Source organism: Grampus griseus (assembly GCF_964374135.1).
Source record: "Grampus griseus genome assembly, chromosome: 10".
NCBI classification, from domain to species: domain Eukaryota; kingdom Metazoa; phylum Chordata; class Mammalia; order Artiodactyla; family Delphinidae; genus Grampus; species Grampus griseus.
This window is the reverse complement of record NC_139004.1, coordinates 2642807-2714671: the sequence shown is the minus strand read 5'-3', so window position 1 is coordinate 2714671 and position 71865 is coordinate 2642807. Positions and strand designations below refer to the sequence as shown.

The window sequence follows — 71865 nt, the reverse complement described above, 5'->3', positions numbered from 1 at the left end:
AACTGGCCAATTCTATGCCCGCTCACCCCGCCTTGCCTGTTCCTTCCCACTGAAACCACAATAGAGGCTCTTCCCACAGCTCACCCCTCCCTGGCCTCCTGATGGACCTGGCGCTTCCCCATGTGGCCCTGCCTGTGTGCACTGTCTCCAGAGAGCTGTGAGTATAACAAAACAGTAAAACTCTACCTGATTTCTTTCTCTTGATCTGCATGTGGTCTCCCCAGACCTCACTCAAGGCCATATGGTTAACAATCAATTATACTTCAATAAAGATGTTTTAAAACAATAAAGAGAATGTAAAGATATTTAGCTCCACTCCCATCATTGTACAGAAAAGAAAGAAGAGGAACGGGGAACCCCACCTTCCTCCCCGGGGGTGCGGTGGGGGAGGTGTGGCGGTTAGTCCCTGGCCTGCGCCCAGCTCATCTGCTGCACAAACATAAGAATTCTTAACTGGAAGTCCCTCAACTTCATTTCATAAGAGGAGGGGCGAGTGGGGCGAGGCAGGCATCTGGGGAGCAGAAAGCACACCTTTGCAGAGAAAATGACAAACAACCCAGGGCAAGAAGAAGAAACTGCAGTGGGAAGGGCCGGGCTGGCTGTGATCCAGACAGCAGCCTGAGAGCCCAGGGAGAGCCGCCAGGCCCTCTGACCAAGGAGCATTTTCCCTCCGGGGAGGCGTAGGCGGGCTCAGAAAATCACGGCCTCCGCAAGCAGAGAACCAAAGGCAGGGTTGTGAGGGAGGGAGGCTCGCCCACACGCCCAGCCCAGCAGCAGAGACACACGGTGCTCCGTGGGACCCCGCCCTCCCCCGCCCTCCCCCAGCAGCTCCTTCCCTTCCTCCCTGACCCAGCACCCTCACTTCGAGTCCGTTCTTGGAGGCTCTTCACCTCGCCTGCACCTGCATGCCCACCCTCTGCTCTGCAGCAGCGCAGCTCCCAGCCTCGGGCGACTGCGGGGCACAGAGCCCTAGGGAAAATTCTGCCCACTCGCACCCCATCACCTTTAAGCTCCAGCTCAACCCAGAGGCCGAGCTCTGTCTGGGTAAACTTTCCCATCTCAACGCGTCCACTAGACCCGAGACAGGCCCTGGAGGGGTCCCCCGCATTCTCCCAAAGATCAGTTCTCCAGAAAGTAATTCACGAAATGACCAAAGTCACTAGAGGGCTGATTCATCCAAAGCCAGTTTGCAGAGTTGTTGCTTGAGACTCACGAATTATGGTCAGGGGCCCAGCAGTCGGCCAGGGAGTCATCGGGGGTGAGTGGGCACACAGCCCATTTTCCAGGCTCCCCGTCTACGTTCTAGCCTGAGGAGACCCTGCAGTAACCCTCTCAGCCCACTGTTCTTGGCAGACACACAGGGGGGAGGTGAAGCTGGTGTGGAGCCGGATGGAAGGCTTATCAGCCGAAACCAGGGAGCTGCCTAGCCGCCTCCAGCCTGTCGTGGTCCCCTTCACTGGAGGTCTCACCCCTACGTGGCTGCCACCCTCTAGCTTCTACTACATTACAGAGTCTCAATAAATACACAGGCAGGAGAACAGCCTGTATATAATTTAAATAATAATTCTGAAAGATGCCTTTACTTGCACTGGAATGTAATCCATAGATTTTCTCACGGTCTGCTTGGAACACTGCGCCTTTCCCTCGGAACTAGGAGCCTTCACTTTCAGGCTTGACAGGGATAGAGCTGGGGACCTCCTGCCATCCGAGCTGCACCGAGGCCGGTTCACCTGACTCAGATCCAGGTGTCAGTCCCTGGCTGAGCACCAGCTCCCACTCCTTGTACCCCCTGTACCCGGTCCCCCCAGGCTTCTGCTGAGACCTTAGAACCTGCCTTACCGACTTCTTTCAAGGTGAGGCATTCAGCATTCAGCATTTCTCCCGACTTCTTCCAATTTAACCCAGCACCGTGTTTTGTTAAGTCGAGGGTGGATTCCACCTGAGAATCGCCTGGGCTGTTTCACTTCCCTCCTGACCCCTCCGGCTACTGCCTCCCAGCCACATCCCCACTCAGCGCCCTGGAGGCTGCTACCCCAAACAGGACCTCACAGCTTTCCCTGGCCCTGAGGCAGGAGATAGATGGGCCCCAGGCTGAGCAGCTGGGGTCTGTCCCCTGTGGACTCCAAGATGAAGATAACAGGAGGGAGGAGAGGAGCCCTGCCCAGATAAGAGACCACACATTCCTCATTCCCGAACTCAAGGAGACCTTCCCGACTACACATGCGCAGAAAGGCTCCTGAGGGTCAAAAGGGAGGGGGCACCACCCCATAGCAGGTGACGTCAACCTAGCCATAGGCTTCTTCGCTGGAATCCATCTTGGCTAAGAGATGCGCACGCACACAGGTGAGGACCCCGAGATAAACCAAATACGGACTCAGAACCAGGCAAAGCAAGATGAATGGCCAGGGGAAACGCGGAAGAAATGCCCCATATGTGATTCAAACTGCCATGAGGGCGTGACTCTCTCTGAGCCCGCCTGTGTGTGTCTATTCACAAGCACTCTTTTCCCTCCTAATAAACACTTTACTTGTTTCACTACTTTCTGTCTCTTTGTGGAAATTCATTTCCACAAAGCCGACGGGCCAGGGCCTTGTCGCTGGCCACTGTCCCTGGTGGTCTAGTGGCTAGGATCCAGCGCTCTCACTGCCGCAGCCCGGCTTCAATCTCTGGCCAGGGAACCGACATCCTGCTTCAACCCGCTGCAGGCCGAGGCCACCCAAGATCAGCCCCCCAGCTCCTTACACCTCAGAGAAGGGAGAGCTGACTCTATATTTAAAACTTGCTTCACCAAAATATCTTGTCTAATCTCTCCTCCAAATTTCTTTTGGCAGGAGGAGGAAGAAGGTGGCAATGGCCCAGCGTCAGGTAAGCGTCCAGCGCCGTGAAGGGGGCAGAGGGAAGGCTGCAGGGGTCAAGGTCTGTTATTCCTCACTTTGCCCATTAAAGTCCTTTCCAGAAAACTTCTCCAGGAGGGGAGAAAACTCCTTCATGTTTTTGGACAAGTAGAGCTTAGGAAGGGACAAGAGAATCCGCGTGGCAAATTTGACCCTTGAAAGCCTGTTCAGCTCTGCACTTTGAGATGAAAGTGTCTCAAAAGACCTGCTGTTTTCCTGACCTATTTTGTGCCACTAAGAGGCTTGTGGGGGGAGAGCAAAGTGCAAGGACAGAGTTGACATTGGCATTGAAACTAGACTGAACTTTGTTCCCACCATGAGGACTGGAGTCAAGGCTCTTGTTGAACTTCTGCGTCAGCACCTGGGACCCAGGGCTGAGCCCCAACTGTGGGTGCAGATGCTCACCCAGGGCTGCCTGGAAAATCTCAGAACAAGGATGGATATAAGACTCATTTCCCCCACACCACATCAGCTTTGGGCAGTCAAGGACTTAGATGACAGCTCACTAGGGTTTGGGCCCCAGTAGCTACCCAGACCCCCAGTTATCTTCCTACCCTCTCCTCATGAAGCCCAGATGTTTCTCCTTTCAGCTACTTTTGCTAAAAACTATCTTTGCTTTTCACTCTTCAGAGGCTCCATCATCATCCCCCGTGGCCTGCTGGGCCGCAGCTGTTCCGAAGGTCCGGGAAGGGTTATGTAAGTGATTTCACGTCTTTCAGCCACTGAGTGTCTGGAGGGCCCCTGAGCAGCTCCCACACAGGTAGCGCCCCCTCGTGGCTCATGGGTCCCTTTAAGTTTTCAGTGTGGACATAAAAAGTCAAAGCTGAAAAGATAACTCAGAGTGCGGTCATACTAGTGAATGACCAGGCACGTCATCCAAGGCTCTGCCACAGAGAAGCAGCTTGGGGTCCAGGACGGAGTTAGGCGCAGACAGCTGTAATCTGGGTGAGGGCTGCGATCCTCTGACGCCAAGGGTGGTCTGAGATCGAGGGCACGGGGCTCAAGACGAGGCAAGGGCGGGAGACGGGGTTCGTACTGGGTGGCCAGGTCTCAGAACTGAGCGCGTGGCAGCCCCCCTTGATGGTCTTTAAGTAATGCAGCCCGCATGCCCCTATGGCCTCCAACACGGCTCCAACGAATCTGATTCATAAACCCGTCTGCACCGTTGGCATGACAACCCCACCATGCCCGTGAAACCATTCCTCCGTAAGGCAGGCTGGTTTCCTCAGTACAGCCCTTGTCTGCCCGCTCCCACGGACTCACGAGTGACGGTCCCAGGGGTGAGGACACTGCGTTTGTCAGAACTCTTTCTATTGTGGATGACAGAAACCCAACTGAGACTAGCTTAAGCTATTTCTTAGGAACTTATTTATTATAAATTACTTATTAGATAATTAAGAATTTATTGGAAGGTACTAGAATGCCTCATGCGAGCCAAGGAAGGGTCGACGAGCAAGCCGTAAGAAAAACGGGGATGACAAGTCAGCGTCTGGATGTGCCAGGACCCTCCACCCCTGTCTGTGTCTCCCTGCAGTAGCCCCCATGCTCCCTCTCGGCTACAGAGCTTTCCCCACGTGGGATGACTCCTGAGTACCCCCTTCAGAAGGAGTCTCTATGTCCCAGGGACAATTCAAATATTCCAGATGGGGGAGGGCTCTCGGCGTGCCCACCTTGACTTGTGGTCAAGGGGACAGGGGCTCCCCTTAGCCCACCTACAGTACCACGTGCCTGTGTGGGGTACAGGGGAGAGCACCCCAGGAACATGGCAGCGCCCTGGAGAACCAGAGTTCCCAGAGGAAGGGAAGGGGTTGGCGTCCCCAACACAGATTCCCAGCCCTAGTCCACAAAGCTCTTCCCCTGGATAACTCCCATCGTCCCTCGAGGCTCACCTCAAGGAAACTTGCTCTGACCACCTCCCTGTCTGGATTAAGTGCCTGCCCGTGTGCTCCCAGCACCAGCACACACCTTTATCTCTAGTCTGCGTTTCTGGTCAATTGCCTGACCCCTCCCCAGACTGCGATCTCCTGCAAATACAACTGTGGCCACATCTTTGCACTTCTAATACCTAACCCAGGGCCTGGCACGTGATATGCTTTCCATAAAAAAATGTGTTGAATAACGTATCAACAAAAACACTGACAAACAAGGGCTAATCCAGTGGCGACAGGAGAGAGGCTACAGACACGTCAGGAGGTGCTAAGGCAGCATCGCATGCCAGCTCAGAGCCGCCGAGGGGAGGCACCAAGTCATCAAGGAAAGGCTGAAGTTTGTTCAGTTTATGTTGTTTAAAACAGAGGATTTATATATTTTTTTAAGATTTTCATTAAAAATGGTGAAACTGGCACAACACTGTAAATCAACTATACCCCAACAAAAATTTTAACAAGTAAATAAATAATGTGAGAGAGGGACTTCCCTGGTGGTCAGTGGTTAAGCATCCGCCTGCCAATGCAGGGGACATGGGTTCGATCCCTGGCCGGGGAAGATCCCACATGCCGCGGGGCAACTAAGGCCGTGAGCCACAACTACTGAGCCCACGTGCCCACAACGAAAGATCCCGCAGGCCGCTACTAAGATCTGATGCAGCCAAATAAATAAATGTTTAAAAATAAAAAAATAAAGTCCCCTACTATTAAAACAAAAAAATAATAAAAATAATGTGAGAGAGATTTGAAGATTCATCCTCCAACAAAACACATACACACACACGTCATGATATCTTAAGCTCAAAAAGACATATAACCCAAATTAATGCGTGTGTATAAAATTATATTATTGTGGGAAGTTATTAAAGCTGTTATCAAATTTAAAAATGGTGAAAAAGTAAGCATCTATTTCCTTGATTTGTGTGAAACTGTGCTTTCCAGATTACTTTCTCTGTTTGTTTATTTATTTATTTATTTATTTATTTATTTATTTTGCTGTACGCAGGCCTCTCACTGTTATGGCCCCTCCCGCTGCGGAGCACAGGCTCCGGGCGCGCAGGCTCAGCGGCCATGGCTCACGGGCCCAGCCGCTCCGCGGCATGTGGGATCTTCCCAGACCGGGGCACGAACCCGCGTCCCCTGCATCGGCAGGCGGACTCTCAACCACTGCGCCACCAGGGAAGCCCTTTACATCTTTATTGGAGTATAATTGCTTTACAATGGTGTGTTAGTTCCTGCTTTATAACAAAGTGAATCAGCTATACGTAAGCATATAACCACCCTTTTTCAGATTCTTTTCCCATATAGGCCATTACAGAGCGCAGAGACAACTGTAAAGGGACCCCTGAAGTCATTTTTCCAGGGACCCCAAAACTGCATATTCTCAACACTCTGAAGGTCTTCAATGTTCACACTGTAAAGACATGAAATTATCCCCCCCAACTTCTTCCTCCATAATTCATTTTAGTTTGTTTTAATAAGTGTATTTATATTCACACATGTGTATATGTCACATTGCTAAACACCCAGTAACTGAAGAGAGTTTGCAAGCTAGCTGCATACACAGCAAACTGGTGAAAACATAACCTAACAGAAAGCCAGGCTGTTCCATGAAGCCAGTCATCTCAAGACTGCCGTGTGCCCTGACCCAGAGCAGCCTGGAAGCACGTCCTGCGGGAAGTCGGGAGCTCCTGCGGGCCCCCGCCTCCTTCCCCTTGCTCTTCTCCAGTCCCGGACCCAGAGGATAACTTCTCGTGCCTTCATATTCATAGACACATGCATCCCTGCAGTCCCGCTTTCAAGAAACGATGGCAGAAACTCGCCCTGGGAGATGTGCTGTGACGATGTCTCTTACACCGTACAGTGCTGGGGAGAGTAAAGGCACAGGTGAAGGCAGAGCCCTCCTAGCCACCCTGACCCAGAGGGCTTCGTGCTCCGGGTCGACAGCCAGCGGGCTCTCTATTGGGAGGCCCACCGTGTCCAACCAGTGACCACTGAACGCATCTTCTGAGTGATTCCTGGTGCCAGCTGGGATGGTTAATCCTATGTGTCCAGGTGGCTGGGCCACAGCGCCCAGACAGGTGGTCAGACATTATTCTGGATGCTTCTGTGTAGGAGTGTTTTGGATGAGATTAACATTTAAAGCAGTAGGCTTTGAGTAACGCAGATTGCCCTCCATAATGTGGGCGGGCCTCGTCTGATCACTCGAAGGCCTGTATAGCACCTAGACTAACCTCCCCAGAACAAGAAGGAGTTCTGCCCGCAGACACCTCTGGATCAGACTGACACACTTCTCGAGGCCCTCCAGCTTCTGGCCACCCTGCAGATATCGGGCTTACCAAGCCTCTACAGTCAGGTGAGCCAATTCCTTAAACTCTCTCTCTCTGTATATGTGCACGTCCTGTCGGTTCTGATTCTCCAGAGGACCCTGACACGCTTGTCTCGTCTCCAGCGGTGTCCCTTTCTGGAGCAGAAGGGAGAGGGGGAAGGAGCCGGGCAGCCGTAGCCGCACCACCCCCCAGGCTCTCTGTGCCCCTTCTCTCCCCTCAGTGCCCACCTCCGCCCACCTCTGAGAGGCAGGGGCTTCCAACCGTGTTACATTTCGCCCGAGAGCATGGCAGGGAGAGACCGTACTAAAAAGTTCCAACCCAGCCTGGACCACCTAGGAGGGACCCATGCATGTGTCGGCCTCTTTCCCCTTCCACGTTCATCAGCACTTCCTGAGCACCGACTGCAACCCAGCTGGTGTTGGAACAATGGACAGGGATTAATAAGGCACAGCCACCTCCCCTAGGGAGCCAGAAGTTCATGTCCCTTTTCTTTTATTTTTCCTCATAACTGGAAACATCACCCAGACATCAGAATCACAACTATTTTTAAAATCCTTTCAGACACCACTTAAAGAGAAAGCTATAGAAGGAAAGGCTATAGACCACCAACTGGGGACCGAATTTGACAGCCCCTAGCCTTCAGGTGACTATACCCAGGGGTATAAAGGAATTTATGTGCTGAAGAGCCAGAGACATGTTTTTTCGATAAATGCAGCAGCTTGTTTAGAGACTGTTTCGTAAAAGTCATTTTCTGTCTACTCTCTGAAATGCTGATCAAAACTTTTAGGTTCTTGAAAGTGATGATGAATCCCTTACAGTGCAGATTTTTTTAAAACATGCACAAGAATTTTGGGAGTTTAAAAATGATCTTTAATTTTAGTCAAGATAGAGCATTAGGAAGGAATTACAAGCTTCCTTTTGGAAAGATAAATGTGCTTTAAAACTTTTTGTTCCCAAAAGACCCTGTAGCACTTTGCAGTGCTGTCGCCAGTATGTGGCAGGAGAGGGACTACTGTGACTTCTGCCCCACCCCTGGCTTTGGAAGCAAATCACTGACCTTTCTTTGGTCTAGGTGACTGTGCTGCGTTTGCTCTTGGCATCAAATATGTCAAACCACCATGGCATCTACTGATATCAAAAATAAGTACAGGGCTTCCCTGGTGGCGCAGCGGTTGAGAGTCCGCCTGCCGATGCAGGGGACACGGGTTCGTGCCCCGGTCCGGGAGGATCCCACATGCCGCGGAGCGGCTGGGCCCATGAGCCATGGCCGCTGAGCCTGCGCGTCCGGAGCCTGTGCTCCGCAACGGGAGAGGCCACAGCAGTGAGAGGCCCACGTACAGCAAAAAAGAAAAAAAGTAAGTACACCACTTGTATAATTTATTAAAATTGAAGTGTACATAACCTCTAACCCACTTCTAGAAATATTTACGATAGGAATAAAAACAGGAATATGTAATAATAATTAAAAAATAAGCACAACACAGCGTGGAACTGATTTGAATACATCATTCTCAAGTAAACACTAGGCTAGGAGTCTCAGTGGCGGGAGGAGAGGGGAATTCGTGAGATCCCGAATGTGCCCTGGCCACTTGTGTGGCGTTTCCTTGGCATCCCCAAAGGCAGCGATGCGCCAGCTTCAGAGCGGTTTGTTTCTGAATGTGCGTTTTCATGGCTCCGCTGTCCCGGGCACCCCTAGGCCTGGATTCCAGCTCAGAGCATTCACTTCTCTCTTCTCGGACTGCTTTTGTGCCAGCCAAGTATTTGTCCCCAACTTCCTGACCTGTGTCCCAAGAAGCCTAAGAGAACAGTGACACAGTGTTCTGTTCCCCGTGCCTGGAGGTGGCGGGGTAACCCCCGTTAGGGATGCTGTAGAGACGACTGTCGCTTGGAGCTGGATGGACATTGGATCAGAAGACAGTGAAGCCCCTTCTGGGTCTGGGATCCCATTTCTCATACAAACGCTCGGCATTTTCCACACGCCTCGCAGTCAGCACTCCTTGGGAACAGACCCCTTAGGGGAGGCCCAGTCCAGGCGGCAGCTACAGTTTGTACCGCTCTCTCGGTATCCTCACTGTTTCAGGGGGGTCCCTTTCTCTAGTCTCCACCCTGCACCCACCCTTCCTCCAGGGCCTCGGTCACCACCTGATTTTCCATTTACTCCTGAGCTGATTTCATCAACGTCTGCCTTCTTCCCTTTCCCGAAAGCTACAAAGGGCTGCGCTCAGCAGGACAGCCCCAGGACTTTGCATACAATAGGAGCTCGACAGCTGAATGAATGGCCGTGTGAATGTCCATCTCGGCCCCATCTCTCTTCCACCTTGAAGCTGTGTGCTGTGCAGGCCAGAGTGTCCTGCTGCCTGGTTCCTGGTGCCCTGAGCTGGCCCCGCTGTCTGCGGCTCTTCTCGGCCCTTACAGGAGAGCTTGGGAGCGCTGGAGCACCACAGCACCTGTTCTTTCTGTAAATGTCCTTCCAGCAAATTCACGCTTCTGACCTGCAAAAACCAGCTCCCTTGGACCTGTTCCATTGCATTTTGACTGCAGTGCCCCGGGCTGCCACCCGCGTTCAGAAGGCCCTTCATGTCGCAACAGACACACAGTCCTCTCCATCTCTGACCTAACTCCACCACGACACTGTCACTCTGCCAGCTTCCAAATTCCTGCAACGAGTGACTTTGCCCAGGGGACCCTTTGTGGCCTCAGAGGGCAGCAGGCCAGAGGGCATGTTCCAGGGACACCGGACAGCGCAGAGGGGAGGCGCCAGCCCAGGGTCAGGTCCAATCTGACGTGACCTTCCCTCAGTTCTTCCTTCACTTGTTGGCTTTGGTTTCCTCTTCAGCAGAAAGAGGAGGTTTGGACGCATAGAGCCTCTACTGGGACACGGGCCCTGAGAGCAGCCCCATCCCAGCTGGAGACCTAACGTATCTCAGTCTCCAAAGGAAACAGAAAATAATAGGAGTGTTCACCTAGATTCTTAAACTTCGCCTTAGAATGCCACGGCTGAGTCTCTCATGGACCTACACTGACCAGGGCCCAGGTGAATTACTTCTCGAATGATAATAATGGAGGAAGCTTATCAGTTTCTTAGTTCACAACGCAGTGTTGAGTTCTCTCCAACAGTTCTCTACGTCCTGTGAACAACAGGGGATTTTTTCTGGGGCCCCATCTGGGTAGCAGAAGCTACAGAGGAACCACCTTGCTCTTCTCTCTCTCATTGGCACACTCAGCCAACCATCATGAGAGAGAGGAAGTTCACTTCTCTGATGGAAACAGCTCCCCCAAGGGGCCAATGCTTATGCTGGTGGTGGAAGTTGAAAAAAAGGGATCTAGTGATTTCAGACGCAGGTGGCAGCACGCGGCAGCTTGCAGTAGCTGGAAGCAAAATCTTAGCTCCCTGACCAGGAATCGAACCCAGGTCACCTGGATGGAAACCAGGATCTCAGCCGCTAGAGCACGGGGCCAGCAGTCAGAATCTGAGTCCCCAGTCCTTTGCCTATCTTGAAAGGAAGACTCTGACAAGGTGACGGAAGGTATAGAAGAAAGTAAAGTGTTTATTAGAAAAGCAAATACATGCAGAGAGACGCACGGACAAGCTCAGTGAGAGCATCGCGAGAGTCGTGCCTCTGGGGGGTTTAAATCCTTTTAAAGGGGGCAGTCTTCCAGGTCTTTGCCTTCTCCTTGGCCAGTCATATTGTTTTGACCCCATGGCTAATTTGTCTCTGGACCCTCCCCTGGGTGTGCACGCACCCCTCAATCAAGATGGATTTCATTGCAAAGGCCTCTGGGGGGGGGAGACAGCAGACTTACTGTGGTCTGGCATCCCCTCCTTTTTGACCCCCAAGGAGCCTTTCTGCACACGTGCAATGTCTCCCTCGCCCCAAGGATGGGAAAGGTACAACCTCTTGATCTTTCAACAGGGTTTAGCCCCTCTCTGTCCCTGCTGTGAAAGTGCCCAGTGTCTGGTTATCTACCCTATTCCTGTTGCTGTTTTTCATATCAAAGTGCAGATTTTGAAATATAGACAGGAGTCCAGTCACAAACCCTGGAGCCCGTTTGTCTCTTGCCTCAGGAAATGTGAACGGGGGGCTGGTAACGAATGTCTGACCTGGAGCCCACCTTCTTCCTCCCCCCAGGAGGTGTGAACAGGAGGCCAGTTGGCCTGGAGCCCATCTATCTCCTGCCTCAGTAGGTGTGAGGAAATAACGGTTCTTCCAGAAGGTGGAGGTTTTAGCTCATCACAGCACGGCTGTGGCTCTGGGGTCTCTGATGGCAATGGATCCACTAAAGTTCTAGTCAGAGATGTGGCAGCGTGGCCCAGGACACTGTCACAGTGACCAACGCTGCTCATGGAGAGAAGAGAGAAGGGAGGAGAAGAACTCCAGTGGTTTCATCTGGAGTTGTATTTCACTGTATTCTATAGGAGAAATCAAAGTGTATCACAGAGGTCAACAGCCTCTCCCGTGAAGGACCAGATGGCAGGTATTTTAGGCTTTGTGGCCATTCGGTCTATAATGGGCTGAATCGTGCCCCCAACCAAATTCATGTGTGGAAGCCTCAACCCTATACCTTAGAGTGTGACTATTTGGAGATGGGGGTCTTTACAGAAGTAATTAAGGTAAAGTGAGGCCATTAGGCAGGGGCCTAATCCAATACAGCTGATGCTCTCACATGAAGAGAGACACACACAGACTAAGGGGCAATCGTGTGAGGACACGAAGAAGACGGCCGTCTACAAGCCAAGGAGAGAGGCCTCAGAAGAAACCAGCCCTGCTGCCACCTGGACTGCAGACTTCAGGCTTCAGAACTGTAAGAAGATAGCTCTATAGCTAAGCCCCCCAGTCTGTATTGCTTGTTATGGCAGCCCCAGCAGATCGATGCACGGTCTCTGTTGCAACTACTCCACTCTGCCTTTGTACAGAGAAAACCACCACAGACACTAGGTAAACAAATGGATGGGACCGCTCCAGTAAACCTTTATTTACAAAAGGGGGTGGGAGGGACTTCCCCGGTGGTCCAGTGGTAAAGAATCCACCTTCCAATGATGCAGGGGATGCGGGTTCAATCCCTGGCCAGGGAACTAAGATCTCACGTGCCTTGGGGCAACTAAACCCGCGCGCCTCAACTACTGAGCCCACGCATCTCAATGAGAGAGCCGTGCGCCGCAAAGTACAGAGCCCACGTGCTCTGGAGCCCATGCAACACAACTACAGAGAAGCCCGCGTGCCACAACTAAGACCCCATGCAGCCAAAAATATAAATAAAATAAAATAAAATCAAAAAGGGGTGGGAGCCAGATGTGACCCAGGCCCCGCAGTCTGCCGACCCCTGACAGAGCTTCATCCATAGTGCCCTTCTCAACGCCATTAGTTGGGCAGCACGTAAAATTCTAGGTGAGAACTACAGGCCCAGTGAGTGGACATAGACAAAAGTCAGAACAAGTTCAAGGCTTTAGGTATCACCACACCTGACACCTCATTTTATGTTTTATCCAATTTGCTTCTGAGAAAAACAGGGATTTTTCTCCTAATTGCCCTGTGGGAGATACTGCGTGGTTTCCAAGGAAAATAACAATTCTAAATTGTATATTATTTAATTAGTAATGTGCACTGTTTGTATGTAGAAAAAGTAGACCTAGTATCACAGCTGGCCACTGCAAAAACCCTGCCTTTGGTATCTGTGCTGTGGAGCCTTTTGTAGGCAAGTTGCCTTGCGACAAGGCATTTCGGTAACCAGGCCCCTTGCGTAGAATTCAAGGTCACTCACTCAGCAATCTTTGTATAATAGGACGACTGGGCAAATGCTCTCCTAGAGAAATACTCTAACATCTTTTCGTCCTTTATACTGAGGTCCTAATAAGTACATAGCACAAGGAGAGTATGAAAGAAACACAAAGCAACTCATTGCCCAGATGAAACAGTCTGTGAATAACTGAAAACAGTACACTGTGTTCTATATCCTAGTGCCTCGCAGCCTTGTAGATACAACGAGAATTCAGGGACTGGGGAGCACGTCAGAGAAGTTATCAGGGTGATGCTTTAGTGGGTGAAAGACACCCACTAAAGCATAACAACAGAAGGAGGAAGGCGTTTAGACGGAAGAACAACGTGAATACAAGGGTGAAGGCTTACATGGCTGGTAGGGGTAGGAAACAGGATGGATGGAGAAGCCGTATCCAGAAATACATGGAAGCTCGAAGGATGGTTCTCAACTGCAAGTGGGAGGAGAGGGGGTAAGCAAAGTGAGCTGGGAAGTTTCTAAAATACAGATGCTGCCTTTGCCAACCAGAGCAAAGCATGAACGACGGGAAGGAGTTGCCAGACCTTCCCAGTGACCCTGATGCCCCCACCTCGTTCTGATGGGCAAGAGGCCAGTGATTTCCAAAGCATGGCTCCTGCATCGGCATCACCTGGTAACTTACTGGAAATACAAACGTGTGTGTGCCACCCCTGACTTACCGAGACAGAATCTCAAAAATCTGTGTTTTCGCAAGGCCTCCAGGTGAGTCTGCTGCGTGGTAAACTCAGAACGCTGGGCAAGGGGCCCATGCTGTTCCACCCTGGCCACCAGGTACAGTCACCTGGGGAGCTTTCAAAGATTTGATGTCATTGTTTGGGGGTGGGGTCCCAGCATACATTTGTTAAAAGTTCCCTGGGTGATGTGCATACAGTACTGAGAACCCCTGAGCAAGACAGTTGAGCCAAAGCTGCAATGTGGGAAATATCGAGGCAAATATAATGTCCCCACTTGGGTTAAAAATAGGGACCAATACTCAAACAAATACTTGTATGTTAATGTACATAGCGGCACTATTCACGGTGGCCAAAAGGTGGAAATAACTCAGATGTCCATCAGCAGGTGAATGGACAGGCAAATTGTGGTCTATCCATACAATGGAATATTATTCAGCCATAAAAAGGAATGAAGTTCTGATGTGTGTCACAACATGGATGAACCTTGAAAACATTATTCTTGGTGAAAGAAGCCGGTCATAAGAAGCATACTGTATGCTTCCACTTGTATGAAGTTTCCAGAATAAGTAAATCCACAGAGACCACATACAGACTGGTGTTTGCTTAATGGGGTTTTCTTTCAGGGTGATGAAAACGTCCTGGAACCAGCTGGTGGTGATGGTGGCCTGACATTGTGAGTGCACGAAATGCCACAGAACTCTACACTTCAAAACGGTTTATGTTGTGTTTTGTGAATTTCACTTCAATAAAAAAAAATAGGAATTAAATAATACATATAAACACTTCTTAAGAAATATACACAAGGAAAAGGGACAGGGCACAGTTTGCCTGCCAGCACTGCAGTGTGGTCCTGGGCTGTTGGTTTTCCCCACATTCTCCCAGCCCCACTCTCCCCGCACCAAGCAGAGAGCCTGGCTTTGTCTCTCACTTCCAGCTGCAGTTTGATCAGACAGGTGGAATGCATCCGCTCTTTGCTGTTGTTCTATTGGCCCATGTTTCTATGTGTTTCTAATTTGAGGGCCTACTGTCTTAGTCTGCTCAGTCTGCTGTAGCCAAAATACCATTGACTGGGGGCTATGTTGTCACATAGCTAGCCTTTTTCTCCCAGTTCTGGTGGCTGGGAAGTCCAGTCAAGGTCTGGCAGATTCAGTGTCTGCTGAGGGCCTGCTTCCTGGTTCACAGATGACCATCTGCTCGCTGTGTCCCCACAGGGCAGAAGGCAGAGAGAGAGCTCCTTGGAATCCCTTTCTAAGGGCACAAATTCCATTCATGAAGGCCCCACCCTCATGACCTAATCATCTCCCAAAGGCCCCACCTCCTAACACCGTCACATCGGAAGGGACAGAAACATTCAGTCTATAGCCCAACCGAGAGGTTAGGGGCTATTGACATTTTTTTTTTTAAATTCCTTCATGGCTCAGATTACACATTTTCACAGAAATATGAAATGTAATTACTATAGGGTTAATCAAGACTAATGGGATGGTCTAAATATTCATCTTTTCAAAGTGTCAGATGTTATAATTCTGGAACTCAGAATTATTATGACAGAGGGTCCCACCAATATGAGGAGGTTCGTACCAAAGAAGATGACATGAAAAAGCCAAGAGAAAAGGTGACTTTGAGGAAGTTACACGTGGGCAACATGTAAGTTGGCACCATCTCTCTGGAGCACGACTTGACAACACAAGACTGGTTTTAGGTGCTGCACACCCCACGAGCCAGTCTTCTGTATCTAAAAATATATCATAAGGAAATAAGCATGCAGGTCACAGTGTGTGGCTACAAGATAGTCTCGTAGATGTGTTTATAAAAAGGAAAACTAAAACTTGACCCAAATGTCAAACCATAGGCTGCCCGTTAAATAACTGATTCCACATCAATACAATGAAAATCATTCAGCAGTCACAAACAACAGACACTTCTTAAATAAATTATAGTTCAGCCATTCATTAAAAATTATTTGTGGGAAGAATAAGAAGACTTCTACTTCCAGGCAAAATGGGCCAAGGGAGACCAGATTTACCCTCTCACCAGAGATGACTGGAAAAAGGGCCAAAATACATGAAACAGAGGTTTTCAGACACTGGATAACAGGTAGCACAGGACAGTCACCCCAGAGAGAAGGCAAACAAATAAAATGATGTCTACAATGACCTCCAGCTTCCTGCCTTGAGAAATTTTCCAGACCCTGGTACAGAAAGGGAGACCCAGTCAGAGCCCAGGGTCTCGCTGAGCTGAGGAGACATTAGAACTGGGAGTCCAAGGAGGCCAAGGCAGCTAAAGTTCACAGGACTGAGCATCAGCGAGCAGAGCCGAACAACGAGACAGGTGCAGAAATTCCTACCTGCCTCTTAAAAGGATACCTATGATTCCACTGGGCCCACCAGATAAACCAGGATAACCTCCCATTTCAAGATCCCTAACTCAGTCCCACCTGTAAAATTCCTTTTGCTGTGTAAGGTAACAAACTTACAGCCTCCAGGGATTAGGCCGTGGCCATCTTTGGAGGGGCTGATATTCCGCCTACCCCGGTGATATAAATAAATGATGGCTCAAATTTTAAAATGGGAGGGAAGAGGCCAATATTCCTTGCAGAATATTCCAAAACACTTAAGCAACTACTCCCTGTCCACAACATGAAGCTTCACCTCCTACATCCTCAAGCACGGGCTGGACTCAGTTCCTGCCTCCAAAGAACAGAGTATGAAAAGGAGGAAGTAGTAATTGTACCGCAGAGACTTTGCAAACGCCGCCTTCACCAAGTGATCGGGGTTACTATCACAGTGAGAAGCTGTGTTGGCAGAAAGCACCCTGACACGATGCGAGAAGAAGGCCACTTCACCTCTGTGAGATCCTCCCCAGAGACCTATGGCTCCAGTCCAGTCATAAACAAAACATCAGACAACTCCAAATTGAGGAACATTCCGTGAAATGCCTGACTGGGGCTCCTCAATGCTGGAAAGGTCATGAAAAACAAAGGAAGGCTGAGAAACTGTCGCCAACCCGAGGAGACTCAGGACATGACCAAATGCCACGTGGTGCCCTGGATGGGATCCTGGAAAAGGAAAGGGATATTAGTGGGAAAACAAGTGACATCTGGATAAAGTCTAGAGTTTAGTTAATAGTAATGTATCAATATTGGTTTCTTGACACATATACCGTACAGTGGCAACGTAAGTTATCCAATCAGGGGAAGCCATGTGAGGGGCATATGGGTGCTCTCTCTATTATTTTTTATAACTTTTCTGTAAATCTAAAATTATTCTAAAATTTTAAAAAATTAAACCAAAATAAAGGTTTGTTTTCAGACATACGAAGGCTGAAAGGATGCATTGCCAGCAGATCTGCACTTCAAGAAGTATTCAAAGCAATCCTTCAGGCAGAAGGAAAATGCCGCCCGATGGAAATCTGGATCTGCATCAAAAACCCAAGAGCCAGAAACGGCGACTACATGGTAAATATAAAGACTCTTTTTCCTATTATTTATATCTCTTTAAAAGGTAATTAACAATAAACGTGTGTTGTGGCATTTATAACATACACAGACGTGAAAGATGTGACAATAGCACAAAAGTCAAAGGGGGAAAATACATGGAAGTGTGCAGTTTCAGGTTCTGACACTATATGTGAAGTGGTGCAATATCAGGTGAAGATACACTGTGATAAAAGTTCGAGATGCACACTGTCAACCCTAAAGCACCCACTGAGATAACAAAAGCTTACAGCTAATAATAGCTAATAAGCCAACAAACGGGATAATATATAATAAAAAATGAGATCAAATAAAATCAATCTTTTCTGCCAAAAAAAAGAAAAGAGAGGAACAAACAAAAAACAGATGGAAAAAATAGGAAACAAACGGCAAGATGGTGGATTTACACCCAACCATATCAATAATCACATTAAGTGTATGTGGTCTAACACCCCAATTAAAAGGCAGAGATTGTTGTACTGAATTAAAAGATAAAAACTGCTCAACTACACACTGCCTTCAAGAAACTCACTGAAGTAAAGAGACATAAGTAAGTTAAAAGTAAAAGGGTGGATAAAGATATATCATGCTCACTGTAACCAAAAGAAAGCCGACGTGCCTATGTTAACATCAGACAAAGCAGGTTTCAGAGCAACAAATATTATCAGAGATAAAAAGGATTATTTTATAATGATACAGGTGTCGAGATAATGATTGAGAGAATATAACAATCCTAAATGTTTACACATGTAATAAGGAAGCTTTAAAATATAGAAGAAAAGGCTGATAGAACTACAAAGGTTAACAGAAGAAGTCACAGTAATAGTGAGAGACTTCAGTAGCCCTCTGCCAACAAGCAGTAGAAAAAATAAACAGAAAACCAACAGGCAATAAAAGACCTGAACAACACCATCAGCCAAATCAACCGAATTGAATTCGTTTATGGAATACTGTACGCAGCAATCGTAAAATACACGTTTTTAAGGGCACACATAACATTTACCAGACGGACCATATTCTGGGCCGTAAAACAAGCCTCAACATATTTTAAAGGATGCAAGTCATATAAAGTACATTCTCTGACCACAGTTAATAATCAACAGTAGAAAGAGCTCTGAAAAAAAAATCCTCAAATATTTGGAAACTAAATAGTATACTTCTAAATAATCCATGGGTCAAAAACAAATCAAAAGGTGCAAACTATTACATATAGGATGGTTGGACAACAAGGTCCTACTGCACAGCACAGGGAACTATATTCAATGTCCTGGGATATATCATAACGGAAAAGAATATTAAAAAGAATGCATATATATATATATGTATAACTGAGTCACTTTGCTGTCCAGCAGAAATACAAAACTGTAAATCAACTATACTTCAATTAAAAAATAATAAAAAATAAATCAGAAGGAAAGTTAGGAAGTATTTTTAACACAATGGAAATGAAAATACAACATATCAAAATCTGTAGGATGCAGATGCAGCAGTGGAGATCCTAATAGGACCTCCCCATCCCCCTGGGCCCTGCTCAGACCTCACCTCAAGGCTCTGAGCTCACTGGAAACCTTAAAACCAGAGACACTGCTGAGATGCAGATAAGATCCGAGGCAGCCTGGCGACGCCAGTGTGAGTGACTCTGCTGCCCCCCAGCCGTGCGGCTCAGCCTGAGGCCAGCCAGCCATCTTCCCAGCCGCCCTCAGGAGGTGCATACCTCTCCGGCACATTTCTACAGGCCACGGGGCTCTCAGGGCTGCTTCTAGCAGTTAAAATTCCTCCAAGTTAAAGTCTCCTGTTAACTTACCTAGTTACCTGAATCCCACAGTACACGGAAAGCTGCTGGGGGCAGAGATGCTGTCTGCTTCACTTTGGTCCCTCTCAGTGTCAAGCACGAGAACTGTGGCTGAACTTAAGCATCTTAACTGCAACTTAATGCCTCCACTTCGAAGTCAAAAGTGCATTTTTTATAACAGCTGCATCATATTCTATTCTAATTATTCCCTAACATTGCTCTGGTATGCATCTTATGGTAACACGTCAAGATGAATCCTTCACTCCCACTTCATTCCACTGTCCTTCTCCTAGTCTTCAATTTTGTCTAAATAGCACCACCATATACCTTCAAGCCAACGCCTAGAAGTTATCCTTAACTCATATCCTTCTTTCATACCCCACAGCCATCCATTCGTCCTAAGGTCCTGAAGGCTCTCTGTCCAAAACACATGCCAAGTCGACTTCCTTCTCTCCATCTTCACTGCTCCACCTTGGTTCAAATTCATCTCTTATCTGAATTAAACTGACCCCTGACTGCTGTTTCGCTCCTCCATCCATTTCCAACTCTGCCTCCAGACTGGCCTTTTCAAGACATCTTCCTACTTAAACTTTTCCAATAATTTCTCTTTAATCTCAGGATAAAATCCAAACTCTGAACATAACCTACAAGGTCCTAAATGATATGGTCATTTCCTACTCTTCCTCCTTGGCTTTGTCCTTCCTCCCCATCTCTTGCTAGATTAAAGCCTCAGCAGTCTCTCCTCCGTTCCTTGAACTCCCAAGCTTCTTCCTGGTGCAGGGCTTTGGCACTGGTTCCCTCTGCTGGGCACCTTCTCCCCTCAGACATTCGTATGTGTAGCTTCTTGCCATCATCTGGCTTTCAACTCAAACCCGACCTCCTCTGAGAAGTCTTTCTTGACAAAGCCCCAGCCAGCACCTTTTAAAATCAGAACCCTGGTGTATTTTCCACACAATATTTAATATTGAAATTATTTTATTTGTCTATTATTTTTCACCTCCTTGCAGCAGAATGTGAGCTCCCTGGAAGCAAGGCTCTGGTTCACCACCATCTTCCTGGTGTTTAGGACACACCTGGCTCACAGCAACCACTCATAAGCACCTCCCGAAGACGCTGAGGAATGAACCGCAATTTTCAATATCTGTAATTTATCAGAAAAAGTAAACATTTTCCTGTGGAAAATTTCAATAGAAAGGAATATAGTTATCCAGATTCAATGTAATCATCTCTTGATGGGCTTGAGATCTGCAATTAGTACTCAATATGAATTCAAAAAGGTAGAGCAGCGACAGAGTTGATCCTAGCTTCTGAAAATCAGTTGAGTACAAAGTTTTAAGAAATCGTTGCTTAGGAATATACAATTAAGCAAATTAACCCCAGCTCCATTAAAAAGATTTATGGCCTTTGGTGTATCTGCCATTACTTTATTTGAGTTAGGAAGGAATTTATTGCCTTTAAATACCCAGCATTAGTGACAGAAAAGGTGAAACAGCCCATGGGTCATCTCAAGTTTTATCTACTATTTCTCTTTGAAAATATACACTTCCACTGAGTCCTTATTCCCTTGAATATATTAAAGAGTAGAATCCTCTGAAAGACACATAATTTTAGAGCTCTCTACCTTCTATGGCATTCCCAAAGAAGATCAAAAGAGCATACTATAGTGTCTACCCTACAACAGTGCCTACTGCTGATCTAAAGGCCTGCTCTGTACTGGGTAGTGTGGGCTTTGGCTCACAACAGGAATCGGATAAAATATCTTCTGAAGATAGAGCATCTTTCCCCACTTGCCACATACGCACATCTCTCCACAGCCCCAAGGCCTCCCCTGCCCACCCCGGACCACAGTGGCAGCTCCCATCTCCAGCTCTCCCGAGTCTGCCTGTCGGAAGAGTTCCGTACTCTTCACTGGGCCAAACAACCAGGCACTCTGCATAATGAACAAAACATTTACTGTCTCATAACGTACCTGACATCAGGGCCACCAGAGGGCCGTGAAACAAGCACAGGTGTGCACGGGTGCGTGTTACCTCAGGGCACCTGGACGAAGGGACAAAGGGCAGGGCCGAAGTCAAGCCAGCTGAGCTCGCCAAGCCAGGTTCTCATGGGGCTGCATATGCCCGGCTGAGGCACCCTTTCTCATCCAAATACACATGTGCCACGTGGATTAAGGCTGGGAAAAAAAAAGATTCCTCAACTCTCCTAAGACCTGCAAAACAAGAAGGTGGTCTCTCCTCTCAGACCAATCTGATTCTTTTCGCTGAAGAGGAATGGAAACTGAAGGATATCAGAGGTCAGAGACTGGCCCAAAGGGTTTTCATGGTCCCTTCATTCCCACACCAAGGCAGCTAGTGCCCGCACTGCTTCCAGCCCTCTGCCTGAAGGGGGTCTGGACGGCGCTCTGTGTTTAGTGGACAGGTGACGACCAAGGCAGCAGTCTTCTCCATTTGAATGTCTTCACTCTGGTGGGACATCCTCCAAAGCGAGGAGGTTCTCAGAGCCTTTCAACTTGCTCTGGGGCAGAAATTATGGGCCCGAGTTAATAGTTAATCACAACTCTCTTAACTCAATTGGTTCAATGAAGGACAATTATTTTCTAGTCTTACTTTTCTAGTAAGAAAACAGAAAGCTCATATCGTATACCAACTATACTTCAATACGAAAAAAAGTGAAAAAATAAAAGAAAATGGAAAGCTAAGTCATACAGTTTGTAAACCAAGAGAGGATCCCCCCCCAGAAAATTTGCAGAAATTACCTATTCTCCCTACTTATCATAACAGATAGCTTATCTGCTGGGAAAGAGACTCAGAACTATTTGGAGAACCTTGGTTAAAAATAATCAACAACTGGGCATATATCCGGAAGAACTAAAAGTAGTGTACACCTAAGTTCACACAACATTATTCACAATAGCCAAAAGGTGGAAGCAGTGTCCATCAACAGATGGACGGATAAACAAAATGTCATCTACAGATACAGTGGAATATTGTTCAGCCTTTAAAAGGAAGGAAATTCTGACACCTCAGGCTACAATGTGGATGAACCTTGAAGACATCATGGTAAGTGAAATATTCCCATTGCAAAAGACAAATATTGTATGATTTTACTCATATGAGGTCCCTAGAGGAGTCAAATTCGCAGACAGAAAGTAGAGAAGCGATTGGGAGAGGAAAGAATAGGGAGTTGTTGTTTAATGGGTACGGAGTTTCATTTTGGCTACATGGAAACTTCTGGCAACTGGATGCCCAGTGTTGTCACTGTACTTGAAGCAGCTGGATTGTATCCTTAAAAGGCTCTAAGAAGGTAAATTTGACGTTATGTGTATTTTGGCACAATTTAAAAAAACAATCAGCAATAATTACAATTCATTAATTCCATCCTTTTCCTTTAATAAAAATCTCCACATATTAATGTCAGATGGTCTTAAACCCATAAACATATTTTCCTGGGAGTTTTCCATCAAACCTCTCTAATCTGTAATCCTTTTCCATTTATATCAGATTCATTTATCTGAATTCAATTTAACACAGAGGAGACTCACTTGGATTAAAATAATAAGGCGTTTGATTTTTTTTGACACAATATTTGTATTTTCTGACTTTAAAAAAAGTATTGCTTACCAGAAACTCTGTATGTATGTTTTCACCATAATCCATGTCCTTGGTTCTCTGATCACACAGAGAAAACACTGTGGTTCAGCGTCTGAGCTTCCAGAGCAGGTCATCCACTTAGTAACTGGGAGACGCTGGGCAAGCTACTTAGGCTCTCTGTGCTTCAATTTCTTGATCTGTAAAATAACAAACATAGTTGCACCGACCTCTGTGGTAATGTTGGATGATACGTGTGGCACATTGCGGCTTTCCCATATTGCTCAACTTAAGTTATTGAACTTAAGAGTTACTGAACTCCTACTGATGTTGTTATAGCAAATATGGGTCCTAAGACCCTCCCTCCCCTGCGGCTTCCTGGACCGGTTCTACTGGAGCCTCACTCTCCCTTCTCTGCCTCAGCAGAAAGAGTGGAGACCTGCTGTTCCACAGCTTCTCCTCAACAAACTCATCACTCCGTGGGCACCCAGGGCTCAGCTGCACTCCAGCAGAATCCTCTGCTGCTGCCGCCTGACACATAATGAACGATCAAAAGGTGTCTGCTGGGACTTCCCCAGCAGTCTAGTGGTTAAGACTATGCGCTTCCACTTCAGGGGGCGCAGGTTCCATCCCTGGTCAGGGAACTAAGACCCTGCATGCTGCACAGCATGGCAAAAAGAAAAAAAACAAAAATGTCTGCTGAAGGAGGGAATGAATGAATGAATCAACCAGTCAATTTTCCAGCCTTGCTAAATGCTGCCAATAAGTTAATGAAGCAGGTGACCATGGCAGATGAACGGCAGATCCTTCCTTTTAGGTCAATAATGTTAATAAACACTTTGTCTCAACTTCCTGTGATTGACAGCAACACTAACGGGTTAATTCCATCTGGGCTGGGTACCTGTGGAGTCTCTGTAAAGTACACGATGATATTCATGAAGGCTGCCTGCAACTTTAATTGGGCTGAAGATGCTGGGTGGTAGGGAATGTGCACCATATTTCTTTCCCATGAAATCCCACAGATGCTTAGAACGAAAAGAGTTATTCAAGATAATAATCATATTGTAATAAACAAAGTATTACAGTGGCTGGGTTGGCCTTGTGAATTTTCTACAATGAATCCGCTTACTTCAATTTACTTCAAATTGTTCAGCAGGATCAAAGACACTGTTGAAGAAGGAGAATCAATGGTCCCACTCTAATCAGCAGAGATCTAATAGCCTAGCTGAGAACCCAAGATACGGCATCATCAAGTGCAGCACTGCCCAATGCAGTACTGGGCAGTGAGGGATGGGCAGCCCACAGCAGGCGCATCAGAAACAGAAAATGCAAGGGGCCAAATGCAAGAGACCAAACAGAATGATGCAACGTAAAATGAAACCAACGGGAAGCAGCCATTATAACCTTCCTCCACGAGGTAAGTGCGAGCACTTCTAAAACGAAAGTAAAGATAAACTGTCAGCAGAAAAAGAGAAACTATAGGAAAGGGCCAAATGGAAATTTTAGAACTGAAAAACAGAATGTCTGAAAGAAACAAGGCACTTGGGAGGCGCAAGAGCAGAATGGAGATGACAGAAGAAGTTCCCTGAACTTGAAGATGGAGCCATAGGAATGATCCAACCTGAAGAACAGACAGAAAAAGGGCAGAAACATAAACAGTCACAGGGACCTGTGGGACAACCCCCGTATCACTGGAGTCCCTAAGAAGAGGAGAAAGATGTGTGACAGTCAAAATATTTGAAGAAATAATGACTAAAAACTCCTCAAATTTAGTGAAAGACATAAATTTAGAGATTCGAGAAGTTCAGGGAGCCCCAAACAAGGCAAACTCAAAAAAATAAATAAATCCATGCATATACACATCAAAATTAAACTGCTGCAAACCAAAGATAAAGTCTTGAAAGCAGCCATAGCAAAATGATACATTATGTGTAGGGGGATAATAATCAAATACCACAGATGCTAGAGAATACAAAGGATTCCTTGTCAGAATTCATAAAAGCGGTGGAGTGAAATCTTTAAAGGGCTGAAAGAAATACCAACGCAGAATTCTATATGCAGTGAAAACATCCTTCAGGGGTGAAGGTAAAATAAGGGTATTCTCAGGCGAAGGAAAACAAAAGAATTCGCTGCGGGTATGTTTGCTCTAAGAGAAATTGCTAAAGGAAGTTTCCGCTGGAGGAAGATGTTCCCAGAGGGAAACCTGGAACTTCAGGAATGAAGGAAGCACAATAAAAATGATAAGTGTCTGGTTAAGTGATATTTTTCTCTTTTTAAGTTCTCTAAAATATGTATGAAGGCTGAAAGCAACAATTTAACATTGTCTGGGAAGCTGTCAGTGTGTGTAAATACGATACATGTGACACCGTAAGGTAAAGGGGGAGGGTAAAGAGACCTATGTGGTTGCAAGCCTTCTAGGTTTTTCCTGAAGCTGTAAAAAAAAAAATTAACTCTAACTAGACTGTAAAAACTTAGACCTGTGTATTATAATCCCTAGAGCAACAGCTAAAAAAAACACAAAGGGATATAGCCAAAAAACTAACTGATATATTAAAATAGAATACTAAAAAAATACTCAGAGGAAGGCAGAAAGGGGGAACAGAAGAAGGAAAAGCGGAGGAAACAAACAGAAAATCACAAAATGGTGGGACTAATTCAACTATATGGATAAACACATTACATCACACCATTTCAAAAACAAAGATGGTGAGATTGGATTTGAACCAAAGAAACCTATATACTGTCTACAAGCAACCGACTTTAAATATGATGATATATTGGGTTGACCAAAAAGTTCGTTCGGGTTTTCCCATAAGCTGTTACAGAAAAACCCGAACGAACTTTTTGGCCAATCCAATACATACATTAAAAGTTTGGAAATAGAGAAATCCCAAAGAAAAGAAAGCTGTATTGTCTATATTAATATCAAATAAATTATGCTTCATATCAAGGAAAATTATTTATCAGAGATTAAAAGGGACAATACATAATGATAGAACAGTCAATTCATCAAGAAGACATACAATCATCAATTTGTATGCACCTAACAACAGATCATGAAGCCGAAACTGATAGAACTGAATGGAGACATAGGTAAATTCACAATTGTACTTGGAAACATCAACATCCCTCTCTCAGAAATCTATAAAACAAGCGGACAGAAAATCAGTAGGTGACATTTAGAGAATACCCATCGGACCGTGATAGAATACCCATTCTTTTCTAAGGTACGTGGAAACGTCACCAAGATAGACCATATGCTCTCAACGTATGGTTTGCTAAACAAATTTGAGCAAATCTAAAGGAACTGAATTCATACAAACTCTGTTCTTGGACCATAAGGGAATTAAACTCCAAGGCACATGTTCTTCACTGGCTCCCAGAGCTGCCTGCGTTGACCATCAGTTGCCTATGGAAGTAATTTGCTTGATAATTCACCCTTCATTGGCTGCCTCTGCTCTCCTGTCTTACTTTCCTACCTCACACCAATGTTTCCTGGGATCATTTCCCAAACAAACTCCTTTCTTGGGGTCTGCTTCTAGGAGAACCCAAGCTCTGACTACTGCATAGACAGTTAATTCTTGTTATTCGTGGAAGTTAGATTCTCCAAAGTCAATGTAGTTAGTGAATACTGAATTAGCGGATACCGACCCATGGCTCCTAGGAAAAACAAAGGGCCAGGTTCCTGTGAGCCTCTGGTCAAAACATTTTCATCAACTGGTCAACACAGAACCTTGTTTGATATGTATTTTTGTTTAAAGACATCTTATTTAATATATATTGTTGATTCATTAGGATCAAACTCACGCCAGCAGCACTGTAGCTCATGCCTGAATGATGTATTTTCCCCGTAAGGCATGTCACAGCCTTCTTGCTCTTAGGGACACTGGACAGCACTTCGCACTAGACTTGGGGACCATTTAAACAGCAGAATCACCCCCAGCACCACCACTACCAACAACAAAAAACAAAAATGTGGAAAACATTATACTAAATAGACCACAAAAAGGACATGTATTTACAGTGTGGGATAGAACAAGAAGGCAGAGGTCTCCGTGATCAGTCTCAGCTGGCAACACGCGTGCAGGGAGACTCAAGTCTGTACGTGTCTGCAAATAACAGAGGAAGCCCCGGGGGTACTGATTTTGAGGTTACGAATAAATTTTCACAAGTTAGGTGAATTCTCAAATACAGAATCTGAGAATAGTGAGGATGGACTGTGTCTTTTCAATCTTTTTTTAAAGTCTTAAAGTGGTGATTTATGAATAGAACTTTAAACTTTCTTATACAGAAAGGAGAGTCCGGGTCACCTTTGCTGGTCAGCAAGGATGCCCTCTGTTCCACCAAACAGGGATGCTCTCTTTCAAAACCCTGGAACCAACGTATACTATATAACACTGTGCTGAATACAGAGCTTATGGGTTTTTTGTGGCTCTTTTCAGCTGACCTTTTATTGTGGCCATTGTTCTTGTTCTTTTCTATGCATTTGGACAGGTTATAAGTTAAGCTTTGGTGTAAACATGAAGAACTGGGAGGACCCTGGAAAAAAACCTGCCATTACTTGCACAATAATATCTATCGGTTCCAATCATTCTCAGACGGGGATGCCTGAGGGAGATTTCTTTGCCAGTTGAAAAGTAATCCTAGAGCCCAAGGCTGGTTTAATGTCTGCACAAACACCCCCCAAAAAGTGGATAAAACCAGCCTTGGGTGAATGAACACATCCCACAGGTGATGAGAACTACAGCAGGGGTAGAACAGTGGGTCAAATGTTTACTTCTGAAATGTCTTTCTTCTCTAAATCACAACTATTGGGACTAGGAAAGAACACTCAAATGCATATAAGATTCCAGAAGACTACCATTAATATCTCTGACATGAACATACAAGGCTGTGTAGGAAGATGATACAAAGCCTAACTAGGGAAAAAAAAGAGCATTAATTTGGAAAAGAAAGCATCATAGCAGCATAGGTTTAACTGATCTCAAGCAATGTCATTGCAGGAAACAGTTGCGATATAGAACACAGAACATGACTAACGATCTTTAACGACTAACGGAAGACATAACATATTTTCCCCCAGAAATTTATAGAGTTAATAATACCATAGCTTCCTTGGTGCCACTTTTTCTAGTTTGTTTTACTGCAGGAACCTAGCAATAGTCAAATTCTTTCTCCGTGAGCTACCACTCACTGAAAAAGAAATATTTCAAAGCACAAAAACACTGATGTTAATTCCTTCTGACAACTTAATAAAAAGGTAGCAATTTACTCACAACATATTATCAAACATGGAAAAATATGGCGGAGATAAGAACTTTTAACACACATTCACAGGGTATTTTGTGTCACGGATTGTGTCAGGAGAAGGGCAGTGGGGTTTACCGTAAGGGTAGGAGACTTCCCCGGGTGTCCCTTGGGTGAGTAATAAGACAAATGACTCAGCACACACATAACATAGTGACAGCTACTTTGAGAAAGAGAAGCCTGAGAAGATCACCAGAGATCTCCTGTGAAATCACAGAAGGAGGGGACACACCCAGTGGAGGGTCAGAGGAGACTTCCTGGATAAGATAGCCTGGAATGAGAGAACGTGCAAATACAGAGAGAGAAACTGAGCATCCCAAGTTCACCGGAAACGAAAAGGTTCAAGTGTGGGGCTGGTGAGAGATAAACTGGGCCGTAGGCTAGGGCCAAGTCTTGAGGACCCTATACGTCAGGCTAAGAAGTTTGGATTTGTTCGGAGGCGAAGGGGTCCCACTGTGAGATTTTTAGCCAAGCGGGGGATGATTAGGGGAGAATTATGAGTATCGTGTCAGGTTTACAAGGTAGGGAGATCAGTCAGGAAGCAGGAAGAGAGTGGATTGCAGATGCAGGGCTGAGATCAGCAAAACCGGTCAGTGGCTGTTATAGGAACCCAGTAATCTAAGCAACAGTAACCCAAACGTGATAAGTGCCTGAGGTAAGACAGTGGTAGGGGAAAAGGGGGGGAAATGAAAAAATACTTAGGAGGCAGGATCACCAGGACACAGCAACCAACAGAAGTGATGTGTCAGTGAGACAGAGGGAGTCCGGGTGCTTCCGGCTCCCGGTCTGCATGGTTAACTGAATAACGGTGTCAGAATGTCCCTCGTGACTGAGCACGACAGGCTTTTCACACATCATTATAACAGCACCTGATGGTTTAAAGATCGGAAATTAAAATAATACTACGACCGCAGGAGTGTCAAACATGGTAGATTCTACTCTGTAATGTTGAAAAGGAAACATTTAGCTCCAACACTGAGCACAACACTGTGCCCCTAAGACTCATTACAGCAGCGGACAGCTCCTCCCGGGCACCTGCGGCCACGAGGGGGTATCAGGGATTCTCTGCACGCAGAACAGGATCGACTCCCCTCCTAGGCAGACCCCTCCCCTGCAGTCAATACTCAAAGATCTAACCAGATGGGACGTCCCCCTCCCAAAGCCTTCATAAGCACTGGGGGAACCCGCTCATATCACAGGATGATTACAGCTTTAGGTGAGGTCTCGGCTGGGCTTCCGCGTTTCTTTTTTTTTCTTTTTATCTTTTTTTTTGCGGTACGCGGGCCTCTCACTGTTGTGGCCTCTCCCGTTGCAGAGCACAGGCTCCGGACGCACAGGCTCTGCGGCCATGGCTCACGTTTTTACACTGACTCTATAAACCAGTTTTTCAAATTCTTTTTTATCATCCTGCTGGTTCCCTAATTAATGGGTTAGGTAAATCTTTGACACGTGCTCCTGTATTTTTTAAATGATACTTTGACAAAAACGGCAAATTTCCCATACCCCACTTTTCTGTGTAAAATATAGTAGGCATAAGCCTGAGAAGTCTTCACTTGTCTTACGAAAAGTGTCACCATCCAAATATGCTTACCAGTAAGGAATTTTTTTTAAATTAATATTTCTGTGAGCGGTGTTTCCCCTTCCGGAGCCCAGTGAGTCTTCCAGCATCTCAATCTCTTCTCAGGCATTTCCATTCCCTCCGAGGGTTACTTACGTCAGCCTGAGAGAGGGTCTCAGGCCTTTGAGAGGCTCAGCTCAGCCTACCAACCATCACCTTGTAACATCTGGAGAAAGGGTTCAGAATAAGTCCAAACTGTTCTACACGGCCTTCAGTCTTGCCCCCCACCTATGATGAAGCACAAATAATAAAATTACTTGGGACTTCAACCACTTGCAAGTCTCAGGTCCTCGGGGAAGTCATCTAATTAATCTTCGCGGCCCTCACGTTACACATCAGCAAAACAGGGCGACAGCATTTTCCCTGCAGGGCTGCTCAGAGGACAAGAACGAGCCTGGCTCACTCTAGCTGGTCCGCAGGTGTCAACTCCCTTCATCTAAAAATCGTAATTTTTTCCTCCGGGACCTGGACGAGGCGACAAAGGCCCTTCCAACTCTCAGGGTTTCTTCCCCATAAAAAGTTTGTTAAATGCTTTGGCAGAACTCCAAAACACCCTGAGACGGTCACTGACCTGAAAAGCTGGATTTAAACTGTTCGACAGAGAATGTCTGACGCCCCCACTCTACCGGGTCTTCGAGCCGCTCACTTTGCGGAGCGAACACGTGCCTTTCACGCGCCCTCGGCTGCCTCCCCGCCTCCGGCCTCAAACGCCGGGTCAGCCGGTGCTCCCGCCAACCCCGCAGGGCCCTAGGGCAGAGCCACACGCCTCCCGCCCCCGGCCCCGCCCCGGCCCCGCCCCGGCCCCGCCCCGGCCGCTGATCTGACCCAACCTATCACTCCCGGCCCCTCCCCCCGCGCGGGCCCCGCCCCCGGCCCCGCCGCCACCTGTCGCCTTCAGGCCCGCCCCAGCCCGCCCTCCCCGGGCTCCGGCCCCGCCCCTGGCCCCTATCCAACCTATCGCGTTCAGGCCCCGCCCCTCCCCGGCCCCGCTCAGACCTATGGTGTCCCAGCCCCGTCCGGGAGTCAGTCCCCACCCCCACCCCACGGCCCGCAGTCCCGCCCACGCCCTGGAGCAGCCATGGCAGGAGTGGCCGGAAGGCTGGCGCGGCTGTGGTGCTCGGGCGCTCTCAGCAGGTAAGTGCCAAGCCCGGGCCCAAGGTCGCCCTCGGACGCCGCCTTGCTTGCGGGGGGCGCGCTGTCTGTTATCGCGTCTCGGTAGCAGCAGGGTTTGCGGGCTGCTAGCAGAGCGTGACGTCAGGTGTCCCTCTCCCGCTCGCCCTCCTCTGGGCCGGAGGGTCAGGACGGCCGAGCTGGGTCTCGCCGCGCGCGTCCCCGCCCGCCCCCGCCGCCGGGCTCCGAGATGCTTTGCTGAGTTGGGGGGGTCGCGTGAGCGGCCGTGCGAGCTCGTGCCCGCCGTGGGAGCGCGCCCCGAGGTCAGGTGGGGGTGACCCGTCTGCTTCGTGGAGAACGTCCTGCCTGGTGATGGTGGCGGGATGCACAGCCGGGCCACGTGGAAACCAGAACCGGGCTGTGCACCGGCAAGGGGAAAACCCTGGAACGTGCCGGTTGCCTTCGGGGGTGGAGTTACGATTTTCCCGATTTTATATACTAAGCGGTCGTGTTTTGTAATTTTTTAAAAACTCTATTTTAAAATAAATAAGTTTGCACCATATTTTGTGAGAACTTGCACATTTCGCCCTTTATGTACATTTTAAGTTTTCCTTTCATTTTCTGCTTGTAACTTGCCAGGTGCCAAATTCATGTAAAATGCAGTTTTTTCCCTTTTTGGGGAAAAAAAAAAAAAAACGGATTCAATTATTTAATGTAAAACTCATAGAAGGCTGATTTTACTGAATGAGGCTAACTCAAGGTTTGAACCTACTCTTTGAAAGTTACATTATTGCAGAGGAGGTGATACATTTGTTAGGTTTGGGCTTTATTTGTAGCTATTATTTTAATCATCTTTGATGCCTTTAACTTTATTACTCAGGGTCATTTGTTGTGAAACAACAGTGTTGTTTGTTTGTGACCTCACTGCTGTGCATTGATGCTTTCCCCTCCCCTCTGCTTACTGTGTGTGCTTAAAAAGCTAGTTACCTGGTGGCGCTTGCTGTCTCTGCTCTGCACCTGGCTCATTAGACATGTCTGCGTTAGGGGTGAGTATGTCTGCTCAGCAGGCTTCACAGCCTAGCATCCAAGGCAGGTAGATTTCCCCCAGGTAGGACTTTCACCTCCCTAAGAAAGAAGTGCTCTCTATCTGGAATGCCAGCAACTGCTCGTCTCTGCTCTGAACATTTCTTTTTTTTTTTTTTGTGGTACGCGGGCCTCTCACTGCTGTGGCCTCTCCCGAGCACAGGCTCCGGATGCGCAGGCTCAGTGGCCATGGCTCACGGGCCCAGCCGCTCCGCGGCACGTGGGATCTTCCCGGACCGGGGCACGAACCCGTGTCCCCTGCATCGGCAGGGGGACTCTCAACCACTGCGCCACCAGGGAAGCCCTCCTCTGAACATTTCTTACATCTTCATTTTCCCCTCCTTTCACCTGTGTGTGTGTGTGCTGGGACACACATGTTTGCTGAGCAGAGTAAGGAATTGACCTGATAAAAGTTTATACTTTGTTGATCAGTGACTATGTGACTGAGCAAAGGGCTTATGTGCCTGAGGGGCAGAAAACCGAATTCTGACAGCAGGAGTTTGCAGCAAAGTAAGGATCTATTGCAGGGCACTAAGCAAGGCAGTGGGAGGACAGGCCTCAGGTCCACTCCAAATTGATCTTTGTGTTACAGGCTTTTTTTTTTTTTTGAGGGGAAGAACAAAGAAGCTGAAATTAATTATCCTCTTGTGACATTTATTAATCATTGCATGTCTCTGGTTTATAACTCTCTGGCCAGGTGGTCCATGGCACAGGGGTCTGTGAACTCGTCCTGCTCTGCAGAAACAACCTGAGTCTGCATGTTAACAATGATGTCTATAATAGCAGTTTTAGTACAAAAACGGTGTTATCGACAGCAGCAATTTTAGTCATCTGACTCTGGTTGATTAGTGCTCAGTTAGCCCAGGATTGAGGTCAGAGGAGACAAGAAAGGGAATAAAGTTTTGGACAGAGGGATGACTCACAAACTCGGTAAGGAAACTCGGTTTTACGGGGACTCAGTTTCAACTGCAGAGGCTGTTTCTGGACCTTGGAACCCAAATGACTGAATTCTTTGTACTTTACCCCCTTGGTCTCAGTATCTTTATTTTGTCTGGGGGTGGGGCAGGCATATTAAACTCAGAGACTGAGATTGTCTTTGCCACTGTTTTATTTAACCCAGGTTCACTGCGGGAATAGTAATAATTTCACAAGCCAGTAGCATACAGGATTATGCCTCTTCATAAGGCAGTAGAGAGTTTTGACTTTGCCATCCAAGAGCTGACGTCCAGCTGCCAGCCCCCAAGTAAAAGTCCCCTGATGTTGGAGCAGTTTGGTGGTGTGGCCAGGCAGGCTGATTCTTCGGTGGCCGCTACATGGCGTTCACTGCTGATCGAAGAGTCCCCTTTACCATGGCAGGAGCTAGTGCCCCAAGGTCTTGGAGAGCTATCTGGATCAGCAGAGGGGAGCCTTGCCCAGACTGACACTCTCGGACGGTCCTCACAAACTCTGGGGATTTATAGTCTCAATGACCCCTCTGCATATAGTCACTTCATCTGCTCTTATCAGTACGTCCCCCGCAGGACCCCTCAGATGCTGAGCTCCGAGCGGCTACCAACCAGGAGGATGAGATGTCAACCTGACACAGCTCACATCATTCTTATATCAAAACCACTTCACTTCTAAAAACAACTTTTTGGGTCTTTCCTTTCACTTCAGTTGTACGCAAGTGGCTCTGCGGTCTTCACACCCCGCGCAGCACTCCTGCTGTCCTCCATCCCACAGGCCTCTACTGACTTCCTGCCCGGGGCACAAGTCCACGGCTCCCCGGCTTCTGGCTGCTTTCCCTCTGTTTGATTTGAAGGCTCCGTGACTGCCGTTAGCTTCTGTACTGATTTCTTATCTCGGGACAGTTTTGGAAACCACTAACCATTCACAGCCAGGTGGCTGGGGAAGTATAGGGAAACTATTTCTGGAGAAACGTAGCATTTTGGAGTGTAAGGGCTGGGAACGATTAGCAGTCAACCTGCCTGTTTGCAGTCCTCTGCAGGTCACCCGTTTCCCAGCACTTCAGCTGCACTTGTGTGGCCCAGCAATGAGAGCCAGCCAGAAGGACTTTGAAAATGCCCTGAATCAGGTGAAACTCTTGAAGAAGGATCCAGGAAATGAAGTGAAGCTAAAACTCTATGCACTGTATAAGCAGGTAAATGCCTAAGGTGCGACATAAAGACATTTTGAGCAGATAGGTCCTCAGACAGACGTGCTGTGTGTTGTACTAAAATGCAGCCTTAATGCTTTTAGGGATTGTGTTGCTGCCTTTCCTACCAAGAGTGTATACATGAGAGTTTATTATATTAGACTTCAAAATATTACTAAGGCAAAAAGTAACTCCTCAGGACCACTCCAGAGTAAAAGAGACTTAAAAGATATAACAACCAAAGGTGTAGATCTTATTTGGCCACTAATTAAAATAAATCAGCTGAAAAAGTGGTCTTGAGACAATTGGGGAAATGTGATTAGGAACTGAGTATTAGGTGTTACCTAGGAATTATTCTTAATGACATCATGGTTGTATAAGAAAATGTTTTTTTGTTGTTTTGTTTTGTTTTTTTTTTAGGAATGCATACTGAATACCTAGGGGTAAAATAGTATGGTGTTTGGCATTCTCTCAAATAATGAAACAAAAAAGGAAAGAAAAGGGTGGATGAAGCAAGTATGGCAAAAATGAGCGTTACTGAGTTTGGGTAACGAAGATTGGGAGTTCATGACAGTATTCTACTTTTGTATATGTTTGAAATTTTTTATTACAAAATTTTAAAACTCAAGTTTTTAAGTTACAGTGTCTGAAAAATGTCCTGGGAAGTCAGCCCCTCTGGGTTCCTGTGTGTTTTCTATTTTTCTCTTCCTGTGACGCATATCAGCCTCTCTTACTTTCATACTGGTGTGTATAGTAAAGAACTTAACTTTGCCCCCAAAGAGGTCTGACCTTTGCCCTTGGCTTCTGGGAGGTAATTTCTAAGCCCTTGAAATACCAAGAGTGATAGAAGTGTCTCTGTTTGCCTGGAGAGTCTAACCATGGTATTTAGAGTAGGGGCTGCAATTACCCTTCAATCATGCCGAGGTGGTGGAGCCCCAGTGAAAACTCTGAACACTGAGGCTTGAATGAGCTTCGCTCGTGGGCAGTACTCTGTGTGTTGTCACGCATCAGTCTGGGACTGGAAGAGTACGCTGTCCTGACTCCGCAGTGGCCGGTTGGCGGCGGGCTGGGGTGTCACACACACACCTTCCCCAGATTCCACCCTCTGCATCCTCCCTTGCTGACCTTAATCCATATCCTTTCCCCCAATAGCCGGTAACCAAGAGTACAGCAGCTTTCAGTGCATTCTGTGAGTCATTCTAGCAGATTATTGAACCCGAGGGTGGTTTCGGGAGCCCCCCAATCTCGCACTTGGTGTCAGAAATGGAGGGGCGCAGTCTTACGGCCTGCGTTGCCTCTGATTTCTCAGATGGCTAACTCTTGCGAGGTGAGTCTTATCTCTCTTTCTTTGGAGAGTCTTAGCCTCCTTTGCTGCCCTTGTTTTTCAGAGCCTCCTTCAGCTAGTTATATTACGAAGTTGAAAAGCATGGTTATTAAATGGAGTTTTAAATTTGCCATCTCTGAAAATAACTGAGTGCATATTTTTTTCATCTCAGAACACTCAGTGCGCCTCCCCTCAAACAAGTAAACTTTAGTTGCTTTTTGCTTGCTGCTCGCGTGTCCTTCAGTTAAGTGTCCTAAGGGCCAGCGGCACTGATGACCCCACCCCTGCCCCCTCGTACGCAGCTGCAGCTGTGTTGCTCAGTTATTAGATATCTGCCATGGAACTGGGTTGGGGAGGGTGTTTCTTTTGAATGGGCTTTCAGAATACACTGTGTGTTCAAAATGTTTGTGGGCGAGTTACCTTTGAAGATTATTTGCTTGAAGATTTTCATCATGTATGAAGAATGTGACCATCGCTAAAACTAATGAACGATGATGATTTTCTAAAAAGTATTCAGTACTTTCCCCAAACCCTAATCTTGCGTTATTTTCACGCACAGGCAGCTGTAACTTACGTTAGGGACTAACAGCCAATGGCGTACTTTGTCCCTCCAGGCTTCTTTCTCTTGCTTGTGCATTTTTAGCAACAGCGTCGAAGGGAGAAGGAAATTCAAATAAATCTATGTGCCTTGGGAGGGGAAGGTGCGTTCACGCTAGCGTGCATCTTATGGGTCTTAACTGTTTAAGGCTCCAGTTTGCATGGGCGTTTGACCAGTAATTGCCCCTCTCCTTTTCACAGGCCACTGAAGGACCTTGTAATGTGCCCAAACCAGGTGTGCTTGACTTTATCAATAAGGCCAAGTGGGATGCTTGGAGTGCTCTTGGCAGTCTGCCCAAGGTACACTTACTTACCATTCTGCTCTTATTCCATTTGCTGTGCTCCTAAAGGAAGGGGTTGCTTCTCATTATTAAGCCATCACAGATGAGCCTTCTAGATCTTGAGATCCCTCTACCGAACCAGAATCTCTGTTCTTTCTTCATTGCCAGGAAGTTTCTCAGAATGCTTGTTCATTGACCGTGGGCTGAAATTGTCATCTCTCTGCAGGAAACCGCCAGGCGTAACTACGTGGACTTGGTGTCCAGTTTGAGTGCTTCGTCTGAGCCCTCCATCCAGGTGACACCTGCAGCAGACAGGAAGCAACCAGGAAGTGACGCCGTGGTGGTGACCTCCCAAGATGGCATCACAACCATCACATTGAACCGGCCCGACAAAAAAAATGCACTCACCACTCAGGTAACACGACCTGCCCTAAGAGTCCGTCCTGCTTTTCTTTTCTTCCTCTGTCTGTTTCACTCAAAAACTATAGTGTGTCAGCATCCTTCCTGTTTCTTTGAGAGCTTGTGTTTGATTCATACAGAAGATTAATGATTGTGGCTACTTCGTACAGCAGAGTGGGACATTCATTATTTAGAATTTGTGAGCTTCGGGTAGGTTATGCATGCCCAGAGGCACTGCAACTTTTCTGATGATGGAAACACAGATAAATGATGTGAATATAAATGAAACACATGTCACAGTAAGAGAAGATGCAGAGGGCTTCTCTCAGGTTGGCATAGACGCTCCCTGGACATACCTTCATGTCACTTAGACTTGAGAGTGAGTACTAATCTACCTGCGTGGAGCTTTATTTTGTACAAGTAGAGGGAAAAAGGAGAGAAGAACTTAAATAGATCATAACCCAGCTCTGCTTGAAATGAGCTGCTTCACAAGGGCACTGCTAGTCTTTGAATCGGTCGTTGAACTAGAACAATAATAGAAATAACCCCTTCCACAGCCTAAGCATCCATCAGTGGACGATGGACAAAGAGAACATGGTGCGTCTACACAGTGGAACACTGTTCAGCCGTAAAAAATTGTGAAATCTTGCCATTTGTGACGACGTGGATGGCCCTTGAGGGCATTATGCTAAGCGAAATAGCTTAGAAAAAGGCGAATACCGTATGATCTCACTTATAAATACAGAGAACAGCAGATTGGCGGTTGTCAGAGGTGTGGGGTGAAGGGGGTCAAAATGTACAAACTTCCAGTTATAAAATGAAAATGTCACAGGGATCACCTGTACAGCACAGTGACTATAATACTGTTTTCCGTGTCTGAAAGTTGCTAAGACAATAAATCTTAAAATTTCTCATCACAAAGAAAAAACACTGTAACGATGTGTGGTGATGGACGTTGGCTTATTGTGGTTATTTTACAGTGTATACAAATATTAAATCATTATGTTATACACGCGAGACAAACATATGTATCATTAAAATAAACCGAAGTTTAAGGGAAAAATAGCCACTTCAGCCCTTTCCCCTTGAGAAAAAAGTAGAGGGTTAATTGGATACTTGGTGCTGAACTGGGAGTAAAATTCAAAACGGCCGTAACCCCTTTTCATCGGACATATCACCTCTGTTGTAGTAGAAAAAGCACACTACCTTAAAATAGTCTCAAATAAGGATTCCATGAAGCTGGATATGCACTATGCAGTTAACAAAGCATTCGAGTCTCAAAACTTTTTCTTTTCTCCTGACTCTTTTTTTTTTTTTTTTTTTCTCGATGTGCGGGCCTCTCACTGTTGTGGCCTCTCCCGTTGCGGAGCACAGGCTCCGGACGCGCAGGCTCAGCGGCCATGGCTCACGGGCCCAGCCGCTCCGCGGCATGTGGGATCTTCCCGGACCGGGGCACGAACCCGTGTCCCCTTCATCGGCAGGCGGACTCTCAACCACTGCGCCACCACAGAAGCCCACTGACTCATTTTTATATATCCATGGTAGTAATAGTAATAACTACTCTACAGAGTGGCGCATGTGTGTCAGTACTTTCCACACAGAGGTTTAATTCCCACAAGGAGCCTACCACTATTGCTACCTAACAATAAAATAATTAGGTTAAGTACTTATTTACTGCAACTCACATGACTAATAACCAGGAAGATCTAAGTTGAAGCCATGATCTATCCATCCCTTGAGCCTGGCTCTTCCCAGATACCCTGTCATGCTGCATCATCATCCCGGTAGTCGTAATGGAACGACTTCCTCATTCCCTCCCTCAGTAGAAGTGATTTCACCTCCATTCATACGTTATGTAAAGTCCATGCGTCTGTTTTTTCAGTAAAGGATGTGTATCTATAAACGTCAGCGCTCTTCACCATTCTCTCCCTCATCTAAGGTAGAAACTGCACCTGTTTTAAATGCCTTGAAAGCTATGACAGCTACACGTCCAAGATTTTCAGAGACATGGCTGATTTGAAATATTGGGCCCACTGTTCTTGACGGAGTCCAGCCTTTCACTCTCCATAACACTCCCAGGCTGCCTGCCACACTCATGCTGTCTTGACGTCCCAAATAAAAAACTGCTTCCTGGAAATCTTTCTCTGCTCCCCGCGCCATTGTACCCACAGAAAAGGACCGGCAGCTCCTCTGAGCTTTCTGTTGCTTTGTACTTTCCACCCATTTTAGAGCTGTCCCTCCCCGTCTGTTAATTCCAAAAGCTCAAGGACTGTGTCTTACTTGTTCATTTTGGGGGAAAAACGTGGATATGTTCTCCAGCATCTTCTACATAGCACTTGGTACAGAATACGCACCACGTAATCATAAAAGGAATGGAAGTCCTTTCAGTCTTTCGTTCTGGCTCTATAAATACAGCCAGCGAAGTGTTTGGCACTTTGCAGAGGGTGGGCTTTGCAGACTGATGTTTAGTGAAGCCCCTGGGTGATGGTTACCATTTTCAGAGTTTTTTTCTTTTCCTCGTCTTCCCCCTTTCACACAGATGTATCACGACATCATACTTGCACTTGAGGCTGCAAGCAAGGATGATTCAGCCATAACTGTTTTAACAGGTGAGACATTTTCTTAGATTTCTAGTTAAATTTCTATTTGGGGGGATTTTCATCTAAGTAGGAAATTGAGTAAATAGGCTCTAATATCTTTCCTAGTGCTAAGATACTCTAATTCTTAAATACATAAGAAATACGATAGACACAGGATTGATACCTTTATCACGTAAAAAGCAGATACAAATTGGTAAGAAAAGTACTAAGACCTATTAGATAAACGGGTGAGTAAAATGAACAGATAATTTATATGAGAAAGTACAGGCATAAAAGAAACAAGGAAAATGCAACCAGATTAATAAACAGAAATCAAAATGATGAGATACCACTTTATACTTACCTGAATTAGCAAAATTTCATGTTATACCCAGTTTTGACAAGGTTATGGTAGAATAAATGCCTCTACTCCCTTGCTGACAGCGTGATGGCTCTAAAAAGTGTAAGTAGCTAAGGAAAGGGCATTTGACGGTATGTAAAATGTTCATATACTTTGATACAGGGATTCCACTTATGGGAATTTATTTTAGGGAAATTATCCAAGAAAAAGGAAAGGTCTTATGCAAGAAAGATAATCTTTGCAGCATGACTTATAATTGTGAAAATGTTAAAACATTGTAAATATGCTGCGTGACAGAATAATAAAGCACATTTTAGAACATCCAGTAGACTATATACTGTACAAGTATTAAAAATTACAACTCTAAAAACCGACAGTATAGCAAATGTTTAAGATATAATAAAAAGCATTAGCAGTTATATCAGCACTGTGATAATAAGTGGAAACTATGCATGCTTCTAGGCCTGGGCTGATGAGAACTCAGAGAACGGAAGTCATTGAACCTGGAAGGGGCACTGCATGTAGTGGTGCAAGCTGAGGGTCAGGACTCGGATCCACTGGTGTTTAAATCCGGGCTTCATTCCTCACTACCTGTGGGAGACCTCTGCTTCCCGAATGGAGAAGACAGTGTCTTCCTAACCCCACAGAATGGTCGAGGTGGTGGCACGAGACAGTGCAGGGCAGGGCTCACAGCAGGTACTTGGAAGACGGGAGCTGTTACCATTTGTTGACGCAGTGGAAGCAGGACTGATTTTATTTTATTTTATTTATTTTCTTTTTTGGCCACGCCACGCAGCTTGCGGGATCTTAGTTCCCCAACTAGGGATTGAACCTGCACCCTTGGCAGTGAAAGTGCGGAGTCCTAACCACTAGACCACCAGGGAATTCCCAGAGTGATTTTATTTTCTTTTAATTTTCATTAAAATGTGTAAAATATATAATATTATATAGAGATATCAGAGATCTTTCAGTAAAAAAGGGAGATGAGGAGAAAGAGAGATACCTAACAGCTGATGAGAGGGGGTGAAGGAAAGGGAAGAGTTGAGCATGGCCCTTGTTTTTCACAAATACACCTCGGAGAATGGAGGCAACAAAATCAGTCTAGAGGTGGCGTTGGCTTGATACAGGAGAAGAATGTTTTCTGGTTTTTTAATTTAAAAAAATTTTTTTAACATCTTTATTGGAGTATAATTGCTTTACAATGGTGTGTTAGTTTCTGTTCTATAACGAAGTCAGTCAGCTATACATATACATAAAAAAATTTTTAACTAAAAGTATAATACAGGCACATGGTTTTTTAAAAAATCCAAAGATTGTGAAATGGCATACAACAAAACTAAATCTCACTCTCCTTGGAACCCCAGTCTTGCTTCCTAGAAAAACTCAGCTTTTCTTGAGCCTTCCAGAAACTGCCTATGTGTGTGTACCCCGCCTCTTGTAAACAGAAAAGGAAGCATATAGTACATACATACTATACCCACCTTCTCCTAACAGCGTATCCAAAAAAATTGTTCTCTGTCAGCACGTATACATCTGCAGGACTACAAAGTATGAAAGTTTGGGGATTCCATAATTTATTTCATCATTCCTGTATTGATGAATGGGTAGACCGTACTTAGTCTGTTGCTATTAAAATCATGCTGCAAGGGTATCCTTGGACATATGTCTTGCAGCGAATGTGCAAAATCCAAAGGCTATATTCTTAGAAGTGAAGTTGCTGGGTTTCGTAATAATGGTAATAATGGCTAACGTTTCTATCATACTTCCTGTTTGCTGAGCACTGGTCTAAGCATTTTAATTCATCTGATAGCGTTTTGATTCTGCACTTTTCTAAGCTTTCTTGCAATAACCCTGTGAGGTTAGGCCCTGTTCTTACTCGTATCTTACAGGTGAGGAAACTGAAAGGTTAGGTTTTGATAAATAGTGCTTTTCCTATAGTGATTTTCTGTATATCCTTCACGTTCATTTTCTGGTTCCTGTTTGATCTAAACGTTGTAATAGTAGGTCCTTTAATTTCCAGAAAGGATTTTTTTTTTTTTTTGCTTTTCCATTTCTGTTATCAATTCCTAGTTTATTGTATTATAATCAGAAATGATTGGTTTTACCAATTTTACTTTTTTAGAATCTATTAAAATTTCGTGTATATTAGCTATATATTGAAATCTCTGCCTTGAAGATTAAGAATCAACAAAATGGCCAATATTTTATATCATCCAGGAACACTTAAAAAGTAAGTTCAGGGACTTCCCTGGTGGTCCAGTGGCTAAGATTCCATGTCCCCAGTGCAGGGGGCACCGGTTCGATCCCTGGTCGGGGAACTAAGATCCCGCATGCCACACGGTGCAGCCAAAAAAATAATAGTAATGAAAAAAATGTTTTAAATAAAAAAGAAATTTAAAAATATTAAAAGTTCGGGCTTCCCTGGTGGCGCAGTGGTTGGGAGTCCGCCTGCTGATGCAGGGGACGCGGGTTCGTGCCCTGGTCCGGGAGGATCCCACATGCCGCGGAGAGGCTGGGCCCGTGAGCCATGGCCGCTGGGCCTGCACGTCCGGAGCCTGTGCTCCACAACGGGAGAGGCCACAGCAGTGAGAGGCCCGCGTACCGCAAAAAAAAAAAAAAAAAAAAAAAAAAATTAAAAGTTCATTCTTGATTTTTAAGGTATAGTGTTACAATTATATCAATTAGACTTGCCTCTCTAATTCATGTTATATAGATTTCCTAAATTCTGTTTTCTAATTTATCTGTCTGGACTGAAAAAAGAAAATTAAAGGCATCTGTTTCTCTCAGCCCATGCTATGCTCCCCAGAGCCTTTGCACATGCTGTCACCACTGGAGAATATTCCCCCCACCCTCTTTCCATCTACCCCTGCCCGTGTCCTTCAGATCTCAGTCCAGTCATTCCCGCCTTAGCAAAGTCCCTCCCTGAACCCCCAGGTGAGAGCAGAGCCCCATTGCCTGCTGTCCTGTCCTCGTGTCCCTTTGCATCGTCATAGTTGCGTTGCCTACAGTTATCCATGTGTCTTTAAATCAAGGTCCAGCTGACTCCCTGGACTGTCAATTAGGGCAGGACCCCAGCTGGTCCACCAGTGTATTTCCAGAGCTTGGTACAGAGCCTGGCACATACAAGATGCCCAGTGACTACTGCAGAGTGAGTGAGTGCTGGATCCATGGATTTTGTTTACAGGCAATGGGGACTATTACTGTAGTGGGAATGATCTGACCAACTTCACGGATATTCCCCCTGGTGGAGTGGAGGAGAAAGCCAGAAGCGGGGCCGTTTTACTGAGGTGAGAGCACGTCTGTCTCATCCCGGGGGGCTTATCCTTATCGGTGTGGGGTCTTCAGCTGCGCCAACGTAAAATAAATACTTCTTAGGTTCTGTGTAATCGGCTGTGACTTTAGGCAAGCATATTTCTCCAAGCTTCTATCAGTAGGGGGCATTTGCTCCATCACTGTAACTTCTGTTACCCGTTCTCCTGGCCTCCCTACACCACATTTGATTGGAAAGCATACAAGTCAACTACCGCTACCAATTAAATTCTCCCATATTGAGGCAGAGGAGTTTAGCAACTTCTCCTCTGGCCAGAGGAAGGCGTGACTGCCATGATCGCTGCTCATAGGAGACTTGAAATGGTCTCAGAAGACACAGAGGGCGTGAAGGCATCTCCTCCCGCCTCATTAGTCCCCGCTGCGTCTCTGGTGCCCACTGAGCTGGGATACCGCAGCACGTGCTGGCGGCCACCCTCGCCTCTGAGTCTACAGCTGGCTTACGTCCCTGACCGAATGCCTAGAACACAAGATTTGAACGAAGGCTGACCTGTGGGACCCTGCGAGTTTCCCTCAAGTGCCGTTCAGATGGGAGGAACCTGGTGCGAGAGGCCAGGGAGGTGGCAGGGCAGAGAGGCACTGCTGGGCGATGGGAAATTCACCAGCCTGGCCAGAAAAGCACGTTCCAGACTCGCCCTGTCTCGCCTGCTGCTACTTTGGCATATTTAAACATGCTTTTGTATTTCCACGTCTGTAGGGATTTTGTCGACTGTTTTATAGATTTTCCGAAGCCTCTCATTGCAGTGGTAAATGGACCAGCTGTAGGAATCTCCGTCACCATTCTCGGGCTATTTGATATCGTGTATGCGACCGACAGGGTAAGTCAGCTCCCGGAAATGTATGAAGTGATACAAGTTAAAAAGAGATCCTCTGAATTCTCCTTTATTGTTGCTACTAGTAAACAGATTACATATGGTTTATGGTAGAATGGACCGAATTTAAATTTTTCCCAAAGAATTAGTCTAATATGATGCTTTTTCTTTTCCTTTACTATTAACTTGAATTTTCCTAAACACGAATATTGTTGTGAACATTTTGCCCCAGCTCTTTTGGCTCTGTGCTCTAATCCTGTTACACAACACTTGTTCATTTTTACTCTAAAATAGTCAGGAACCTTCAAAGCTTGTTAGCAGGGGGCAAAAAATAGCTGTTTTGGAGGTTATGCAAGTGAGTTATTTGATCAGTTTTTCCAAGTAAGTGAATCCTGGAATTTATAAATCCAGAATAAGGAAGAACTTTCAGGCGTTATTCCACTTTCACTCCCTCCTTTGCAGATAAGAAAACCAAAGCTCAGAGGAGTCGTGTTCACCATTGAGTTATATAGATTTTAATTTTTCTTCCTACTACAGTCATAATATATGTCATAGTAGAAAATAAAATTTTGGAAAATATGGAAAAGTACAAAGAAAAGAGTTAATTTAAAAGTCACTCCTTATCTCACCACTCAGATAAGCAGTGCTAACATTTGGGTTATTTAACTTATCTCATTTAACCAGTCCCTGACACTGGAACCCTATAAGTTTTTATCCTTATAAACAAAAATGTGATGAACGTTTATCTTAGAACGTTTACTGTAGCACTAATAACCACCTCGTAGGGTTATCAGATTCTTAGAGTGACTTTGCTTTTGTGGCAGTACAGTTTGCTAACGTACATACAGCCTTGCAGGGAACACTTGGTTTTTACCGCTGAAGAGATTCCTGGCTTTGTCTGGAGGTGTTTTCTCCACTGATGGGGCCGTATATGAGGGTCCTTAACTCTGTGGCTCACCTTTTCCTGGATTCCTTTCAATGAGGTTGGGCATATTGTCAGATCTAATTTTTACTAATAATTTTCCCATAAAAATAGCAAATGGAAGTCTAGACGCTAGGCTACCTAACCTTTGTAGGTGGAAGTCTCTGCTCAAAGGCAGAAATTAACAGTCTTTGGTCACATTCTGTGTGTTAAATGACCAATTAATTGACCTGCTTTGAGCAGGGTGGGATCAGGAGTTCCTGACCTGAACTTGGGGGTCTCATTCTTCAGTACTTGGAGGCCAGTATCATCATATTTGAATCTTGTCCAGATTCACCCACTGGATTCCAAATGATTGTCATGTACATCATCTTTTTAAAGATTTCTAGGACTCCCATCTTACGATACAATTTGAATTCAATTGAAATCAGAGGGAAATGCGTATATGTTATGTATGCTAAAAGGTTGGGCCCAAAGCAAAATATTTGACAAACAGTGACCACTGCTGAGAGCTCACCCAACTGAGTTACACCAGGGCTCAATTTAAAATCAGGCAAAGACACAGAAGAAAGAAGCTGTGGAGAGGAATTCATTTTACAGGGTTTCTCATTCCTGGCTTCATGAATAGATACCATATTAAATGTGGGTTAACATTTAACCCATATAACCAAGTTATTCTCTATTATGGGCAATAAGTAGTGCCTCTGCCTATTAGCTTCTCTGTCAGCAAACAGTACATTTCCTCTTTGAGTTAATAAAAAGGCAGAAATCATAACAGTAATAGATCTTTGAGCGCTCAGTATCTAGGAGGTACTCTGCTGATGCACATTATATGTGTTCAGTAAATGCCCACGTTAACTGCCCTGCGAGGCAGGTGCTCTCATCCCATTTTACAGATGAGAAAACCGTGGCACAGAGAAGTTAAGAAGCTCCAGGGTCACTGGGCAGCCCGAGGCCAGCATCTAACCCTTAACTACATCTACTGCTCCGTTGCTTATAATAATGTTTATAAGTGAATTAAATGCTGCTTATTATCAGCTTTCCACGCACCTGTTTGTGGCTCTTACCAAGGTCGGCTTCTGCTTTCAGTTTTCTGGTCATGTTCCTTAGGCTGTGACTTCTCAGCACATTTTCTCCAATACGCTTTCTTTTAGGGGGGAAAAGAGAAGACAGGTGACATTAATAACTGTTTACTTTATACTTTTATTATTTTGATTTGTATGCTTTGTACATTATATGTTTATATTTTCTAGCAATATTCATTAAAAAAACCCTCCATACCTGATTATGGGAAATGAAGTCTAAATATGCTGTTTACGGAATTGTTGATTATAAGTTAATTTCCTTTCATAAGAACTTTTCATTCATCAAGAAACACACAAAACTATTTCTGACATCTAGAAAAAAACTACAAATGACTCTGTAGTCTAAATAACCAACATTAAAGTAGTTTCTGGTATTTAAAACCAATCAAAAAACCTCTGGGGCAAAATCAAGACAAATGGCAGATTGAGGAAGTAATTTTTCAACTCACAATACAGGCTAAACTTTCTAATATATTTTTTAAAATGTGTGTATAAAGTGATGGATCAACAAATTAATATAAAAATACACGACAGAGAGGAATAAATAGCCCACAGAAAAGAAAGTATAAATGGCTCTTAAAAACACGTGAGAAAGACACCATTAAGAAAAGGACTTCCTGGTGGTGCAGGGGTTAAGAATCTGCCTGCCAATGCAGGGGACACGGGTTCGAGCCGTGGTCCGGGAAGATCCCACATGCCGAGGAGCAGCTAAGCCCGTGCGCCACAACTACTGAGCCTGCGCTCTAGAGCCCGCGAGCCACAACTACTGAGCCCTCATGCCACAACTACTGAAGCCCACGTGCCTAGAACCCATGCTCCACAACAAGGGAAGCCACCGCAATGAGAAGCTCGCGCATCGCAACGAAGAGTAGCCCCCACTCGCCGCAACTGGAGAAAGCCCGTGTGCAGCAATGAAGACCCAATGCAGCCATAAATAAATTAATTAATTAATTAAAAAAAAAAAGACAACCAATACAACTTAAAAATAGTGGGCAAAGTATTGCAAGCTACTTCACCAAAGAAGGTATGCAAATGGCTGATAAACACACGAAAAGATGCTCAACATCATTAGTCATTAGGGAACAGCAGATTAAAACCACACCAAGGGCTTCCCTGGTGGCGCAGTGGATGAGAGTCCGCCTGCCAATGTGGGGGACACAGGTTCGTGCCCCAGTCCTGGAAGATCCCACATGCTGCGGAGCGGCTGGTCCCATGAGCCATGGCTGCTGAGCCTGCACGTCTGGAGCCTGTGCTCCGCAACGGGAGAGGCCACAATGGTGGGAGGCCCACGTACCACAAAAAAACAACACCACCACCACCGAGACACCACAACACACCTACTAGCGTGGGTAAAATTGAAAAGACTAAGGATAACGACAGGTTTAGGGAGAACGCAGCGTGGTTGGAACTCCCTGCTGCACCTCGCAAAATAGCCTGGCAACGTCTGAGAAAGTTACAGCACACATGAACAACGCAGCCCAGCAGCTGCATGCCTGGGCATGTACCCAAGAGAGTTGAAAATACACCTCCATCATAACCTTATTTATAACATCCAGAATACTGGAAATACCACAGTGGCTCCAACTGGTGAATGGATAAGCGAATTGTGACGCATCCGTACAATGGAATACTTCTCAGAAATAAGGAGCAGACCCTACTATGTGCAGTAACAACGTGGTGACTCGAGCCTTCTGCTAAGGACAGAAGCCCACCAAAGGAGAAGAGGCTACAGAACGTGTGACTCCATTTATATGCATTCTAGAAAAGGCAAAACTGTAGGAACAAAACATCCGTGGTTGCTTGAGGGTGAGAGACAGACTGACTGCAGAAGGGGCGTGAGGACACCTTGGCGTGGGGGGGGGGGGTGATGGAACTATTCTGTGTCTTGGTTGTGGTAGTGGCTCCATAACTGTATGCATTTGTTTAAACTCATCAAACTGCGTACGTGAAGAGTGGATTTTGTGTGTATACAGGCAGACCTCAGAGAGATTGTGGGTTTGGTTCCAGGCCACCGCAGTAAAGCAGATATCACAATAAAGTGAGTCACGGGACTTTTTTGGTTTCCCAGTACATATAAATGTTATGTTTACATTTACTGTAGTCTGTTAAGCGTGCAATAGCATTATGTCTAAGAAAACCATCAGACATTTTAGAACAGCTTTAATTTAAAGTAACGCTGTTGGGAAAATGGCTCCGGCAGACTTGCTCGACTTGGGGTTGCCCCAAACCTTCCATTTGTAAACAAAAAATAAAAATGCGGTATCTGCGAAGCACAATAAAGCAAAGCACGATAAAAGGAGGTCTGCCTGTGTAATAATACAATAACCCTAATTTTTTTTAAAGTTCTTCAGTTAAGTATTGTAAGGAGGATAGAAACAAATAGTGATTTTTTTGAAATCACATGTGAAAAGATGATTTTCTTTTTTTTTTCTCTCTCTTCAAAAAGGCAACATTTCATACTCCATTCAGTCACCTAGGCCAGAGTCCAGAAGGATGCTCCTCTTACACTTTTCCGAAGATAATGGGCCCAAGCAAGGTAATTTTTGGAAACCTTAAAACGAAAGGTAATGTCATCTCCATTCCAAAAGTAACCCCACACTCTCTGTTCTTTCCCTCTATAATAGAGGCAGCAGACGGAAGCGAATTATTTGCTACCCAACTCCAAGAGTTTTAAACATAGAGGAACCAGGCTGTGGGAAGCGTCTGGTCCGCAGGGAAATTTAGACGCTCTGTCCCCAAACTGGGGGTGACTCTCAGCTGGGTGCCCCGTGCTCCCAGCGCCGTTCCCGGCCCCCACAGCCTTTCCTCCAGACTGTCCCACAGGGCAGCAAGGCTCCAAGGGGCCCACTGGCCGCTCAGGTCTGTCCCTGCAGTTATGGAAACCTAGGTGCCCACCCTTGGTGGGCAGGACCCCAAGGGCATCATGACAAGCCCGAGAGCCAGGGGTAGGGAGAGGCTTAGCAGACATCCTTCAGGATCTGAAAGGGGGGGAGTGGGAATTGAGCCTCTGTTCGTTGCTATTAGGTTTTCATTGAAAAAAATGTATATTTTTAAAATCTCTTTTCTTTTGTTTCTGGACATGCCATGCGGCTTGCAGGATCTCAGTTCCCCGACTGGGGACTGAACCCCGGCCACGGCAGTGAGAGCCTGAAATCCTAACCATTAGGCCACCAAGGAATTCCCTTTTTAAATCTCTTTCTTCAGTCACGTGCCCTGAATTCTTATACAGCTTTGAACTTTGAAAATTTGGGCAGACCCAACCCTAAGGCTTAGAACATTTGACTCTGAAACCGTCTTTCCTTTTCTGGAAGAGAAATTGCAGACATGGGAAAGGAAATCCACTTGGTGCCCCCAGTATTGTTAGAAACTGAACATCAGTCTCCCTCACTCTCCTTCAGTTAAGTGGAGCTCATTGGAGTACCTGGGCAGGTAAAGAAAACTGTCAGAGCCAGACCACTGTGTGAATTTCCAGGGAAAGGAATTTTAAAATATATATATATATGTATGTATTTATTTATTTTATTTATTTATTTTGGCTGCGCCGCGTCTCAGTTGCAGCACATGGGATCTTTAGTTGCAGCATGCAGACTCTTAATTGAGGCGCGCGGGATCTAGTTCCCCAACCAGGGATCAAACCCAGACCCCCTGCATTGGGAGCATGGAGTCTTACCCACTGCACCACCAGGGAGGTCCCCGGGGAAGGGAATTTTGACAGTTGGTGTGCCTAAATGTTGGTTGGCATTTCCTATGACGGTGATTTTTCTTTTCGTTTTACGATTGTTTATAGTGTCTAAAACAGGAACTCATTGCTGCCGTGTGTCGTAGAATCAACACCTGCCTCGCAGCCTTTCTGCCCCAGGCTCCCAGCTCTTTTTGCTCCGCGTCGTAGACAAACACAGAAGCAGCAACCTCTACAAACTGTCCAGAAAGCCCAATGGTGTCAGCACAAAGCTGGCAAACCATTGCCTGTGGCACCAACAGTTTCCCCCTTAATGAGAAATACTGGCAGCCTCAGCGGCCAGAAGGAGATGTCCCTGTGTCTGCTGGAAGCAGTTCATTCTGAAGTTAGCTGAGCCTTGTTTCACTGCGGTAACGTCTCAATCCCGCTTTTCATTTCAGGCAACAGAGATGCTCGTTTTTGGGAAGAAGTTAACAGCCCGGGAAGCATGTACCCAAGGACTTGTTACTGAAGTTTTTCCCGACAGCACTTTTCAGAAAGAAGTTTGGCTCAGGCTGAAAGCATATTCAAAGCTCCCCCCAAATGTTCGTATTCGTTTTCTTGTTTGTCTTGTTTTGCTTGTAAGAACCATGGAAATCATCTGTTTGCCTTAAGAGAATAAGCAATTTAAAAAACAAGACAGCTGGCTCTGAGCACATCTAAATCTGAGATTAAAAGTAAGCCTAATAATGTTAGAAATACTGACTTTTACAAAACTGATCAAATAGGCGTCCCACTCCTGTGCTGTGGAGACCGAGGGGCGGTTCTCTCTGGGCACCACTTGGAGGAGGTTGATAGGCAACCTTTACCAGCACTTTGCTCCTTGAATCCAGGTGAGCAGCCAGACAGGTTAACTGTGAGGAGATTCTGACCACACAGCACTCATTTTTATATGTAGCTGGTGACTGATTTTCTCATGTTCTCACTGCTCAAAATGTCCTGGAGCCAGAAGCTTTGGTTTCTATGTACAGCTTCGTAGAAATGTGTGATCACAAGCCCTGCCCCACACCTGCTGGGAGGATGTGTGCACACACGAACGTTTGAGGAACAGCGTCTTATCTACACGTTTCTTAAGGTGTCACAGGATCAAATGAACGACAGAGAAACAAGCCTCAGAATTCTAGAATAATCTCACTCCTCTTAGAATGCCTCTTAACCTCACTGTTGGTTTTGTTTTTTCAGGCCATGAGAATTTCAAAACAGGTCATCAGAAATACGGAGAAAGAAAAGTTGCACGCGATTAATGCTGAAGAAAGCAACGTCCTGCGGGAGAGGTGGCTGTCAGATGAGTGCATGAATGCCGTCGTGAGCTTCCTGTCCAAAAAAGCAAAGCTGTGATGGCCATCACATCAAAGCTAAGCGTTTCCAAGGAAGGGATGTGCTACTATTTCTGCTTTCCAATTCCTGAACTAAGTAAACCTCGCTGTGCCTTTTTTCAGTGCTAAAATACCAGTTCTGATAATTATACTTCACTAGAGCCCTGATGAAAAACAAATGATGTGAAACCAGCTTTGAGAATTTACGTAGGTTTTTGGTAGTGGGGAGTCTTACGTCTTTCGCTATGAATCGCTGTTGCCAGGCACACTGAAACATTGTGCCCGGCGTCCTGCTCTGAAAGGCATTCACAGTGCTGCAGGCTGAGACCGTGTGTTCGAAAACCACTACTGCACTTTGCCGTCCACACAGGCTCACTGACTTGATCGGCCCAAACACCGACAGTCTCTGGATGACCGAGTCAAGATCTTCAGTGGGTCGCATGTTCTTTTTCAGCCGTCTGGCAGGGGGATCAAACAGAGGGAGCAGTATTACTAGAGGATGAATTAGAATCTTAGTTTCATCCCCCCCATAATTTGATAAAAAGGGATGAAGGGCTTGGACCGTTTCATTGGAAGTGATGCTCTGTATCAGTGATGATCTCCTCGTCTGTCTTGGAGCCTCCATTCTCGTTCAATGTGGTACTTTATAAAAAGCACCCCTGAAAGCTGCCTTAACCGTCCTTGTGACTCTGTTTCGATGGCTGCCGTATGAATCACCTGACAAGAGTTTAATTCCAGTGGCTGTAGGATTGGCGTGGAAGACTTTGCTCTTCTAAATGTCCTCCTTCCTTTTTAACCTCCTTCAAGCGTCAGCATCCAGATAGCCAACCCACCGAACCTCTGACTTCTTAATTCTTAATTTTTTTATTCCAGTAATCCTAACCCAAAGTGTTCACTCTTACAGGAAATACATTAATAGTAATAACCCAGTCGTGTTTACTGAGCACTTACTATTTGTTTCTAGTGCTTAATGCCCATAAGCACATTTTGTCCTCAAAAAACAATGCCCAGAATTAAAAATGAGGTAAACTGTTGCTGCTGCCCATTTACAAGTAAGGAGTCCAAGGCATGGAGAGGTAAGTAGCTTTTCCAGAGTCAGAGTCCCAGTGAGGGTCAGAGAGTCCCAGCCCCACTGTGTCCCCATGAGCCGCCCATCCCTCCCACTAACTTCAACTAACATCTCTGGACAAAAGGTGAAAAACAATGGCTTGAGGATGCTGACATTAAACAAAAGCAGACGGATTGTGGTAAGGCATCAAAATGTGGAGAAGCATCTGCCCGTGAGTTCCTGAGGTTGTGGGACGTTAGGAAACAGTTGCTGGGACCTCTGTCCTAAGCGCGGGACATATGCCCCAAAGGCGGGCCCAACTGTGCAGCAGTGCAGTGGCTGCCATGGTGTGACTGGCAAAAGAAAATTTGAGGCCAAGAAGAACATCTCTCTAACCAGGAGAAGGATTCCCTGGGGCTGGAGAGGAGAATCCCAGAGCAGAGAAGGAGTGAGGTGCTCCCCTAATTCTAGGTATAAACCTACACAGCTTAGGTTCACAAGTGGGACAGGCTCAAACCAACATGGTAAAGGCTTTGGGAAGTAAACTGGGAATTTAAGCACCACTAACACAAGATCAAGACAGCTTATAGTCTCAACGTAAGCAGGTTGATTACTTGCTAAAACAAAACCATCAACATTCTCCAGATAATTCAACAAACTCAGGCTCCAGGCAACATAATATTCAGTGTCCATGATACAATCCAAAATTACCGACATACAAAAGACCATGAAAATGTGGACACTAAGGTGAAAAAAGACAACACACGTCAATCCCGAGATGACCTAGATGTTGGAATTGTCCCACAAAGACTTTAAAGCATTTCTCATAACTGTGCTCCACAAGGTAAAGAAAAACCCACTTGAAATGATTAAAACTACATGAATTCTCATCAGAGAAACAAACTACACACACAAAGAACCAAATAAAATATTTAGAACTGAAAATCTGAAATTTAAAAATAATTCTCTAGGGAATCCCATGGTATTCCAGTGGTCAGGATTCAGCACTTTCACTGTGGTGGCCCGGGTTTGATCCCAAAAGCTGCATGATGTGGCAAAAAAAAAAATTCTCTGGAGGGACTCTAGCAGAATGTAGATGACAAAGGAGTCAAAGAACCTAGAAGATAAATCAACAGAAGCTAAGCAATGTGACGTAGAGAGAGAAATGCTAGGAAAATAATCAGAGGGACACCAGCAAGAAGCTGGAAGTTCAGGTCCTCATCGCCCAACAGAAACATCAAGTAACTACAGAAACCCGTCAGACATCTACAGCAAACAAGTGAATGTCCAACCAAGAAATAAGTTACATTAAAAATGATAGGAGATTTTGTGACACTTACTCACTCTTGCCCCACCTACTCCCCTGCGTGATGTGGTTGGAAGGAATTAGTCTGCTTCCCACTTCCTTCTCTTGGGATGGAAGGAACAGACTGGAACTTGTTTGCAACATGCTGGCCTGTCTGGCTTGCCTGAGGGATTGGTTGCTGTCTTGCCTGACTCAAAGTTCAGATGGAAACATTGGCATAGTTTGGGTCCTGGGCTAGAAGCCACAGAAGGCACTGAAACACGTGAAAAGTACAAGCTGATTGCACACCTGTGGATGCAGAGAAAGAGATTACAAGCAGAGGAAGACAATAGAGCATTTAAGAAGAAGCTGGAATGAGACTCTTTGGGAAGACATTTAAAAGCAGTTGGGGGGTGGGGGGGCAGGATTAAAAAAAACAAAACCAAAAATTAAACCTATACACAGGCTCAGACAGGAATCATGCCCAGTTAAACCTGAAAAGGCCTGGGCTGGTCTCAAGACTCATGGGCCCACCATTTCAAGGTCTTGCACAGTGGCGTGCAAGCACTGGGAGAGGTGGCTGTTCTTTCAAATGCATAGTTTTCAAGAAAAGGTCATAAGGCGTGCCAAGAAACGGGGAAACGTGACCCATTCAAAGGAACAAAATCTCCACAAATAGTCCATGAAGAAACACAGGCATGAGACTTCCGAGAAAAAGACTTTAAAACAACTGTCAAATATGTTCAAAAGAGCTAAAGGAAAACATGGGCAAAGAGCTAAAGGAAATCAGGAAAACACTGTGTGACAAAATAATACTAACAAAGAGATGGAAATTATTTTTTTTAATTAATTCTGAAGATGAAAATTACAAGAACTGAATTGAAAAATTCACTAGAGGGGTTCACCAGCAGACTCAAACAGGAAAAAGAAAGCATCGGCGCACTTAAAGACATTTGAAATTATTGAGTTTGAGGAGCAAAAAGAAGAAAGAACAAAAGTGAGCAGAGACTAAGGGACTTATGGGACACCGTCAAGCGACCAGTGTGCACACAATGGGAATTCCAGGAGGAGGAGAGACAGCGGGACAGAGCAATATATTTGAAGAAATAATGGCTAAAAACTTAACACAGTTTGAGGAAAGACATGATATACAATGCAAAAAGCTCAATGAACTATAAGTAGGATAAACACAAGGAGACCTACACTGAGACACATTATAATCAAACCTGTCAAAGACAAAGCATGAATCTTGAAAGCAGAAAGAGAAAAGCAACTCATCACACACAAGGGATCCCCAATGAGATGAGCAGATTTCTCAGCAGCCAGAAGGGAACGGAATGATGTGTTGAAAGTACTGAAAGAACAAAAACAATTGTCACCTGCTAACTCTACATCTGGCAAATAGTGTCCTTCAAAAATGAGGGAGAAATTTCAGACATTCCTATGCAAAATCTGGGGGAGTTCATTACCACTAGATGTGCCCTGCAAGAAATGCTAAAGGGAGTCCAAGTTGAAATGAAAGGATGCTAGATAGTAAGTCAAAGCCACATGAAAATATAAAGTTCTCCAGCAAAGGTAAATACATGCACACAAATATAAAACTATTATTGTAATTTTGCTTTGTAACCTCACTTTTTATTTTCTACAGGATTTAAAAGACAAATGCTTAAGATATAATTATAAATCTATGTTAATGGGTATATAATATATAAAGATGTAATCTGTGACATCGATAACAAATGGAGAGGGCTTCCTTGGTGGCGCAGTGGTTGGGAGTCCGCCTGCCGATGCAGGGGACACGGGTTTGTGCCCCGGTCCAGGAGGATCCCGCATGCCGCGGAGCGGCTGGGCCCGTGGGCCGTGGCCGCTGAGCCTGCGCATCCGGAGCCTGTGCTCCGCAGCAGGAGAGGCCACAACAGTGAGAGGCCTGCATACCGCAAAAAATAAAAAATAAAAAAAATAACAAATGGAGATGCAGAGCTGTAAATCAGTAGTTTTTGTATGCAGTTAAGTTGGTAAAAGTTTAAGACAGATCATCATGATTTTAGGATGTTATCTGTAACCCCCGTGGTAACCACAAAGAAAATATTCATAGAAAATACCCAAAAAGAAATGAGGAGGGAATCAAAATGTGTCAACACAAAAATATCAACTCAACTCAAAGGAAAGTAGTAATGGAGGAAATGAGGGACAAAAAAAAGATATAAGACATACGGGAAACAAGATGGCAAAAGTAAGTGCTTCCCTATTGATAATTAAATAGACTCTCCAATCAAAAAACACAGATTGACAGGATTAAAAAATCAAGGTTCAACTATATGCTGCCTATAAGAGTCTCACTTTAGATCTAGCGACATGCATAAGTTAAAAGTGAAAGGATGAAAAAAAGATATTCCATACAAATAGTAACCAAAAGAGAGGAGGATGGCTCTTATTTTAGACAAAATAGACTCAAAAGCTGTTACAAGATACGGACATAATATCATGATAAAAGGGTCAAGACAGCAAGAAGATATAACAATTATAAACATTTACACACTAATATTAGAACTCCAATATATATAAGGAAACTGACAGAATTGAAGGGAGAAACAGCCTACAATAATAGTAGGAGACTTCAATACCCCACTTTCAATAGTGGATAGAAAATCAGACAGAAGATCAATAAGGAAATAGAGAACTTGGACAACACTATAGATCGCTTGGACCTAACCGATGTGTACAGAACACTCCACCCAACTACAACAGAATACACATTTTTCTCAAGTGCACATGGAACATTAACCAGGAAAGATCATATGTTTGGCCACAGAACAAGTGTTAATAATTTTTTTTTTTTTGCCGTACGCAGGCCTCTCACTGCTGTGGCCTCTCCCGTTGTGGAGCACAGGCTCCGGACGCGCAGGCTCAGCGGCCATGGCTCACGGGCCCAGCAGCTCCGCGACACGTGGGATCTTCCCGGACTGGGACACGAACCCGTGTACCCCGCATCGGCAGGTGGACTCTCAACCACTGCGCCACCAGGGAAGCCCTAAATTTAAAAAGAGTAAAATCATATATCTTCTTCTAATTACAATGGAATTAAACTAGAAATCAACAGCAGAAGGAAAACTGGAAAATCCACAAATATACGGCAATTAAACAACACACCTTTAAACCACCAATGAGTCAAAGGGGAAATTAGAATATATCATGAAACAAATGAAATAAAAACACAACATACCAAAACCTGTGGGATAAAGTCAAATCAGTGCTAAGCGGAAATGTTATAGCTGTACGTGCTTACGTTTAAAAGAAGAAATCTTGTAGACTAGGTGTGAAGCCGAAGTTCTGCCACTCATATGATGTCATCCTACGTCCTGGTCATGCTTGGGGTGGGCTGGTGCTTCCCAACTCATGCAGCATAAAAGCCCTACAGCTCGGTGGTTGGGTCCCTAAGAATCCCTCCTCTCCACCCTGCTAGGTCTCTGCTCACTGACCTGGAATGCGATGGCCCGTGGGGAACCCACGCACCTGCTCCAGTCTCCATGAGTTTTCTCCCAATGAGGGCTCCTGCAGACACGGGGAGGTGTGCAAACGGGACTCATGTGCTTTTATACAGAGCAATGCTTGTTTTCACACTCACCGTATATGCCAAAGACAACATTAAGTCATTTTTTAGCTTTTTAAGGCATAAAGAGGGTTTGTGGTCACCCTATCCATCTCTAAATATGCCTGCATAGGACAAAAATTAGGCACCTACCTGCCAACTATGGTTGACACTGGAGGCTCCTTTGTGTTTTTATTCCACACATGGCATTTCTTCCACCCCTGATTTGCATTGTTGTTGACTTTTCTTCTCCACAGGGGCATACTGCTTGGTTTGGGGGTCAGATTAATCTCTTTGGGAAATCGATGTCTTTCTAAGATCCTTTCTAAGCCAGAGAATTCAGAATTCTCACCTAGTCGTAGAACAATCATTAATACAATTCAATGTTCCTTTCCATCTTTGCACAGCAAAGATGCCATTAATTTGAGAAAGACTGTTTGTGCCACTTAATTGCTATTGAGGTCTCTGCCATTTCTTCATTCCAAAAATATCAGTGAGCAACACTTAGACCGTAGCCTGGTTCTAGACATCTAATAGATGCACAGCAAGAAATGAGTGAATGAACGAACAAAGCAGGTGTGCTCGTACTACCACAGGTACTGAAGGTCATTGGTGTAATCTCTGCATGATTCTCAAACGAATGGTAAGTAACTGGACTACTATTTTTATCTTCAGTGATATTAACCACACTCTGCATTGACATCACATCCACTGCTTCACACTGACCTCAGTTGGCCCCTAACCAAATCGCCCTTCCGTAGTGACCCAAAGAGCTTGTGGCAGGATGTAATCCAGTACTCTACTTCCTTCCTTCATTAAAACCATCTTCTCCAAAAAGAAGGAAGGAAGGGAGGGAAGGAGAAAGAGGGAGACAGAGAGAAGGAGATAGGAAGGGAAGGAGGAAGGGAGGGAGGGAAGGAGAAGTGGAGTCAGTTGAACCACGCAGGGTGTTTAGTGACATAGCTGAGTTATCTTGTAGTGTAAGCTTGTTATCTCTTTGCCAACTGGTGACAATTTGAGAAGCGAAAGCCAGTTTGCAGGCTGTGCTATGAGCATCTCTGCAATCCATTTGGGTGCATAGAAAATAAGCTGTTACACATCTACCGTAGGAAGAGAAGCTGAGTCTCAGAGAGACTCAGGGGGACCCTGCATTGGATTAGGAATTAGATCAGTGCTTGTCCGGCCCCCATTATTTCTCAGGCTGAATCCCTGAAGGTCCCTCCTAGGTAGGGTAATTGACAGAGACCTAAGGGACAAAGAATTGGCTCAAGGGACCATAGGTTGGCATTCGGACTAAATGGTTTAATGACTTGATGAATAGATTGATCCTTAGAGGCCAGAAAAACCACTCCAAGTGAGTCAAGGGCAGGCCTGGAGTATGGAGCTCCTGCCCAGTGGGTGAAGGCCAGGGCTCTTGGTAGCAGTTTATTAGCTCAGTGACCACACAGCTGGGCCGCCCAGCAGCTCCCACAGGCTTGCCCGAACAATAGGAAGAGCATAGGGTTTGCTTTGGTTGTCAGAACTTCACATCTAATGAAATGCACAGCAGTCTACACGGCAGGAACACTACCAGTTGCTAAAGACGTATCAATATTCGTGTCTACACTGGGAGGCTAAGAGAACAAACTCTAAATCAACGTTTAACTGGAATATCACTGGGAAATCAAAACCCAATTCTCCAACCTCACATAAATGCTCACTGTATTTTCGATTTTAAAATTGCATTTTAGTTACAAAAATTAAAGACACATGAAAAGATTTCCACTGGAATAAATAAAATCAAACAACTTAAAGAAGTATACATAGTGTAAAAAATTAATGAACAGAAGTCTCAGTTAAATAGAGCCGAGAGACCAGCAGGGGGAGCTCTCACCCCTGCATTCAGAGCTGAGCCCAACCAGAAAGAAGAAAGATTCCCTTCTTTCCTGCTAGGACTCAACCACAGACTCTTTGTTTACTATTTTTGTTGCCCTCCTAACTTCTTTTCCCCTCTATAAGATGTTATCCTTCCCATGCCATGTGGAGACTTGCCGGTGGTTCACCAAGGTTGCAGGCCCCAAATTGCGGTTCTCTTCTGATCCTGAATAAACCCGTCTTTGCTGGAGAAATACCAGGCGGTCCTTCGGGTTCAAGTCAACAGCAAAGGGAACATCTTCCTCCCTCCCATCTCTATCCTTCCTCAGAGGTAGGCACCACCCTGAATTTGCTGTGTCTCCTTCTGGAACTCTTTTCTATGCATTTATATACATATTTGCATTTACAAATACATAGTCTTCTTTTGGCAAAAATGGAATCATTGTTCCTTATTCTGCAGCTTATTAAAACTCTGTAGTGTGTTTTACAGATATTTTAATGTCAACTTTCTTTTTTTTTTTTTTTGCGGTACCCGGGCCTCTCACTATTATGGCCTCTCCCGTTGCGGAGCACAGGCTCCGGACGCGCAGGCTCAGCGGCCATAGCTCACGGGCCCAGCCGCTCCGCGGCACGTGGGATCTTCCCGGACCGGGGCACGAACCCGCGTCCCCTGCATCAGCAGGCGGACTCTCAACCACTGCGCCACCAGGGAAGCCCCCTGCTTCATCTTTTTAGCCTTGCCACCAGCATCAGCCTTCTTGGCTGCAGGTTTTTTCTCCTTAGTATCTGGCTTCTCAGCCTTTTCACCCGCCATCTTGCAAGATGGAACAGAGCCCAGCACAGTTTTAAAGTGACGGGGATACAGCAGTGAACGAGACGCGCAGGCCCCTGCCCTCATGGAGTCATATTCTGCTGGGAAGAGACAGACAACAAAGAAGCAAACAAGATGGTGAGGAGTCCAGGGAAGAAAGAAAGATGGGGGTTCTGAAATGCAGTAAGGTGCATGGGAAGGGCTTCTTTATTTTTTTGTGTGTTTTACCCACATAATTTTATTTCAAATATTTATAAATTTGAAGAGCACTGCTTAAGGGCTTCTTTAAAGTGGAGTCAGGGAAGGCTTTTCTGAGAGGAAAATGGAAATGGGGGACACACTTAGGGGCTGGGGGTGGAGGCGGGAGTCAGAGATCTGAGAAACCCTTGAAATGGTGGTGAGCATCTGGTGCATCTGCATTTTTCTCCAAGGATCCCTCCCCCCAGATATTAAGAACCAGTGCATTCAGCTGCTTAATGAGGCTTTAGGGGGTTGAGTCCAGAGCTGGGTGTTACACGCACAGAATGCATTAGTACCACCCCCATTTCTGGCTCAAATGTCAGTGCTTTGTCGTATAATCGAATCTGGACTCATGAGGACCCGCCCAGAGGCGGGCTTGCGCTCAGCTGGGACACCTTCCTGCTCTCACGTCAGTTATGGGGACACTGCATGTTGGCAGCGTGGACAGCACTGGACACACAGCCCGGCCTGGTGGCGCGGGGGCGGAATCGGGATCAGGGTCGTGGCCCGGCGTAGTCAGGGCCGGGGTCGGGGGCGAGGTTGGGCTCAAGGTCGGGGACAGACAGGGCCGGAGTCTAGGACCCGGGTACGGCGAGGGGGAGGGGGCGGGGCCAGGGTCGGGGGGGTCAGGGGACGGGCTAGGGGCGGGGCAGTGGGTGGGGTCGAGGTCGGGGGTCAGAGGTCGGGGATCAGGGGTCGGGGTCGCGGCCCCGCCGGCCGCGTTCCGGCTGCGTGCTGCCCTGTGTCCTCTCTGCAGGCGGGCCGAGTCGGAGGCTGTGCACGCGGAGCGGCCGGGGCCTCGGGGCAGCAGCGCCCGCGGAGACGCCGCCGTGGACGAGCCGGTGGCCAGCGGCGCCGAGCGGTAAGAGGCGGCCCGGCCCGCACCTGCGGGACGCCCACCCCCCCAGCCCCGCCCCGGGTCCCCGTCACAGAGGCCGGGCCGCGCACTCACCCCGCACACCCCGCGGCGCCGCATCCCCAGCGCCCGCGCGCGCCTCCCTCCCGGTCCTTCCGCCCGGGCGCGGCGCAGGTGGATCGGTTCTTACTGATGCAGGGCATCCCTGAGCTGCGTTCTCTGCGTCTTCGGAACCCACCCTTCCTCTAGGGGACAAACAGTTGTAAACGACTAGGAAAGACACTGAGTACTGCGGTGGCTTCAGTTTGTGGTTTTTTTGCAGATACCCATGCCCTAAGCAATAACTTAATCCGTTTAAGCAACGCCTTAAAGATTGCTTCACTTGTTTTATGACACTGTAGTTCTCGGAGACTTATGCCTTAAACAGGAGCGGGCCTTTTGGTACCTCTGAGGCATGTGGGAGTGTCGGCTGTGCCCGTGTGTAAGGTTAATCCTGCTTTCAAACGGAGCACCTGGCTTAAATCATTAAAAGCAGAGTTCGTGACCCTGTGTTTTAATTCCAGATAACTCACCATACTTTTTCTAATTTGTGTTTTATCGTCCTGTCTGAAAATATCTCCCTTCTCACTTCAGACCTTCACTTCCTCCTCTTCTGTCATTTAGACCTTCCTCCTTGCTTTTTCTGTGCCCCCGTATTTGTCTGATCGCCTCTGGCTTCCAGTTAATTTCCTGTTGCTACCCCGCCTCGCCCCACAGGCCCTCTCTCCCGCGTTCTGAGCTTTCTCCTGAGCTCCTTTGTATGCGGAGCCCAAGTTCACGCGCTCTTTGAAATCAGCCTCGTGCCGTACCCTCAGCGTGCCTGTCCCACACCTGTGCAGGATTGTGAGGAAACAGAGAAGCGGGACGGGGGGAAGAAATGGTGAGGACAGCGGCCCCAGGCTGCGCGCGTCCGTCTCCCGAGACGTACGGGCAGCTGCCCGGCAAGCAGCGTCGGGGGATACCGAATGGAAATTTTTCTTTTTTTTTTTATTTTAAATTTTTATCCTATATTGGAGTATAGTTGGTTGACAATGTGTTAGTTTCAGGTGTACAGCAGAGTGACTCAGTTATACATAAACATCTTTTCTTTTTCAAATTCTTTTCCCATTTAGGTTATTACTGAGTGTTGAGTAGAGTTCCCTGAAAATTTTTATGTCTTTTAACAAAGGAAAAGCTAACCAGCTTCTTTGTAAATCTCCAAACATTTCTCTTTTCAAAAAAAATATATTTATTTATTTATTTATTTTTGGCTGCGTTGGGTCTTCGTTGCTGCGCGCGGGCTTTCTCTAGTTGTGGCGATGGGGGGCTGCTCTTTGTTGCGGCGCGCGGGCTCCTCATTGCGGTGGCTTCTCTTGTTGCGGAGCACGGGCTCTAGGCGCTCAGGCTTCAGTAGTTGTGGCACACGGGCTCAGTAGTTGTGGCATACGGGTTCAGTAGTTGTGGCACATGGGCTTAGTTGCTCCGTGGCATGTGGGATCTTCCCGGCCCAGGGCTCGAACCGTGGCCCCTGCATCGGCGGGTGGATTCTTAACCACTGCGCCACCAGGGAAGTCCTCCAAGCATTTCTAATTGCAGTTGGATTTGATGAAACATGCCACCTTGAACCGTCGGGCAATGCTCACCTTTTAAATTTTCTCACACGTGTTTTGTGAAAAATATTGGTAAGGCAGGTGGATATCAAATAGTAGAACCAATGCCCACCCTGTAGGCAGTTTGCACTCTGGCTGACTTCATGGACTACTGACAGCCTTCCTTACTGGCTGACAAATTTGGTTACTTTCATTCTATGACCTCAACAGCATGGTTTTCATCACCTCCGCTTTATCATGTTAAGGTAAGGCTATTTCTCTCACAGGTTATTTTGTACCTTAGGGAACCAGGATTACAGAGCTGAGAGAAGCTTGAGAATCTGTCAGGAGGCTTTAAAAATACAAATATCTGGGGCTTCCCTGGTGGCGCAGTGGTTGAGAGTCCGCCTGCCGATGCAGGGGACATGGGTTCGTGCCCCGGTCCGGGAGGATCCCACATGCCGCGGAGTAGCTGGGCCTGTGAGCCATGGCCGCTGAGCCTGCGCATCCGGAGCCTGTGCTCCGCAACGGGAGAGGCCACAGCAGTGAGAGGTCCGCGTACGGCAAAAAAACAAAACGCAAATATCTGGCTTCATCTTACTGAATCAGTATCTGTGTCAGTTTCTTCAACTCTTATTTTTAAAGAGCTCCCTTGGCGATTCTCAAGCAGAGACTAGATCCAATGCATGTTATCTCAGAGAGCAGAGAATTTTATTAATTTTATTTTTCATGAAAACCTCCAGAGAAAGATAATCTGCAGCCCACATTCCAATGTTCAGCTCTCCTTCCTGTCGAGAGAGAACTTCCCTGTGGATCAATTAAATCCTCATCCTGTACTTAAGCTTATTTGTCCCCGTTTCTCCTTAGTGCAGAGATAATACCTAGTACTACCTGCTTGGAGTTTGGTTTGCAAAGGATTTTCTCATTTGAGATTTAAAAAAAAAAAAAACTGAGTTCATCCCTCAAAGATCACTTTTTAAAATTAACTGCTCACCTCTTCACTTTCCCTTTCCAGGATAAATGATCACATCCCTCTCCCGCATGCACCCCACGCTTCTCCCGCATACCACTCAGCACAGTGTCTGGAACATAAATCCTCAATAGGTCTTGTACCTGTCCTTATTCATTTTTTGCCTTAAAAAATATTTCCTAAGTGTTTCTCAGCATCTGGAGTCTAGAATGAGAGGTGGGCTGGTCAGTGTTGAGTATGTGAGAATCTTGTTCGGTTGATGGAAAGACTTTTATACTCTTTCAGGTCTGATACTCAGACATATGAACTCTGGTGACTGTGCCATTGTGACCTGGACATTTCATCATACTTTTTAAATCACCAGTTTTGAAAACTGGTGTGCCATTATTTTAACAAAATGTGAATGAAATCATAAATTCGTATAAAAGCCTTTCATTTCCTAAGAGGTGTTATCCAGCTGATGATAGTTGGATGAGAACATTGCCCACTCCTCACAAATGCTGAGTGTCCTTTATAGGAGGGGGGGGCGGTCATGGAACTTTGTGCCTTTTGTTATATTTTAACCAAGGGACTTGTACAATTATGTACTTGAGCTTTTAAATTTTTCTTACATTAAGTGTATCCTAAAACAAATATTGTTTTAGAACTTATCTCACTGGAATTTGGATACAGAAGTACCCGTTCCTGAAAATAAAAACCTCCCACCTGGAAGGGATGGTGCCACAGGTGGTAAGAAATCCTCGATGTGTCTATTTATATTTATACTTATAAATATATGAAAATTTATATTCTAATTTATAATATGAACAACCACTCATATTAAAGGGGGCTTGTTTTGAATATCACCAGTTTTATGTACCTATTAATTGTCTTTTTTTTCATACACATTCTTTCAGACAAAATGAACAAGGTAAGGATAGGTATTTGGTTTTAAGTAATTCACAAAAATTATTTTAACATTACCATGTATGCTCCTTAAATAAAATTTCTTTCCTCAAAGTTAAACTTTAAAATTTTATTTCTATAAAGTTCTTCAAACAAGTCAAAGCCTTTATTTACTATTTTACAAGGCTGCAAATTGGTCATTAAATATCTTACTATATTACTTTTTTTCAACATAAAAGTGTTATAAATGGAAATTAACATTGTAGCGAAGATAATGCTTTCCAGTCACTGCCAAAAGGGAAGTGGTCTCAGCCCTTAAGATATCTTGAAGCAGCTGAAATGGTTATATTTTGTTTTGAAGTAGTGAAAAAAATGAATCTTTCGTTTACTTTTTTTGATCAAAAATAAAACAGTTAATAAAATAAAGACAGTCTTAATGATAGTCAAGGCTTATTAGTTAACACTGTTTAGTTGATGTTTATAAACAGATTATACTAATTCCTACTGAGGTCAGTAAAAACCGTTTATATGGATATGAGGGAGTATTATAGGACTTTACTATATATTGCTTGGTTAGAACAAGAACTATACATTCTTAGAACAAGAGTCGGGAACAGAGATGTCATGTGTTTAAGTCTGCTGCTTTATAGAACCAGTTGGAAATTCCAGTAGAGCAACTCATGCTGGAACTTACTTTGTCAGAGCATGCTCCCAAAAGAACACAGGTAGGGTTTTATTCATCACACTCTGAAAGTATTATTTTTTTTTAAAAAGGCATGCAGTTACTGACTAAAATGTTGTCCGTAGTTTTCCTGTTCTTAGAATAGTAAACAAGGGATATTCCAGGTACGGAGTTATCCTCTCAACAAAGGAAGTGCTACGGAGAACAGGTGAGAGAATATTTCTGTTTGTAAACCCCTAAATGACTGAAGTAAATCCAAGTACAGATGAGTTAACTGCTCAGCTGAAGTACGAGGCCGAAAAACAAACAGAAGGAAAGAAGTATTGTGTGCAAGTAGTGGGAGGTTACAGCGACGCTCCCTAAAATAGGACATGGCTGGCAGACAGCACGGTATGTGGTGAAGAGGTGACTGGGCCTTTACCAGGAGGGTCTAGATGGAGAGAGCTTGGACTTCCCGTTCGAGTGAAAAGGAACCGTAATAGGAAAGTAATAATTCACGTGCCAGGAATGATTTTCGTTCCTTACGCGTATTAACTCACTTAACCCTCAGGACAGTCCTGCAAGGGAGGTGCTGTTGTCATTGTCCCTGTTTTACGGGTGAGGACATGGAAGCAGGTGACAGGTACCAGATGGTTGGACCAGAATGTGAAGGCTTGGTTCACGCTCTCACACCCCCTTCCCTGCTTCAGTCCCTTCCTGGGATTTGAATTCTTACTTTTTGCTCTTAAACTTTGGTGTGCGTGAGAACCAGCTAGAAGCCTTCTTCAAAACGCAGGTTACTGTTATTGGGAAATTAACATGTATGGAGCACCGCCGAAATTAACATGTACCGAGCACCCCCGGGTGTTGCTGTTACATAGCGTATTATTGAATGGGGATGCTGAGTTGCGTTCCTCTTTTGTCAACACAGTTTGAACAACTCTGTGGCTCCCTTGACAGCCGCTGTCTCTTCAGCTGAGGATTCTCCCGTGTGGCTCGGGACACAGCTCACCTAGCGCTAACACTGAGGGGAGAACCAAGAGGCGCGAAGGGGATTGTAGTGACTCATGTCCTGGGATGCGGGTGGTGACGGGGGGAGGAAGCCTGCTTTAAGAGAAGGAACGCAAAGGAAGAGGTCAAGTGACGTGAGAGGACGTAAATGAGTCGGCAGAGCGCAGGGGTTGGAGACGTGAACGTGGGACCCAATGCCAGGGTTTAATCCCAGCTCCACCACCTACGAGATGAGCGACCTCAGCCAGTCGGGGCCTCAGTTTCCTCATCTGTCAAAGGTAGAGAATGAAACTGCCGACCTCATGGGGCTGTTGTGAGGACTAAACAGAATCACGCGTTTGGTGGGTGTTCGTGATTGATGCTGGGGAGGCCTGGTGATGGTGCAGAGTTGGAAGCTTGGGGTCAGTGAGACATTTTACTACTGAGATGTTTCTCCTCAATATGCTGTCAACAAGGAAAGGTTAAAAGTCACCATGGCTTTCATTTAGTGTTTAACAATTTGCAAAGTACATTCATATGATTGTCTGCTTCTTAGACCACCTCCAGGGTGGGTATTATAATTTCCATTTTGCTCGTTGGTGGCAAAGCGGTTCAAGCCTACGTCTTCCGCATCCAGATTCCAAGCTGTTTGTTTCTCACTGTGCTACATGGATTGTGTCTGTTATCAATTATAGATTTAAGGTGATTTTCCTGTGATTTTCAGAGGCAAGTCAGTAAAGCTGTAGTATTTATTAGCTAAATAAATCAATTTTTACTACTTTCTGTACTTTTCAAAATCCTTCAAGGCTGCTTTGTTGTCTTTAGTGTAAATTGGCTTTAAAAGCAGCAGGAAGATAATGGGGCTATAAATATGTCAGTTAACACATCAGATCTTTCCATGGCAGTATTTCTAGTAAGCGTTAAACAAATACTAACTGTAAACTCAGTATTCTGTGGCCTGGCTTTTTTGCAGTTTTCATTTGAATATAATACCTAGAAGTATTAGTCCTAAAATAAAAGAGCACGATCAGATGAAAATTCCAATAGACTCTCTCTGGGATCATTTTTGTTTGATAGACATTGGTTTGCTTCCTTTTTTGATAGAATAATTTTTTAAAAACCACAGTGGCTAAAGTAGAAGCCCTTCTTAAGTAACCTAGCTACCTTCTTCGAGAGTTTCCTTTTATCTGATTCTGGGTAAATAAACATTTCACTATAATTTCAATTGGAGTTGGATAGCCTCCTTTTCAGGCATCATAGTTGAACGTACAATATATCATAGGCAAATAGCTATAATTAGACACTTTCAGCCTAGTGGCCATTCATAGCCAGTTAGCCATTTGTAGGTATAATGATCTAGTCACCTGTGCATGTACAAAGGGATGCCCAGTTACTGTTTTAATCTGTACTTTAAAAAATGTATATAGCTGTATATAATTAGAGCATATTTGAAAATTAACATGTTTCTGTTATAGATAGATACACATATGCCATTGGGAACCAAACATTAGCTAGTCTTCGATAAGTTTTCTTATTCATTATCATTTTAATAGCATTTTAATTCTAGACAACCAACCATTCATTAAATAAATCATTTTTTAAGGGATTTCAAAAAATCTTCAGTGGAAACTGGCTGTAATGTGACCAGTAATCACATAAGGCTCTTCGCTGTGAACCACTCACTAACAAGTGCTTCAGTGGACAAGCCAGTTGGCTCCTACCCTGCCCTGCAGACGCCATTAAGTCACTGCTGGCCTTATGCTGCTGGAGACTTTTTTAAGGACAGAAATGAGCCTCATATTAATTTATGCTCAACTCTAGGAAACAATAGTGGCGAACTTTTAACTGCGCCAAATTGGAATCTGAAGTATGGAAACAGCAGTGTGGAAGAAGATTTAACGGATGAAAGTGATTTATCAGAAAATGAAAAAGCAAACGATACTTTACTCAGCTATTTTAAAAAGATGGACCTGGACCTAAAGCCAGAAACAATAGAAAATGTAGAAAACTCTTTCACAGAGGAGCCGAGTGAGGCATTTCCACATCCTGATTTTCTTCCCCCTCCTGTCAATACCCTGGACTTGCACAAATTAGCCATCCCAAATCTGAAAATTGGAAAATGACAGTGGAGCCTCTAGACAGCTCTCTGGAACATTTGGTAGCTCGTTTACTGGACTTAGAGAGATTGCAGCGCATGACTATTCAAAGAGAACGGCCGAGACTGCAGACTTCCTTCTGTGCTCCCTTAGCCACCGAACGACCCTCTTCCTCCAAAGCTGTACCCAGAATGAGACAGCCCAGACCTTCCGACTCTGTGGGTCTTCAGACAACTTGTGTAGAGAAAAGTCACGAGGAGAGGAAAACCAATTCTGGTTCTTGCAAGCTTGAATACAATGCTCCCAAGTGGGATTGCAGCCGTGCTGGGAAGTACAAGTGGAACCCTAGACCAGCTCTGAAAACCTCACCCACCACAAAACAGGTGATTGCAGCTTACGACGACTTTAAGAACCCCAAGGTCTCCATTTTAAACCCACGCGGAGAACTGTCAGCCGAGCCTGCTCCTGCCGAGACAGCCCGGGTGCTGGTTAAAATGCTCTCAAGCAGATGTCTGCCACCAGAGTCTCCTACACCAGTCTCACCTGTACCTCTGTCTTTCCCTGAAAATCAGAGGGAAGAAGTTAAGGCACCACCAAGGACCGGAAAGAAACTTTACCGAAAAGACATGGTACCGAACAGACCATTCTGTATTCAGAAGCTAAACTGTTAATCACCTTCGTTGATAGCTAAGGATAAGTGCTCACCCATCGACCAAAAATAACTTTTCTTTCCTGCATCTCAACGTGAGCAAGTCTATTCCAAGAAGCCTGGCAAAAATATGGTTCCTCATTCCGAGGTACAGGTATTACACACACACACACACACACACACACACACACACACACAATTCCTGAATGTGCTGTGGAGTGGAACTTGTGACAGTCGCAGCTGAGATGTCTACATATAAACCAGGGGCTTCCCTGATGACATATTTGAGTCTCTTACATGTTATGTTTCAAAGGAATGTTTCACTTGGAAAACCGTTCTATTCAAGATGGTTCTTTTGTTGTGATTGTTTCCCAGTGTGATTCCATCGTCAATAAATGGCATAATAGACTTATCGCTGGTACAATTATTCTTTTATTCTGTTCTATTAAACAATCATAAGAGTCAGTGATTTTTTTTTCTTTTTTTAATTGGAGTTGATTTACAGTGTTGTGTTAGTCTCAGGTGCACAGAAAAGTGATTCAGTTATACATATATATGTATATATTTTTTCAGGTTCTTTTCCATTATTACAAGATATTGAATATAGTTCCCTGTGCTATACATTAGGTTTTTGTTGTGTATCTGTTTTATATATAGTAGTGTGTATCTGTTAATCCCAAACTCCTAATTTATCCCTTCCCCTTTGGTAAACCATAAGTTTGTTTTCTGTGTCTGTTTATGTTTTGCAAATAAGTTCATTTGCATCATTTTTTAAGATTCCACATATAAGTAACATCATGTAGTATTTGTCTCTCTCAGTGATTTTTTTTTCCTCCGCTGGTACCCTTTCTTCTTTCCCTTCCCATCTCGACAAATCTCCTTTGTCTGTCATTTTGAGCTAAACTTTGGGTATTTGCTTGGCCATTAAAAGCTAAAGAAGTTGCTAGTTTGTTAAATTAACATACAAGATCCTCTAGGTCCTCCCATGAGTCCTTAGAAACTTTCCCTTCCCCAGGCCCTTTGTCATATACAGGAAAGCAAGATCATTTCTCTTTGGGGCCTAGCTACAGGTTCAGGCTTGAAACAACCCGCTTCCCTCAGATCTAATAGTTTTAGGATATTGAAGATATCCACAGAGCCTCGGTTCTGTCCACAGAGCAGCCCAAATCTCTCAGTTCATGGGATTTTTCCCCAAGGCTCTTTGTTGCTGGAAGTGTTAATCTTGGTTAGATAAAGCTCAGACAGCCAGAGCTTAACTCATTAACGGGTGAAAAAGGGAAACTATGCAATTGACACACTTCACTGTACGTAAGAGTCAGGGAAACAAAAAAGGAGAGTCCTGGTTTCTCCCGGAGGCCTACGGAAACAGAATCTTTGGGAGTCGGGCCCCGGGATCCACTTTGCAGAAGGCGGCATCCCAGGTGATCTTATTGCAGGTGGTTCTTGGAACGACATACTTGAAAAACACTGTAAAGGGGAAAACCCGATGTAACACGCATGGATCAGAGTTTGGATATTTTGGGGGGTAGTGGGCTTTGGTTTTGGTGGATGGTTAGTGAGTTCAAATTAGTTTTTATTTAACGTTAAAAAACACACACACGATTAAAACTTCAAACATAACCAAAAGGGAAAGGCTTCTTCCCACCCCCAAACTCCTCCCCGGCACTAAGGCAGTCAGTATTAAGCTTCTGTATATCATCCCCCTAAATAAGATGGAATATTCGAGTTAGGGATGGGTGAGATGATTTAAGGGACAATTGAAATAAATGTTGAAGAGGCAACTTGTTTGAAACGAGGTAGCTTGTTTCCTCTATTCTATCGTTAGGAAAAGAACAAGGCTCAAATAGTATTTAGAGGCAGGGGTCAGAGTATGCTTAGCTTTTAGGTTAATTTCAAAGAACGTTCTGGAACCTCATCAACAGCAGTAACAAATAAACTTAGTTGTTCAGGATCCCTTATTATAATAGACTTTTACCTAAATCCCATATAATGAGCGTCTTTAGCCAAATGGCGTAACATCCCATTCACAGACTGTAATACAGACGTGGACTTGTACTTTCACTCAGTTCCAACCTGCAATGACCTTCCTCGTTTCCTCCACCAGCTCTCTTTACTCCTGCCTACAATTCTGAGTCCTGAACCTTACGTACCAGCCCTTTGTATCCATTCTCATTTTCTTCTTTCTTTACGTGTTTCGATTTTTAGCCCCTCACCTATAGAGCTGGAATGAGCTAATTTTTCCTTGTAATCCCTTCAGGAAGGGACATGCATTTTGTCCACTGCTGCAGCCCGGTCACTGCTTGGCAGGTGGTAGACATCCTTTAAGGCGTTTGACTGGAGTGGACTTCACCCATCACAGAGGACTGTGACGTTCGCAAAGCAGCTTCAAGCACTCGCTCCCAGGCTCCGCCGCCGCTAACAGCCCCAGCTCCTCAGGCAGGTTCCCTAACCTCTCTGTTCTTCACTTACCCAATTTGTAAAGCGAGTAGGATACCTTTTATCTCACATAATCACGTGAGATCAAGTGAATTAAGTGCCTGGCAAACTCAGGCACGTCATCAGGGAGAGTAGGAAGGGCACAGGAGGGCAGAGCGGTTGGAGTGGGCTGCCCCGGCACTGGACTGTCACCGGATTAAGTGACAGCTCACGATAGACCATCAGCGTCCCACTTCTCGGGAGGCACGTGCCGGGCACTGGGGACCTGTAATGTCTTAGAGGTAGGTAATGGCAAATTTCTCATTGGGAACATAACCAGACTGTTTTATTTAGGATGCCATTGGACCTAAAAAAATAAAAAGAAAGTAACAGCTGAAACACCTACCAGATAGCTTTCAGTTAAGAGTCCCAAATTGCTCTAAATGTAGTTATGTAAAAGCTGTTAGCAGCACGGCTAAGACTTCAATTATGCGGCAAAGGGACTAGTAATTATATAACATGTCTGGAGCACTTGGTTAAAACAGAGTTGCTGGGATTGGATTCTCTTTCCGGTGTTTAAACCGAGGCCCTAGAACGAGGCACCGCGTACAACGATGGGGGAAAACAGGCAACACATAGAAACCGGTGAGGAGAAAAACTCACCACGGAGCGGGGGGGTTGATGTGTAGTTATCAACAAATTCAAGACATTTTGCTACTTCCCAGACCTGCTGGAAGTCAACTTCTACCACTGTTTTTGCAGAAACAGTTGGCAGTTTGCAACAGACATGTACAAAGTAACCCTGCTCAGGAAATTCTAGTTAACTCTGGCTTTCTGGCTTGCTCGTGGATCCCACGTTCAGCCTCCGGCACTGACACTTCTTGGCTCCTTTCCGGGTCTTAACTGAGGTAGAGTCTGAGTTTCTCATCCGTAGGAGAAAGCCCGTGCTGAAAGTTGCCATCAACCTAAATCCACCCTGCATACTACTTCCCCTGATAAAAACAGGATCGCATGACCCCTGCCCATCACTTTGGATAGATGACTACGTAGCTCTTAGTCCTGTACCAGGCCGCACAGGAAACACACCCGGGGCTTTGACAAGAAGGCTCTCCAGAGCCGCTGCCACTCAGCCCATCGCTCCAACCACCACGACCTGGCCAGCCACCGCTGGCAGGGGCTCCAGCTGGATCGGACGTGCTCTACAAAGCCAGCCTGGGCCTCTGGCCTCCGCCCTCCGGTCCTGTTTTGCGTGTGCTGAAGGTTCGCACGACCTCCCTGTTCCTCTTAAGTATTTCATCACTGTTCTGTTTAAAGCTGAAGACAGTTCCTTAGGAGAAAATAAAGAATGGGCAGAAGCGGACAGGGGTCCAATACTCGTCAGGCTTCCCTGCCTGCAATGAACTGACTGATTTAAGTCATTACAGGAAGGGGTCATCCCGTTACGCATCGTTTCTATCCCTAGGAAA

General features: G+C 45.5%; 3 protein-coding genes across 4 annotated transcripts; 2 read left to right on the top strand and 1 right to left on the bottom strand.

The window, feature by feature from the left end:
• Positions 1-30441: 30441 nt before the first annotated feature.
• Positions 30442-50465, top strand: ECI2 (enoyl-CoA delta isomerase 2; the record flags this gene model as incomplete). 2 transcript variants are annotated; one of them, XM_082662788.1, is made up of 10 exons in its annotated part: positions 30442-30529; positions 33566-33728; positions 35845-35943; positions 36151-36339; positions 38863-38932; positions 42448-42550; positions 43288-43408; positions 47856-47945; positions 49529-49672; positions 50310-50465. In XM_082662788.1, exons 1-10 carry the CDS (start codon positions 30474-30476, stop codon positions 50463-50465), a joined length of 1191 nt encoding a protein of 396 aa, XP_082518914.1. In that variant the 5' UTR covers positions 30442-30473. The 2 variants fall into 2 exon arrangements, with proteins under 2 accessions (XP_082518914.1, XP_082518915.1); XM_082662789.1 differs by lacking the exon at positions 30442-30529 and adding an exon at positions 31515-31551.
• A 6-nt stretch (positions 50466-50471) lies between these two features.
• On the bottom strand, positions 50472-59033 carry LOC309829086 (uncharacterized protein; the record flags this gene model as incomplete). The annotated part of the gene is made up of 3 exons (XM_082664787.1): positions 50472-51069; positions 56519-56717; positions 58964-59033. 3 exons carry the CDS (start codon positions 59031-59033, stop codon positions 50472-50474), a joined length of 867 nt encoding a protein of 288 aa, XP_082520913.1.
• Positions 59034-59686: 653 nt separating this feature from the next.
• FAM217A (family with sequence similarity 217 member A) lies at positions 59687-68398 on the top strand (the record flags this gene model as incomplete). Its single annotated transcript, XM_082664784.1, is given in 8 exon segments — positions 59687-59856; positions 60028-60132; positions 63348-63432; positions 64239-64313; positions 64411-64478; positions 66843-67336; positions 67339-68003; positions 68007-68398. Coding segments are annotated over 8 exon segments (1713 nt in total). The 3' UTR covers positions 68058-68398.
• Between the last annotated feature and the right edge of the window lie 3467 nt (positions 68399-71865).